The sequence below is a fragment of the Impatiens glandulifera genome, chromosome 4, assembly GCF_907164915.1.
Source record: "Impatiens glandulifera chromosome 4, dImpGla2.1, whole genome shotgun sequence".
NCBI lineage: Eukaryota > Viridiplantae > Streptophyta > Magnoliopsida > Ericales > Balsaminaceae > Impatiens > Impatiens glandulifera.
In genome coordinates this window covers 16054551-16126639 of record NC_061865.1, presented here as the reverse complement: position 1 = coordinate 16126639, position 72089 = coordinate 16054551, and the positions used below count along the sequence as shown (strand labels likewise).

At 31.7% G+C, this 72089-nt stretch overlaps 4 protein-coding genes and 1 long non-coding RNA gene across 6 annotated transcripts; 3 read left to right on the top strand and 2 right to left on the bottom strand.

Annotated features, from left to right (window-relative positions):
• Positions 1-6685: 6685 nt before the first annotated feature.
• Positions 6686-8130, top strand: LOC124936100 (scopoletin 8-hydroxylase-like). Its single transcript, XM_047476559.1, has 3 exons — positions 6686-7238; positions 7327-7663; positions 7749-8130. Exons 1-3 carry the CDS (start codon positions 6727-6729, stop codon positions 8007-8009), a joined length of 1110 nt encoding a protein of 369 aa, XP_047332515.1. The 5' UTR covers positions 6686-6726; the 3' UTR covers positions 8010-8130.
• A 5378-nt stretch (positions 8131-13508) lies between these two features.
• On the top strand, positions 13509-14874 carry LOC124934813 (scopoletin 8-hydroxylase-like). Its single transcript, XM_047475314.1, has 4 exons — positions 13509-13839; positions 13932-14146; positions 14214-14544; positions 14629-14874. The coding sequence occupies exons 1-4, from the start codon at positions 13543-13545 to the stop codon at positions 14872-14874; spliced, it is 1089 nt and encodes a 362-aa protein (XP_047331270.1). The 5' UTR covers positions 13509-13542.
• An 18982-nt stretch (positions 14875-33856) lies between these two features.
• On the top strand, positions 33857-35655 carry LOC124936023 (DNA polymerase zeta processivity subunit). Of its 2 annotated transcripts, XM_047476473.1 has the most exons (5): positions 33857-33972; positions 34051-34131; positions 34319-34431; positions 34629-34818; positions 34940-35655. In XM_047476473.1, the coding sequence occupies exons 1-5, from the start codon at positions 33942-33944 to the stop codon at positions 35260-35262; spliced, it is 738 nt and encodes a 245-aa protein (XP_047332429.1). In that variant the 5' UTR covers positions 33857-33941; the 3' UTR covers positions 35263-35655. The 2 variants fall into 2 exon arrangements, with proteins under 2 accessions (XP_047332429.1, XP_047332430.1); XM_047476474.1 differs by lacking the exon at positions 33857-33972 and having other exon boundaries at positions 34116-34131; positions 34574-34818.
• A 4806-nt stretch (positions 35656-40461) lies between these two features.
• LOC124936910 (probable BOI-related E3 ubiquitin-protein ligase 3) lies at positions 40462-41524 on the bottom strand. The gene is made up of 3 exons (XM_047477441.1): positions 41431-41524; positions 41100-41346; positions 40462-41016 (listed from the first exon to the last, which is right to left on the bottom strand). The coding sequence occupies exons 1-3, from the start codon at positions 41469-41471 to the stop codon at positions 40498-40500; spliced, it is 807 nt and encodes a 268-aa protein (XP_047333397.1). The 5' UTR covers positions 41472-41524; the 3' UTR covers positions 40462-40497.
• Positions 41525-52956: 11432 nt separating this feature from the next.
• On the bottom strand, positions 52957-53692 carry LOC124936936. The gene is made up of 2 exons (XR_007099180.1): positions 53564-53692; positions 52957-53256 (listed from the first exon to the last, which is right to left on the bottom strand). It is a non-coding gene; the product is annotated as an uncharacterized LOC124936936 (long non-coding RNA).
• Positions 53693-72089: the final 18397 nt, after the last annotated feature.

Sequence of the window (72089 nt, the reverse complement as noted above, 5' to 3'; positions counted from 1 at the left end):
TGCTGACTTTTTTGGGATCAATTTTTTTTCATTCGGCCGATAAGGCTTGCCTCAATAGAACATCCTCAAACATGAAAATACTTTAAACTAGGTTTACGACTAGTCCAAAGCTCATAAAGTGTTTTAGTACTTTACTTTAGTTGGTACTCTATTTAAAATATAGGTTGAAGTCTTTAGTGCCTCTCCCCGTAGGGATTCTGCTGAAGTCAAACAACTAATCATACTCCTTATCATGTCCTTAAGAGTGCGATTTTGCATTTCAACCACACCATTCATTCTAGGTGAACTAGACATGGTGTATTGTGGTTTGTGGAACAATCCCACAATCCTCTAGTTATCTGACAAAAGGTCATGGACGTTATTCACCTGAATCTTCATATCTAACGTAATATTCATCGCCACTGTCAAATTTGACATTCTTTATCCTTTTATTGATTTGGTTTTCAACTTCAATTTCAAATGTTTTGAACACGTCCAATACTTGTGACTTTTCATGAATTAGAAATATGTATGCATATTTTGAGTAGTCATCTATAAATGATACAAATTATTATTGATCATTCCAAGAAGATGTAGGAAATTGTCAACTCTAAGACGTCAATTTCCCTTATTGCATATATTTCTTTCTTTTAATTTGTTTCCCGGCCTTTAATGCATTCAATACATACATTAAAATTTGAAAATTCAATTTAAACTAAAATTTCTTCAGAAATAAGCCTTTCAACTTTATTTCTAGAGATGTGTCTTAATCATTTGTGCCATAAGGAACTTGAATTTTCATATTCATTTTACGCTTAGTACCATGCGATTCCACATTCAAAGTTTCATTATAAGAATAAATAGTTTCAAGCAAATAAAGATTATCATAAACTATAAGTGAACCAGTTCCGACAATTTTAGAATTAATAGGTAAAGTTAAATTTATGTTTTCAAATGAACAATGATATCCCAATTTGTCCATACAAACAACATAAATTAAATTACATATAAATGACAGTACAACAAAAGTATCTATTAAATCCAAATAGTAACAAGTACTTAATAACAATCTAAAATGTCATATTGCTTCCACTTCTACCAATTCTCATCTCTCACATAAATGTGTCTTTCAACATCAATTGGTTTTCGGTAATTTAGACAACTGTGAAATGAAACACTTATGTTAGTAGTAGCACCATAGTCTAACCACCAAGTGTTTCTCACTATTGAAGCTAAATTCTTCAGAACTGACTAACTAAGAAATATACATTTCTTAGCACGCCAAATAATGTACTTATGACATTCTTTCTTTTGATGTCCATCCTTCTTATAAAAGAAACAACATTTATCAATTTTAAATTAGGTTGAGCTTGAGTTGTTTTCTTTTGTGCTAAAAATTTGTCTTTATCAGCCTCATTTTCTATCTTTATACCCCTTTCTTTAGAGATGTTTGTCAAATGAGCAATTTTAGTCTTGTTTTGCTTCAATTTTTATTTGTCTTATACATAAAATGAAATGAGCTCAATAAGAGACTATTTCTCCCATTAATAGTTAGAACTGACCTAAAATTTACTGAGTTGAACATGAAAAGATATAAGCACCAAGTGTACAAGTAAATTTTTAGACATCACGAGTTTGAATGCTTTCAACTTATAAGCAACATGAGACATTTTTATAATGTACTCTCTTATGCTTTCTTTGCCTTTAAATCGTGATGAAATTAGTCTATTTAAAAGAGTGTTAGTTTGTGTTTTATCACTTTTTCAAAGTACTTTTTGATTTTTGCAAGGAAATCTTTGGCATTGGTGATCTCATCTGATTCTGCATCCCTTAAAGCCTCGGGTATACCACGCTTTATGATCATAAGACTCAAACAATTAGAACGTTCACACTTCTCATAGATTCTCTTATCATGAGAGTTATTATTATCCGTAATAGAAGTGGGCTCATCATTTCTAAACGAAAGTCGATATCCATGAATCCAAGAATAATAAGAATGTTCTCTTTTCAATCCTTAAAATTGCTTCCATTAAAGATCAAAACTGAATTAGCATTAACAGATACACTAGCAACAACAAAATTATAAAAAATAAAAACAAGTAATACATTACATTAATAACATGCTCATGTTTATAATCTTAAATAACAAATAAATTCAAATTACGATTTATCCATCTCAAAATACTTAACACAACATTAATATCAAGTCTTTGGATAATAATATTAACTATTAATAGTATTTTGTTGTAACGATGAAACATTAATAATAAAACATGTCAAATAATTAAATATATCTTTGGATATATATATATATAGATTATTTATTCACATAAATAAGACTTTATAATTATTACATGTTTACCATCATAAATATTTATGTAACTCAGTCAAATAATATAATCACATGAATTACACAATACTAACATTCAAAATTTGCAACCTAACAAAACAAGAATCATTTAACTAACTAGGCTAATAAGACTTTATATTTTAAGTTCAATACCAAATTTGATAAACGCGAGATATTCTTAATAATATAAGTTCAACTTTTTAATTAACTATTCTATATATAAAGATGCTTAAGTAAGGTCACGAGATTAAAGGTTCATTGGGAAAAAATATGTGATGAGATATGTGAAAAGATGTGTTGTTTTACCGAAATGAATGGATTGAGAGTTTCTATTTTTTCTTGTAATATATATTATTCGTGATTTATTAAGAATTTTAAACATTGAATACAAATTATTATAATTTTTTTATTAAATTTATTTTGTTTATATTTTTATTCGTGTAAATCGCTCAAGAATCTTGTTAGTTCTTTTAATCTTCATATAAAATATAAAAAAATAAAATAGTTTCTTAATTTATGTATATCTAAAATTAAACATATACTCATTGATTTTCTCTTAAATTTATAATATATATAAATATATATATATATATATATATATATATATATATATATATATTAATGAGAAAAATTAAATATCCATAAATCTAGAAATTTTTAATAATATCTTTAATAATGGTTGTTTAACGAGAATTCAAGACTATCCTAAAATATATGTTTTTCATTATAAATTTTTTTTAAATAAAAAAAATTAGCATGACACCCCCACAACAATCACCCCTAATATCATAAATCTTTATATTTTAAATCAAAATTATGAAATTGTCACAAATCAATATAAATATAAATATATATATATATATATATATATATATATATATATATATATATATATATATATATATATATATATATATATATATATATCCACCGAATGATATATATTCTCACATAATTAAATTATGACACTCTAATACCAATTATTATATTTATCTGAATTAAATCATAATTTATTTGTGAAAAATTAAAACTTCACACATCTTCTTTTTCCTCATAATGGAAAGATTCTTTAATCTCCTATTCTTTTATAAATGAAATTGAACGATCCAATTGATTAGTACGTCATATTAGTGTATCTTTCTAAATCTTTGGAGACCCAAGGAGGAAATTGACCGTAACTCAAATGGGGATCATACCCTGCAAAGAGGAAATTGACCATAACTCAAATGGGGACCATACCGTTAGAAAACAAAATACGTGTTAGTTATTTTGGTTTTAATATTTTTAATTTTGCCCTTTCATAAAATTATAAATTTCACGTAAATATATCATCAATTTTATATTTAGATAAATATCCTTATAATTGCGTAAACTTAATTTATATTAGATCACATTATTTTGACTTAAAAATGATATTTACACACTTATTTATTATAATTGTGATTCATAAATTCTAATATTTGAAACTTGAAGTGGCTAATTAAATCCTGCTAAAGATTTTAGTGGTCTATAGGTTTGTTTTGATATATTTTAGATGCATTTGAGAACTCATGACAACTCATTTCGTGACTTAATTTATAATTTTTTTTTTTGGTTTGTTCTTCCATGACTTGGATATAAAACATATATTTGAGGGATAAAGACGTTTGTATTTAAGAATTTAGTGGTTGGCTAAGGTTTATAAAGGAAGATGCATTTTGTTTTAAAAGAATATATGCATCCTTAATGGATGAGATCACAGTCACAATCTAATATATATATATATATATATATATATATATATATTTATTTATTTATTTATTTATTTAAATTTAAAAGATTTTGTTAGTCATTTGATCTCGAAGAAAGATCATCAAGCTTAAAAGGACATTCCATCTCAATACATTTCATCACAATAACAAGACACTAACATCCATTGTAGGATGTCACAACAAAAGAACATCTTTAGCCAATGGTTAAGAAAATCAAATGATTGAAATTAAAAAAAAAAAAATGATAAAGATACACATCGCACAATCGAAAGTCAGCACACATGTTCACTTTGAGACGCTGGGGCCTAGAGCACGACGTTTTCGCACTTATCCATCCTCTTGGATAATGCTTTGGTTCTCTCCCAAAGAAATGAATGCCCAAGTAAAAGCAGCACCAACTAGTTCGAATATTTATCCTAATGCGTCATTTGTTCTCATTTGAGAATCGTACCAAATTTAAATTGTCACAAGTAGCCCGTGGTTGGTCACACTTGTCACATTCAATTTCGAACAATGAAAAAGAGCTCAAATGATAGTCAAAGAACTATATATGGTCGATAAACAATAGTGCACACCAACATTAACAGTTTGCCACATTTCAAAAAATTAAGGAATCAACAAGAGTGATATACTTTTATTCCGGAGGCACCGATAGATAGGGATGAGATTCATTAATTTTTGGGCATGTTCAAAAGAGACTCGTTTATTTTCACCCAAATATGTAAGTGGTTCTTAAACCCGGTGTTTTGAAGATCAATTTTTGTATATAAGCTAACAAAAAAATGGTCCTTTAGTAGCATAGTTTATGCATAAACAAAAAAAAAAACAAAAACATGGCATTTACCACCATATGATCGAATGTGGCAATATATGAAACATGTGACATATAGAAAGACATTTTTCATTATTTATTTATTTTCTTTACTTATCCCTCCACTGTATTAGGGAGAATATTTCAAGTTTTAATCAAGATTTTAGAAATAATTATAATTTCAAGTATTCGATGAGAGAAGTTTATCGTCCTATTTTACTCTAAATGTGCGTTAGTCAGTTTGGTTTGCCGGTCTATTCACCAAAAGTATTATCCCAATGGTTGGTATTGTTTTTTCAAAACATTTATCCGTCGGTTGGCGGTTAAACACCGATTCGGTTTGGTTGGTTTTTAAAATATTCATATGTCGATTGACTGTTAAGCATCGATTCGGTTTGATTGATTTGGTCGATTAATTAATTTAATAGTATAAAGATTAAAATATATATATATATACTTATTTATATTTATATATATAATGATGCTTAATTTTTAAAGTGTTCGGATTGCCGGGTCGAGAGCTGTGGTTAATTTGGATAATTGGGTTGGATTTTGGGTTGACCCGCCCATAAACTTAAAACGGTTAAAAATAAAATTAAAAATGTTAGAGATATGTTTCGAACTTGCAACATAACAAAACAAATACAACTCTTTAACTAACTAGGCTACTAAGACTTTATATTTTAAATTCAACACCAAATTTGATGAACACGGGACGTTTTAACATTAATATAAATTCAACTTTTTAACTAATTAATATATATATATATATATTTAATAATGTTGAATAAATGAATATTTTGGTCGGATTGTGGGTTGACTCACCCATAAATTTAAAACGGTTAAAAATAAAATTAAAAATGTTATCCGTAATTTTTTTCACGATTTTTTTTATTATTATTCGTGCAAATACACGGGCTAAACGTTAGTTTTGATATAATAGTATAAAGATTAACAAAAATAAAAAATATATATTATTATTTAAGAAATATTTTACCACTAAGCCATAAAAACATTTAAAAATGATATCAAAATACGGGTGAGTATAATATATATATTCTAAAATAGTTAAAATAGAACAAAAGAAATGTTTTAAAATATGTTAGTTAATAATAGAGCATAAATGTGTTATGCTGTTAATTATTTATATAATATATATTTAATCATAACTAAAATGTCACCAATAATGCCAACATATTAATATTAATGAAATTATTTGTGTTAGTTAATTAATATATATTCAATATATATATATAAATAGTTTAAATGTTTAATAATTTCGCACTAAACATATATATGTAGTCAGTAGGTCATTATATAATTCGTATAAGCTCAATAGAAATCTAAGTTTGAATTCCACATGCGATTACGCATTCCATAACCCGTTAAGCAAGTTGAGTCGGTCATCTCTTAATTTGTTTAACTTGTGAAAGAATTGAAATTATTTTTTTCAAAGTCCTTAATTATGAATTACATCTTTCATTTTCATCACCCATGACTCATCAACCTTTAAATTTATTGCTTTTATTTACAAATTATTTATTACATCTTATATTCATATTCAATACAATAAAGTATAATATAAGCATATAATAGTCTAACCTAACAATGGTGAAAAGTCTTTCCTAATAGATGAAGCATGCAATAGTAAAATAATTCCACTCCACATAAATGTAAATGAAATTCAAATGCACAATTAACATTTAGAATCAACTACTTACTTCATTTCCAACCGTCTATTTAAGAGAACCACATAATGAGAGCTTAGAACATCCCAAACTAAATATCCTACTATCACTCTCCACTCTCAAAGTCTAAAAAACTATATAAATACAATGGCTCCTAGCTTTCATAACATCAACAATTCCTTGTTCGAGTTTGTAGTAAAAGACGGAAAGGGTGTTAAGGGTCTAGTTGATTCGGGCATATCGACTGTCCCCGAGCAATATGTCCAGCCCCCGAAAGAGAGGATCCCACTTGATCACAAGCTGCCAGCCTTAGGTCCAAACCTCGAGCCCATTGATTTGTCGGGGCTAGATGGGCCGAACCGTGAAAGTGTGGTGGAGGCCATAGTTCGTGCGTCGGAGACACTAGGGTTCTTTCAAGTGGTGAACCATGGTGTTCCTTTGAGGGTTCTCGATTCCCTCAAGGATACGGCTCATGGGTTCTTCAACCAAGAGGTTGAGAAGAAGGCGATTTATCTCAAAGAGGTTAGCCCAAGCCCGTTGGTGAAGTATGGGACTAGCTTTGTCCCCGAGAAAGAGAGAGCTCTTGAGTGGAAAGATTACATTAGCATGTCGTATACCAACGATCAAGAAGCACTTCAACAATGGCCCAACGAGTGCAAGTATGTTGATCTTCATATTTTTTTTTTTTTTACAAAGGTTGATTATGAAAACTACAAAAAATTAACTCATAAATTACATTTTTCGCAGGGAAATATCATTAGAGTTTTTAAAGACTTCGACGGAAATGGTGAAGAAGCTAGTTGAAGTGTTGATAGAGGGGCTTGGAGTGGAACTTGACGGCCCCAAACTAGATGGGCTAATTGGTCTTAAGATGGTAAACATGAACTACTACCCGGCTTGTCCCAACCCCGAACTAACTGTCGGGGTTGGGCGCCACTCAGACATGGGAACCATCACGGTTCTCCTACAAGATGGCATAGGAGGTTTGTACGTCAAGCTAGAAGGAAATACAAATGAAGATGAGTGGATAGCAATTCCTCCAATAGATGGTGCGTTAGTCATCAATATTGGAGATTGTTTACAGGTAAATATAAAAATTGCGTTAATAATCTTGTGTATTAAAAAAAAATATGAATTTATCAATTCATTCATAACTATTTGTTTTTCAGATACTAAGTAACGGGAGATATAAGAGCGCAGAACACAGAGTGAGAACTGCGAGTACAGAATCAAGAGTATCTGTCCCGGTTTTCACTGCTCCACTCGTGAACGAGTTGATTGGGCCATTGGCCCAACTTGTGGAGCGCGATGGAGTAGCACGTTACAAAGACGTGCTCTTCGGAGATTACATGAAAAACTTTTTCGGCAAGGCGCACAAAGGAAAGAAGTCTCTTGAATTTGCTAGGCCAAATTTGACCTCAAAGCAATGAGGTTTCACCAATAGTCCACAATAATTGTCAGTTTTTCGTATAAGGAAGAAAAATTCCAATGACCGAGTCTCTACGGAATTTTCCTTGTTTCTTTTTTTGCTATATGATATGCTTTTTTATATAAATAAAAATTAAATATGTTGTCTTTCTCATCAATTAATTAAGATGTGTCAATAGAGATCCGTTACACATAAAAACAAATAAAATTAGATACGCCCTAGATTATTTTAATTTGTTTAAAGAAAATAAGCATTTATATTATAAGGTAAGAAGATAAAAGAGGAGAGATTATATAATTAGATATCATCTACTAAATTATTTCAAATAAATAAGCACTTGATGATTAAAATTGTTAAATATATATTTAATTAAATTTTGTTTTACATTTATATTAAAGAAAAAAATTATTAACCAAATTTCATGTACAATAATTATATCTAGACCAAAAAAAATGTTTTATATAGAGGGCATTAAATAATTTTACTCAACTTTCCAACTTCATTAATTATATAGGCGAATTTGAGAAGGTAGATGAAGAAAAAATGTTGATTTTATAAGAATGTATTAAATAAATTTAAAAGGTAGATGAAATAGTAAGACTTGTTTGGTTGGGTTTTTATAATAACTAAAAAAAAATTAAACAACATTCCACTCCCATTATCTATTATAGTTCATCAAATCAATTAATATTTATCAATATTTTTAAATATTTTTATCAAAAAAATATCTTCACATCTTCAAAATTATCACCAATTATTAATTTTTTTCTCACTCTAGATTATTTTAATAACAACAATCCAACCAACCGGCCTTAAATTTTTTTTTTAAAAATTAGAATTATTTATTGAATAATTGTCTCAACTTGAGACTCTCAAGCAATAAAACTAGACCATGAGAATTGATTGAAAAAATGTTTTATATTCTTCCTAAAAACAATTTATCATAAATATTATTTGTTATTAAGGCTTTATTTTAAATACCTTTATAACCCAAAAATATCATATTCCTCTTCATCACTCTCATCACATTAATTAATTCATTACCCAAAATATTAAAATAAACTTTATTTTAAATTATTAATTTAATTTTATCATTATATATTTTTACCAAAAATACACTAACCTCAAAATCGACAACAATCATTTAAATAACCGGGTTATTTAAATAAAATAAGGTTTGAGTATCATGAATGGACATATATGAAAGAAAAAAAAAAGCAATATAAATCATTTTTAAAAAGTTGTTATTTAAAGATTTATACAAGAATATATATTATATACATATTATGTGTATTAATCTTCGGTAATATATAAATATGAATGGGATGATGGTTACCTATTCATTATTAACTTATAATTTTATCAATTTTCATATACTACAGATACCTATATAGTTGGATATTGTTGTATGAGTAAATTTTAAAATAATTTATTTTTTTATAAAGAGTTAATTCTCATTAATTCAAATAAAAATTTATATACACAGTAATAATATTACACAATAATAGTATTACAAACATATAAAATAACATTAAAAAAATCAAAACAATTCAAGAGAATCTAGATATTAAATAATATGATAAATTTGTAAAAATTAAAATTATAATAGAGAAATTCAACAATTTTAAAATTTCTTGAGAGTGATTCCAAATACAAACTTGTTTGAGTTCTATAACGACGAGTGAATAAACAGAATAAATTGAACAAACCAAATATACCGTGTCGGAAAAATCTCTACCAAAATTATGAACAGTAGTGAAATTTGTCATTGTTTGTGAGTTGGTGAGTTGGTAATCAACGCCGAAAAAGATTTTGTTATGTGATAATTGATTATCTATGTATATGGTCAAAATAATAAGAAATTCATACAAATCAATGAATAATACATTTAAAAGAGCTTCCAAATGAAAAATTAGTTTCAAACACTTTTGTTCAATAAAAGATAAACACTTAATTTTATCTCATTTACTATATATTAAAAGAGATATACACATACTCGAGACAACACCAAGACAATTGGCGAATATGAGCCGCAAACAATCCCATCAAAAACTAAGAATATTATTCGGATTATAAAATTCGGGACAAAAAATTCGATCCAACTAAATAAGGTATGGATCAAACAAATATAACACAAACTCAAATTTAAGTATTAAAAAGGAAAACTTGATATCTTCTAATTCTAAAAAAATTTCCGAAAGGACACCAACTCAAATCTGAGCGATGAAAAGACAAAATGATAAACTTAAAATTTTAAATATAAAATAAATATGACCATTAAATTTAAAACAAATATGACACGTTACCATATATAAATAGTCCAACATATTAAATATTTCATACTAAAAATGATTAGTCAGTTTTTACAGCACATGTGAACGAGCAGATCTGACCGTTTTTAAAAAGCTTTATTATCGGCTGTTGCCGACTCCACCAATCTTATCCTGCTACCATAACTACCTTTGATCATCAACGGTCAAAACTAACTGTCGTTTTTTCACATCTCAGATGAATAAATGAAAATACAATGACCAAGTCTTGCTGAATTTTCCTTGTTTGATTATGACTTTTCCTTTTTCTCTTATTTTTTCTCAACAATTAAGAATCATAATATAGACTAATTAGTACATTTAACTATTTAAGAAACAAATAAAAATTCAATGTACATTCTAGAATCCTGATGAATTTTGTTTGTCCATTCTATTATACGGTATGACTAAATAAAGTCTTTGAAACAAATATACATAAGAATTAGTTATTCAATATATATTTTTATTTTTTTGGGATTCATAAGATAAATTTTTAAATGTTTTTTTTTAATAATTTTTTTGGAATTAACATATAGATTTGATACTTGACAATAAAAAATATTTATTAACTATTTTTTAGAATAGATGTTTGATTTTTTTTATTAATTCAAATTAAAATAGTCTTGTCCGTGGGTGAATTTTCGTTAGTGCTTGACTAGAATAAGTAAAAAATACAAAATTATACGGTTGGAATATGATATGACCCATAATTTTTTTTGATTATTTTTAATTTAATTCATTATTTATTTATCTAATTCTTAAACAATAAATCAAAATTTACATTCATATATTAGTAAAATAAGGGACTACGAGGGGATACGAGAAGGAATAAAATTAAGATGGTCACTTCGGAGAATGGCTCCTTCATTCTCTTGCCATAGTTTCGCCGTAAGCGACTAATAGTTTCCTTTCCTCGGCCGAAAAATGCTTAGCCAGAAGCGATAAAGTGGGCCATAACCTGGGAAGAATGAGTGGTCGAGCGGTCAAAAGCGACGTACTATAAATTTGTTGAAGTTTTTCTACCCGACCGACCTTACCATGCGATAATTTTCTCTTTATTTTTTTTCATTCATATCGTTTTGCAAGTTCATTCAAATTCAAATCATAGATCGTCATGAATTCAATTTTTAATGAAAACATTTTAAATTCGAGGTAAATAACATTATTACAAGTTACAACTATCATCTTCTTAAATTAAAACAATATATATGTTTGATTATAATTTACGGAACTTACTTTTGTTGACAATAATAATAATAATAATAAAAACACTAACATGTATGGTGGGTCGGTGAGACTTTTGAGTGAGGAGAATGACCAAAGATTAAAAATAAAACGGCCAATTGGGTTGTGATAAGTCATAAATTCTACTAAGGTGTTCCTATGGTGATATTTGAATTTGACCCTAATCAATTTTTAAATACAGTTAATTATCCACTTTACTTTATTTATTCAGAAATTACAGTAATTAATAGACTTAAAAAAAATAAGATTAACTTTAAGAAAATGAAGAATTTTTTTTATTGATGTTTTTTTAGTATTAGATATTTATATATAGCAATATTTTTAAATAAAATATATAAATAATAATGATATAATAAAAATACATTTGGGTGGACTTAGCCCACTTAGAATAAATCACCTCATGGCCCCACTTGACTCATAAGGTCTTTAAGTCAGGACTCTACTTTTTTTTCAACTTTCTTTTACAATTAAATACCTAAAATTGTAATTAGGCCAATTTATAATTTGGGTATAAAATAATTTTAATTATTTAATGTTTTTCTATTAAATTAGTTGCTTGTAATTTTTTTTTAATTTAATAAATTAGCACGAATTTAACTTAACATTGAGGTGTTTTTATTTAAAATCGTAATTTTTAAATATCTTAAATAAGAATTATAAAACTTGAATTTAGTGAATTTCATTCCCTAACTAATAACTAAGTAGTAATTTGACCATTTCTAATAACTTATTGTCCATTTATCTCAAGAGATCAGCAAGGGTAAAATAGGAATTATTTAAATAAGTTTCTTTGAAAGTATGGTGCATTAAGTCACATTTATTTCTCTTTGGAAGAAGTTTTAAATCAATATTGTATTTATGATATTTGCTTCTTTTAATATATATATATATATATATATATATATATATATATATTGTGCTATTTTTATTTTTTAATGATTGAAATAATTAAAAGTTTGATAAGTAATATTTTTTTAACTAAATTTGAACCCAACACTTAGTTATAAATCATTTTCAATTTTCATCCCTCCTCTCTTAATCAATGATGGTATAAAATATGTAGAGTTAGTTTTCATTTTAATATAAACTTTAGCTTAAGAAGTGAAAATAAAGTATAATTAATGTGAATATGCATAACATGGTCTATTCTGAAGTTTGATTCGCGAAAAAAAAAAATGTTCTTATTTCCTATTTATTAGGTATATTTTAGAAGATGATTAAATATAATAATTTTGTATTATAATTAACCCAAATTACTTAATTTAATTGATTAAAGGTGAGGTCGGGTTTAGGTTTAAACTTTGTTTATTCAAATTTATTTATTTTTTCAATTGCGATAGCCTAAATGGTCTTAGTTGAGGCCCGTTGTGCCTGAACACAACTTTCGACTTGTTAATCTAATAAGAGATCATCCTCGAAGACAATATATTTTGTTTGAATATGAACAAGAAACAAAGAAGTGTAATTAAATCATACACGAGTGAGAGATGAATAAACTACATATATAGAGACATTAACTAGATGGTCGATAAGCTCGACTAGTGCACGCAAATGAAGTTTCACGTCGACTTCTCATTTTTCGAGTTAGGAGATCTTCTTGGTGTACAATTTTGAGTCTTTTTTTAAAAATTTGTTACTAATTCTCAATTTTGTTAACTTTTCAAAAATATAATATATATTTTTTGTAATGGAATTTAAGACATGACCGAGTAAAGGTCAATGGTGAACCGAAGTTAGGGCAAAATTTTAATAAATTGACTTTCTTCTATGGAGGGTCTAAGTCTTAACAAAGCCAACCGGAATGGGAAAACAATAATGCATCTATACCCATCCTGTTTCCCCTTTATCTAGAAGAAACCCATCATATATAGTAATTCCATACTTGTATTTAAGTAAGCCAAACCCAATTCATTATATCACATTCTAACTTCCAAGCATTACTCAATTTCAAGATTCTCCATTTCTACAAAAACCTGCAAAATGGCTCCCAGTTTCGATGCAGCCAACGGAACCTCCCTATTCGAATTCGTCGTCCAAAGTGGAAACGGTGTCAAAGGCCTAGTTGATTCCGGCATATCCTCTGTTCCTGACCGATACATACAGCCGGTTTGCGAGCGCATTTCCCTTAACAAAGTAAACGTAGCCAATTCTCTTCCAGGCCCGATTGACTTATCGGGCCTAAATGGACCAGACCACGACGCCATAGCTAGAGCCATCGTAGAAGCGGCGGAGACAGTCGGGTTCTTCCAGGTCGTGAACCATGGCATTCCCTTGAAGGTGTTGTTATTTGTAACGGCTACTATAATCTAATTTAACCGTTTTAACTGTTTTAGCCTTTAACGGTTAATTAATTTGTTATATATATATAGGTGTTGGAATTGGCAAAAGAGACTGCCCATGGGTTCTTTAATCAAAAGCCCGAAAAAAAGGCGGTTTATTTAAACGGGGCGAGTTCAAGCCCGCTTGTGAAATATGGGACTAGCTTCGCCCCGAAAAATGAGAGGGCTTTGGAGTGGAAGGATTATCTAAGCATGACTTATACAAATGATCACGAGGCTCTTCAACATTGGCCTAACGAGTGCAAGTTAGTTGAATTGTTTATTTATTTATTTATTTTAAATGGTAGTTAATCGAGGGTAATTGTTTTTTAGGGAGGTGGCTTTGGAGTATTTGAAGGGATCGACTGAAATGGTGAGGAAAATAATTGAAGTGTTAATGGGACAACTCGGGGTTGCGAAAAGAGTAGATTGGTTAATGGGAAATAGGATGGTGAACATGAATTTTTATCCGGCGTGCCCAAATCCGGAGTTGACGGTGGGAGTGGGGCGTCATTCGGATATGGGCACGTTAACCGTGCTTTTGCAAGATGGCATTGGTGGTTTGTATGTGAATTTAGGAGAAGGTAACCACAATGAGAAGCGATGGGTGGAAGTTCCACCTGTCGATGGAGCTCTAGTCATCAATGTTGGCGACGTTTTAGAGGTATGATATTGGTCATGTTTTTCATATATTTTTACAAGGGTGTAATGGAAGGTTTATCATTGATCATGGTCTTTGTATGTGTAGATATTGAGTAATGGAAGATACAAGAGTGCGGAGCATAGGGTAAGGACGACAAACAAAGAATGTAGAGTATCGGTGCCGGTTTTTGTGATGCCATTGGCAACTGAGAATATCGAACCACTAGAAGAAATTGTGGAAAAAGATGGAGTTGCACGTTATAAGAAGGTTTTATACGGAGATTATACCAAGAACTTCTTCAAAAATGCACATGCCGGAAAAAATTCACTTGATTTTGCGAGACTAATTTAGTAGTCGTGAGTTTAAAAAAAGATTTCCCGAACCCGGGATAACATTTTATATTTCCTTCAATTTTAGTGTACATGTCCAGACAGTGATGTCGCGAGACATAACTCATATATACATACTAATCTTCAATAAATACTTCAATAAATAAATAAATTATATATGATATGATTTGTGATGTTTTTTTATGTTATATTTAAGGATACAAGACAACAATAATTAACAAAAATGTAAAAAGGAAACAACAAAATCAAAAGAAGAAAACAAGTGACATCCTTGAAAAGACATGGTTAGACCGATTCCTAAATTTCTCAAAGTAACAATTTAATCCGGATCACCTATCCTCAAAAATCATCTTATTCAGATATTTAATTCCCCCCTAATAAACCATCCGATTCATCTTCAAAATTGTTTTTTTTCTTTTACAAAGGAGGGATAAAACAGTAAAAAAATATTTATTTAATTTTTTTAAAATAATTGATTTGCCCCCCCTCCATATGAGAGGAAACACACAAAAATTGGAGCAGATCACATCTTTTAGAAACTACTAAACTATATTAAATATCTCTAGATTTTGGATGATTTTTTTCATCTAATTTAAGCTCAGATAAACTCTTCCAAATATCCATGTTAACCTCACCAAATCAGTTTTCAATAACTAAAATTGAATAAAGTTATTTAAAAAATAAATTAATTATTTCTTATTTAAGGAATTGTTTCATATTGGTTACTTGATAGTTTCTTTATACCGATAAAATCCCCCGAGCTATAAGAAAACCCACATCAAACGAGTTCTAAGAACTTGTTTGGTTTTATTTTTCTAAAATTCAACTATAATCAAATATCATTCCATTATTTTTCATCAACTATATCATTTAATTTATTAATTAAAATGTTAAAATACTCTATTTATTAAGATTAACTCGAAGACCGGAACATGCACCGAATAAACATAAAATATCTCGAAGGTGTTTAAAATTCATATAAGTAGTCTGGACCATGTAGAGCGTGTCATCAGCGAAAAACAAATGTAATATAACAAAAGAATATCTTCTTGACCCACAAATCACTCCACGAATGAGTCCCGAGTTTTCTACGAAAGTCAATATTTTTTAAAGAGCTTTCATAACAATGACGAACAAAATAGAAGAGAGTGGATCACCTTGTCTGATCCCTCCAGAGCTCTTAAAAAATCCCTGAGAACTTCCAAGAATGACAGAAAACTTAACCGTCGATAAGTAAAATGTAATCCAACATTCCCATTTTGTCCATTACATTAAATAAAACTCCCAATTGACACGATCAAAAGCTTTTTCGATGTCTAACTTAACACAAGCACATTTTTTACCTCTTGAATTAGCTGAGTCAATGCACTCATTGACTATTAATACGGCATCATAGATTTGACGACCTTTGATGAACGTCATCTGATTACTAGATATGACAGTCTCTAGCACCCTCCGCAACTTGTTGGCCAAACATTTTGCGATAATCTTATAGAATGACAAAATGAGACTGATAGACCTAAAATTATTTACATCAATAGTTCCTAGAGCTTTACGAATGAGACATATCAAAGTAGAGTTCCAACTCTTATCAAATGATGAAAATCGATAAAAAAAAAATCAATTGCTTCCATAATTTCAATTCTAAGGAAAGACCACGCCTTCTTAAAAAACAAAAGCAAACCCATCGCATCATGGCGCTTTATCACTTTCACACCCTTAATGGCCTCCTCAACCTCCTCCAACATAAATCGAGCCTCCAACATATCTTTTTGCGTTGTACTAATTGATCAAAAATTATACCATTCAATTTAGGCCTAACCTTAAATAACTCCTTAAACAAAGCCTTATAGAATTTGACAATACTCGTAGAGATTTCAAGTTCACTAACATAAACTTCCCCCTCAATCGAGATATAATTTATCACATTATTTCTTGCTTACGCATTAGAGATCCCATGGAAAAACTTGGTGTTTATATCTCTGAATCTTAACCATGTAGCTTTACTTCACTGACGTGCCCCAATTTCTTATTCCTTACACATATCGAGTAACTTGCTAGCAATGTGAATCCGAGAACTAACTTATTAGATTAAGTTAAATAAAGAAAAGAGAAAATTAATTAAAAGAGAAATAATTAATTAATAAACTTAAGAGAATAAGTACGACATAGTTTTAATGATGTGGTCTGAACAAAACTAAGTTGTGAAATTGTCATCGCGCAGGTACAACTCAAAAGAAGTATGTCTTCAAACGTGGTCTGAAGCAAGCGCGAGCAGACGTCGTCTAACTTCATCAGACGTGGTCTGAAGAAGTGCGCAAGCAGACGCCTTGCTTCAACAGCCATCTGAAGAAATGTCCGCCCTTTTTCTCATCCCATAAGTAGCGAATGTTATCAGTCATATTCCCAGTCTGCTTATCAAGTTATAACCGCTCAAGTGTCACGTACTCTATATTCTTCTAGTCCGTTTTGTACTTTCTCGCACATCACGTTCCAACGGATATTCTATAATACAATCTGGTACACCACGATCCAACGACTATATTCTTGTGTACCTTCCCGTACACCTGGCGTACAACCAACGGATAGCTGACACGTGTCCAAAAGGAAGATTTGACCGTTGGTGCAAGTTCAGTATAAATAGCTATCAAAGGACAACGACGAATCTCTCTACTAACTAACTCTCGCGTATTCTCTCTTGACCTCTTGCTGATTCAATGATTAATTCATGAACACTTTGCACGAATCAAGAAGTACTAAACGTTGTGTTCACTCTTGCTCCAAGAACATTTTGTAATCAATATATTGTTCTTTCTGTGTGAAATCTCAGTATTATAAGTTGAACATAGGTTGTTCTATTCAAAAGAAAGTTAGTTAGGAGTTCAGAAATAGGCATTTGTTAAGTCATGTGTTTTTTGACCGGATTTGTATAGCGTTCTATTCAAATCAAAGCCTTTTAGTAAATATCCTTCTGGAAACAGAAGAAGAGGTGACGTAGGAGTTTTATCTCCGAACATCCATAAAACTCTGCGTGTTATTTCATTTTCGCTCTTTGCATTCGTTCTCCTGACGCTTCAAATCTAGCAAGCAGTTCCGCACTTGAATCCGTTCAAGAGCTTGCGAAAATTTGTGATGAATAGAAACAGATCTTAATCCCTCATAAGATTAACATCGAATTAAAAGTTGAAAGTTGTTAGCTATATTCAAAACCCCCTCTCTATAGTCAACACTGATCCTAAAATAACCTCCTTAGCGGAGAGTTCACGAATCTCCTCATTCTCGTCAATGACATTAACTTCATTACACAAGTCATTGATTTTAGCACACAAAATAAAACACGATCTCCTACAAACCAATTTTTGAGAAGCTTACACAAATTACTCGACGGAGAACCAGCCGATGACTGATTCACCCACCATGATTTCACATGCGGTATAAAGTCCTCTTTGATCAATAATTTATTTTCCAATCTAAATAATTGACATGTTATTTCCATCTTTCAGAGTTCTATCATGATCGGTCGATGATTTGAACAACTCCATGCAAGAACCTTATAAAATATATTAGAAAATCCTCGAAAGATTGATTCACTAATTAGAAATGTTTCAATACGAGAATGAACGTGACCCTCATTGCCATTATTTCTCCTAAAAGTGAATTGACCACCTTCCAAAGGTAAATTGATAAATTCAAGTTCTTCAATTGTCTATGAAACTCGCGCATTAGGCTACTATGCATATTGACACCTTTTCTTTTAAACAAAAATCTCACTTCATTTATGTCTCCCGCAAAATAATTGGTAAGTCCCAAAGACTAGTCACGTTCTTCGTCTCATTAAAGAACTCTGTTTTAAATTGTGTAAGAACCGGTCCATATACGGCAAAAATTACACATCGGAAATTATCCTCCCAATTTTAATTGAACGTTAACCAAGTATCTACCAAAATTAACATTCATTTTCTCATACATATCTTCATTCCATGCAACAAAAATTCCACCTGACTCCCCTATAGAATCAAGAGCCTCCAAACTACACATCTTCCAATTACATAAATCTCTAACAATTCACTAATCCATCTTCCGATTTTTTGTCTCATGAAAACAATATATGCCATAACGAAGGGTTCCCATTAGTGACTTAATGATACATCTCTTCACACCATCATTTAATCCACAAATGTTGCATGAAATAATTTTTCCAATCATCGATAAAATTTAGTTAGAATAACCCTTTCTCAACTTTGAGACACGCTTTCCTACTTGCATATAACCCTGTGGTAGATTATTTAGCTTCTTCAGCTAATAATATTGGTAGTTTTCGATGAAGAAGGACTTGAATGGAAAGTATACGGGAGGAGTGGAATCTCGTACACATTGGGCCACACTTTAGTCTCTAATTCAAGGACCTCCTTCATGGGAGATTTGTTTTTATCCATCGTCATATTATGTGTCAAAAATTCTACTTGTATATTCATGTTGACATCATAATCTGACTCTTAATCCTTATCAGACACATCATGAATGAAAACTAGTGATTCAAGAACATTAATCTCAGGATAAAGTGTTCTAATACGATTGACTTGGATTATATCCTCTACATGAGACCAAAAATTATTTTATAAATCTTCAATCGTTTCTTTCTCGGACAATAAATCCAAAATATGACGAGGAGTTGATGAACTCACCTCTTGATATGTCACCACATGTTTATTCTCCATTCTTTTGACATTCAGGTAATCATCGCAACCTAAGGTGTGTGAAGAAGAATGCTCCATCTAATCCTCACAAGAAACTATTGAATCATTTAATATATCCTCATCCTGCTCAACCACCCTCCTGGCTGATGAAATAAAGAGAGAAGCTAGAGTTTTTTATTAGTAAGCATAAAATAAACTGAATGTAATGAAAGAGTTTATATAGTTAGTGATTACAATAGACAAAAATACCCTTAAGTGCTAATAAACTAAAATAGCCTTAATTGCTAATAAAGATAATAAAAATAATATAACTAACATCCCCTCTCAAACTCGCGATGCAACAACAACAAGCATTAAGAGTTTGTCAGTTAGAAAACGAAAGCGCGAAGTCGAGTGCGCTTTTGTAAATATATCAGCAATCTGCAAGGAGGAAGGAACAAATGGCAAAGTGATGGTGTGATTCTGTAGATGATGACGAGTGACATGACAATCAATTTCGATATGTTTAGTTCGCTCATGAAAGACATAATTCTTTGCAATTTGAATAACACTTGGATTATCGCAATGTAGCGGAGTAGGGTGAGAAAGAGAAATACCCATATCAGTAAGTAACCGGCGCAACCAAACAATTTCACAAGTAGTCGAGGCCATGGCACAATACCCAACTTCTGTAGAAGACCGAGAGATGACATATTGTTTCTCTCTCTTTCATAAAATAAGCGAATCACCGAGGAAAAATACAATATTCAGTGGTCGAATTGCAGTTTGTAGAATCACTAGCCCAATCCGCATCAGAGTAGGCGTGCAACTCTAATGAATACGTGGAAGGAGACATGAGACTATGAAATTGAGTTTCCCGAAGATACCGAAGAATACGAAGAACAACAGCCCAATGAACTATAGTAAGAGGAGTGACAAACTGACTAATCACATGAACTACATGCGCAATTTCTAGGAGATTTATAGTAAAATAAACCAAGCTTCCAACAATGGTACGATAAAGACCAGAATCCTCCAAAGGAGTGCCATCGGACAGAGAGTATTTAACATTGGTCTCAAGGAGTGTGTCAATAATTTGGTTGTTAGTTAGTCGAACATGCTCAAACAAATCACCAATATACTTAGATTGAGATAAGAGATAATCTTTTAGAGAATAAGCTACCTCAATTCCCAAAAAATAACGTAGCATGCCCAAATCTTTCATAGAGAATGAATGTGTCAACTCAGACTTCAATGATTCAATACCATCATGATCATCACTTGTAATAATCATATCATCAACATACAAGGATAGAAGAATATGTCCTACCGTTGTACGCTTGACAAATAAAGTCGAATCATGGTGACTATGAAGAAAGCCAAGCGAAGTGATCACCATAGAGAATTTTTCAAACCAGGCATGTGGTGCTTGTTTGAGACCATAAAGAGCTTTGTGAAGCTTGGAAAATTCACCAAGCTGATGAGGAACACACGGGGGAGGCATCATATAAACCTCTTCATGAAGGTCACCATTCAAGAAAGAATTCTTCACATTCATTTGGGAGATTTTCCATTGACAATCCGAAGCAACATCAATCAAAGTGCGAACAATAGTCATTTTCGCAACAGGAGCAAATGTTTCCTCATAATCCATGCCATATTTTTGAGAATACCTTTTAGCAACAAGTTGATCCTTATATCGCTCAATGAAACCATCTAATTGTTTTAATCTTGTAGATCCAACGAGAGACAATGGCATGTTTTCCAGACGGTAGTGAAACCAAATCCCATGTATGAGTCTGATGTAAAATAGTAAGTTCCTCAACTATAATAGCCTACCAAAAGGGATCACGAACTTCCTCTCTATAGGATGAAGGCTCAGAAAAGGGATGAACAGAAGTGACAAAAGAAGCATATGAAGTAGAATAAGAGGAGTACTTAAAATCGGGAAGTTTAGTAGACTTACGAATACGAGTGGAGTGACGAGGAGGAGGATCAACAATCTCATCCGGCAATTGGGTGGTCGTAGGAGTAGGGACATGGGAGGTGGATGTATCGTGAACCAAAGTATCATAAACCAAAGTATCAAATAGTTCTTCATTGGGCTCAATGTCAAAGAGATCAATACGAACAAGATCTGTTTGGGTCATGTGATGTGAATTAGCAGGAACAGAGAAGAATGAAATGTGCTTTAAAAATACAACATGACATGTGACATACAATTTTTGACTAACTGGACCAAAACAACGATATCCCTTTTGACCAAGACCATAACCCAGAAACACACATAAGGTAGACCGATGAGATAACTTATTATGCTCAACATATGGTCGAATGACAAAACAAATACAACCGAAAACACGCAACGAGGAATAATCAAATGATTGACTATATAATTTTTCAAAAGGGGACAAACCTGAATTATGAGATATTGGGATTCTATTGATCACATGAGTAGCGATAAGAACTGCTTCTCCCCAAAACACACTAGGAACCTTGGTTGATAGCATGAAAGAACGAGTTGTTTCAACAATATGGCGATGTTTTCTTTCAGCCATACCATTTTGTTGAGGAGTGTCGGTACATGAGGTTTGGTGAATGGTACCATTAGAGGCAAGTAACTGAGAAAAATCATTAGAAGTGTATTCGCCTCCCAATCACACCTAAAACATTTAATGATTGAAGAATGTTGGGTTCTCCCAAGAGCTCGAAAATTTGTGACTATAGTAAGAAATGCAGACCTGCGTTACATAAGATAAACTCAAGTATAATGAGTGAAGTCATCAATAAACAAAACATAATATCGAGAACCTCCATTAAAAGAAACAAGAGATCAAATGGAGAAGTGGAAGAAGAAATCCTTTTATAAAAAGGCAATGCTGAAAACTTAGCCAATTTGCAACCACTACAATCAGAAATGTTATGACTTTCTAAATAACCCCAAAGCTCCAGTTGACACTAAAATTTTAAACGAGACTCGGAAACATGACCCAAACAAGAATGCCAACGGTAAAATTCTGAAGATGAACGATTCAAGCGAAATAATGACAAGTCAATGCTAGAGGCAACAACATCCAAAACATAAAGTCCTCATTTCCTATGGCATGTCCCAATCACTTTCTACGATTGGGGATCTTTAACACAACAATTGGAAGAAATAAACAAAACTGTGAGACCATAATCACACAATTGACTAACGAATACAATATTTAATGAAAGACGGGGAATATGGTAGACATGTGGGAGAGAAAAACAATATGTATGTACAGAACCGATTCCTGCCAATGGCATTGGAGTACCATCGGCAGTCATGACGGAAGATGGTGGAACATAATTGACTGATAAAAATGAGTTAATATTAGGAGATATATAATGAGATGCGCCTGAATCTAATATCCATAAGGGAGACGATGTACCTGAATTATCAGACGATAATAAACCTTTATGAAAGGAGTTAGACATGACGTGAGGTTGTGAGGCGATGAATTGCTTAAACTGCTTAAACATATATGGATCCAAGGTTAGAGCAGCAATTGTATTACTAATTTGCGGTGGAAGATAAATACATTGTGCATGTTAGGATTTGTATCTCCCAAATCCGACCTGTTTGAAAACAATCTGTAAAAACACAAGAAAGAAGAACACAAGAACACACAGATTTATAGTGGTTCACTCAAATTGAGCTACATCCACTTCAGCCACCACCAGGTTTACTATGAAGAAGAAGAAGGAATACCGAGTTTTTGCCTCACATTTTATCTCTCTAGAATTCTATCTCATCCTGTAAACCCTTAATAATCACATATTTATAGGGTAAACATTCAGGTGATAAACCTAAATAACTTTGATCAGGCCCAAGCCCAAAACCAAAAAAGAAAACCCAATAAACTCTAATTAACAATGTAGAATTTATTATAAGTGTAGACTCCATAACTCAACAATCTCCCACTTGGAGACTAACTTCATCATCTCTCGATCGGTAGTGGTTTTCCATTCGGTGTCTTAACGAAGAAGACCAACTGAAGTTGCACACAACTTCAGTTTCTCATTTGTCACAGTTTTCGTCAACATATCAGCTGGATTCTCACTCCCAGGAATCTTCTCAAGAGCTAATACTCCATCTTTTAAAGCTAACCGGATGAAATGATAACGAACCTGTATATGCTTCGTCCTGCCATGATAAACAGGATTCTTTGCCAAATGAATGGCACTTTAATTGTCGCATCGGAACACACTTCCCTCGTAGTCTTGACCCAATTCTCGCAAAAAGGGTTGTAACCACATCATCTCCTTAGCAGCTTCTGTCACAGCAACATACTCTGCTTCACAACTAGAAAGAGCAACAATTTTTTGCAATTTTGATACCCAACTGATTGCAGTACCTCCCAGAGTATAAATGTACCCTGTTGTGCTCTTCCTACTATCAACATCACCACCCAACATCAACATATCCTTCTAAACCCATATTAGACTTTCGAAAACACAAAGCGAAACCCGTACTTCCTCTTAAGTATCGTAGTATCTACTTTACTGCTTCCCAATGTTGTCTACCTGGGTTGCTCATGAATCTGCTAACAACTCCCACTGCATGTGCTATGTCTGGTCTTGTGCAAACTATCGCATACATAATACAACCAATGGCAGAGGCATACGGAACAGTGGCCATGTAATTTTTCTCCTCCTCTGTTGAAGGCGACTAATCTTTAGATAGTCTGAAGTGACTAGCTAAGGGGGTAGTAATTGGTTTTGCATCATACAAGTTGAACCTGCTAAGAACTTTCTTCACATATTCTCTTGTGAAAGCTTGAGAACTTCTTCATCCCTGAAAATTCTCATCCCAAGGATTTGTTTAGCATCACCCAAATCCTTCATTGTAAACTTTTCAGACAACTCTTTCTTGAGCTTGTTAATCTCATACAAGCTTGCTCCAACAATCAACATGTCATCAACGTAGAGAAGAAGAATAATGTACGATTTATCAAACCTCTTGATATAGCAGCAATGATCAGCTTCACACCTCAAAAAATTGTTACTTTTCATGAAGCTATCGAACTTCTTATACCATTGCCTTGGAGCCTGTTTCAAACCATACAGACTCTTCTGAAGCTTACACACAAGCTCATCTTTTCCTTTGATTTCAAATCCTTCTGGTTGTCGCATATAAATCTCTTCATCTAAATCACCATGAAGAAAAGCAGTTTTGACATCCATTTGTTGAAGATGAAGGTCTTCTTTCACAACCAAACTCAAAATAGTTCTGATTGTCATCAATTTAACTACTGGAGAGAAGATTTCATTATAGTCAATACCTTCTTTCTGTTGAAATCCTTTCACAACCAACCTTGCCTTGTACCTCATGGTTTTATCATGTTCTTCTTTAATCCTGAAGATCCATTTGTTGTGAAGTACTTTCTTTCCCTTTGGTAGCTCAGTGAGCTCCCAAGTCTGATTCAACATCAAAGAGTCCATCTCATCTTTCATAGCAGACTCCCACTTAATCGATTCATCAGATTGTATTGCTTCCTCATAACATTCAGGTTCACCTGTATCTGTCAACAAGATATAGTTCAGAGATGGAGACCACCTTTCAACTGGTTTTCGATTCCTTGATGATCTTCTCAACTGTATAACCGGTGTTTGCTGATTTATCTCTGGGGCCACGTTCTCAACGATTTCATCTTCAACAACACATTGTTCTTCTTCGACAACCGGTATATATTCAGCTGAAAATTGTCTCAAATAGACTGTACCAGTCTCTTCCAACTTGGAATCACCATCTGATGTCTTCCCAACACAATCTTTGTAGAGAACCTGTTCATTGAAGATAACATTTCTGCTACGAATGATCTTCCGATTTTGATTATCCCAGAAACGATAACCAAACTCGATATCACCATAACCAATGAAAAAACATTTATTAGACTTTGGATCAAGCTTGCTCCTATCACATTCATTAATATGAACATATGATAAACAACCAAACACTTTCAAATAAGAAAGATTTACTTTTTTATTGCTCCAAGCTTCTTCAGGAATTCTGAATTCAAGAGGAACAGAGGGTCCCCTATTTATCAAATAGGCAGCAGTATTAATAGCTTCTTCCCAGAAGGTTTTAGGCAGCCCTGCATGCAATCTCATGCTTCTAGCACGCTCGTTCAATGTTCGATTCATTCGTTCAGCTACTCCATTCTCTTGAGGCATTCAAGGAACAGTCTTCACCATACTGATCCCATTCACAACACAATATTCTTTGAAATCTAGATTGATATATTCACCTCCATTGTCAGATCTCAAGCACTTAACTTTCTGATTTGTTTCATTTTCAACCAAAGCCTTCCACTTCTTGAAAATAGCAAATACTTCAGACTTGTGCTTCATAAAATAAACCCATACTTTTCTTATTGAATCATCTATAAAAGTCACATAGTAGTATGATCCGCCAATAGAAGAAACAAGTGCAGGTCCCCACACATCAGTGTGTACCAACTCTAGTCTTTCTTTCTTGAGCTCCTTCCCAATCTTTAAGAAACTCACCCGTTTCTGTTTTCCAAGAATGCAGTTTTCACATAACTGATGTTCAACAGACTTCAGTTCTAGAATCTGTCCATTCTTCAAAAGAATTTTCATCCCTTTTTCACTCATATGGCCCAACCTGCAATGCCACAACTCACTATTCTTCGAGTCATCAACTACAGCAGCAATTGTTTCTCTGCAAATTGAAGTCGTGTATAACGTTCCAGTTTTATGACCTCGAGCAACAACAATTGCTCCTTTAGTCACCTTCCACGCACTATTTTCACAACTGAAATTGTGACCTTCTTCATCAAGTTGTTTAACAGAAATCAGATTGCGCATTAAACTTGGAATGTGTCTCACCTTATTAATCTTCCAAACAGAACCATTTGCCATCTTCAATTTGATGTCACCAATGCCAACAATATCCAGTGGCTCACCATCTGCGAGATAAACTTTCCCACAGTTTCCAGCCACATAATTCTCCATTAATTTTTTGTGAGCAGTGGTGTGGAAAGACGCTCCTGAGTCCAAAACCCATGAATCTATCGGGCTATCAACAGACAGAAATAACGCATCAGTGACAGATTTTGTAACAACGTTGACTGCATCATTTTTATCATCACCGTTTTTCTTCGGTGCTTTGCAGTTCCTCTTTAGATGACCCTATTTACCACAATTCCAGCACTCAAATGTCTTCCCAGACTTGGACTGACTCCTCCTGCTCCTTGACATAGATCTGCTCTTACCTCGGTTGAAATTTCTATCATTACCTCTTCCCCTGTTTTCCACATTCAGAGCAGAACCTTTGAATGTTTCACCAGAATCAATTTTACGAACCTCTTCAGCAAGAATACGATCTATAACTTCAACAAATTTCAGTTTAGCATTTCCAACTGAATTACTAATTGCTGCCCTAATAGGTTCCCAACTATTTGGTAGAGATGCTAACAAAATCAGGGCACTAACTTCATCCCCAAAATCAATCTCAACAGATAGTAATTGATTCACAATTGTATTGAATTCATTCAAATGAGTAGTGACAAAAGTACCATCAACCATTCTTAAGTAAAAGAGTCTTTTCATTAAGTGTACCTTGTTGTTAGCAGATGGTTTCTCATACATATCAGAAAGAGCTTTCATCAGACCCATGGTGGTCTTCTCCTTTGCTACATTATGAGCAACCGTCTTGGCTAGCGTCAATTGGACAACTCCCAAAACCTGTCTATCAAGGAGTTTCTATTCAGCTTCATCCATCTTCTCTGGTTTCTCATTCAAAAGAACATGAAGCTTCTTTCCATAGAGATAATCTTCAATCTACATTCTCTAGAAGGCATAATCTGTCCCATCAAATCTTCCAATCCCATGTCCTATACTGTTCTCACTTGCCATTGTTTCCAATGTTCAGATCTAGCCTAGCTGCTCTGATACCAGTTGTTAGGATTTGTATCTCCCAAATCCGACCTGTTTGAAAACAATCTGTAAAAACACAAGAAAGAAGAACACAAGAACACACAGATTTATAGTGGTTCACTAAAATTGAGCTACATCCACTTCAGCCACCACCAGATTTACTATGAAGAAGAAGAAGGAATACAGAGTTTTTGTCTCACACTTTATCTCTCTAGAATTCTATCTCATCCTGTAAACCCTTAATAATCACATATTTATAGGGTAAAAATTCAGATAATAAACCTAAATAACTTTAATCAGGCCCAAGCTCAAAACCAAAAAAAGAAAACCTAATAAACTCTAATTAACAATGTAGAATTTATTATAAGTGTAGGCTCTATAACTCAACAGTGCACTCAATGACGAATCATCTTTACGATCAGACATGGTGAAAACAACAATACGTATGGCACGACGTGGCACAAATACAAATCTCCAACAGCAACACAAATACATAAATATGGCACGATGAGACACGAATACAAAAATCTTCAATGGCAACACAAATATAACAGCGCAAATATGACACAATACGGCACGATCCGACACGACGCGACACGAATACAAATACCAACAACGGCAACACAAATATGGCACAACGCGACACTATGCAACACAACGCGACACAAATACAAATTTCTAAACAAAATCAACTAGAGAAAAAGGAAGTAAAAACAAACCATTGACGATTGCAGACTCAAACACCAAATCCAAATCAAAAAATGTAGATTGAAAGTTTAGGTTGAACAAAGAGAATCCATAAATGGAGGCTCTGATACCATGATGAAATAAAGAGAGAAGTTAGGGTATCTTATTAGCAAACATAAAATAAACTGAATGTAATGAAAGAGTTTATATAGTTAGTGATTACAATAGACAAAAATACCCTTAAGTGATAATAGACTAAAATACCCTTAATTGTTAATGAAGATAATAAAAGTAATATATATCTAACACCGGCAATATTGAATCTCCCCGAATTTGTTATCTCAACAACTAATCTTTCAACATCAGCAAGGCTAGCCATACGGATCCGATCGACATAAAATGGTGTAATAACTGAATCTCTTGTTATTCCACACGAAGTCGACGCTTCCGACACAAGCGAATTTGATGATAAATAAGACCCAGAAGAAGGAGACACGACAATAAGATGTTCAGGTCACACTGTCACTTTATATGCATATGTCTCGTTATCAACCCAAATAGATTCAGGGTAACAACTATGTAGATCAGAATGACGCACCTTAATTATAACACAACTGTTCTTTTGTACTAATTGAGTTTTCTCATCGATATCAATAAATTCCCAAAGATCATTATATTCCTGACTAAGAAGATCATGATTCCACATATCTGTTTCCATCCCAAACAATCGAATCCATGTACCTTTCTTATTTACGGGCGTTCTTATGTTGTGTTTGGTCGCTACAACATGTGTATTTTCAATAATAACTGATTAACCATCAATGAGTCGTCGAATTCCTTCCTCGACTAAAGGTCTAATATGTTTATCAATTGGCATAATAAACGTTGTTTTAAATTCTTTTCATAGAGCAACATATCTTCCACGAGAATTGAATCTATACCAAAAGATGCTCTTATTAGGTATGATCCCAAATCGCCCTCGATCCCACGTATGAATGGCCTGATGTAACAACTTTAATTGAACCAAATCAACATCAATTCTCTTCTTTTCCCGTTCATAATTTCTGATATAGCCACAACTCTAGGGCGCACCTTCAATGTTTGAAATTTAAAAAATTTAAATCCGACATGAATCGCCTTCGTCTAGTCGACCCAAACCGGTTGCTTCTTAGCGCCTACCACTACTGCATAGGTCAGAACTTCATCATTACGAGGACTTGGTTGCACCGCTCTAAGCCTAGATAGCTGCATAGGTTGTGTGTTAACTAGAGACATCTCATTCCTTTTGGTTGTTAACAGGAGTCTAGTCGATGGCCGACCCTTTTCTAGAATCCTCCATCTACCACCTGAAACATTTATGTTATTACCTATAGTCTTCCTAGACCCAAATGCGAGTTTCGCTTTAAGGGTTGTTGAGAAAACCGATTAAAAACCGATATTCGACTTGACCCTTTGACTTCTCTTGACCCTCTTACGGTATTACGTTTTGATTTGCCCTGAACACTTACCTGAGGTTGTCCGTCCACCAAGCGGGTCGCACGACCACGCCTACTAACCAAGGGACATCATGTGCTCGGAGATAGACTTTCAATAATTATGATTTCCATAAAAAAAAATATTTTTTTCGAGAAAGGAAAAATTAGAAATATTTTAACCAACTCTAACTTTATTACAATATTTTCTTGTAAAATAATCCAAAAATATAAGAAATATCAAATAAAAGTGAAGTTTTCATAATTTTTTTATGGAGAGATTTGTTTTAGAGAGAGAAAATTAGAAAGAATTTTAAAATCCTATAACTTTTTTTTTTTTTTTTAACTCACATTCTCAAAATAACTGTTGATCAACTTTTTTTTTTTAAATAAAACATAATTTATTTACATAAATCCCAAAGCCTTCTTGAAATAATGAATTATTTAAATAATTTTATTTAATTACAAATTTAAATTAGGTGAAAATATTTAAGAAAAATATAATTTTATTTTAAAAAAATAATAATATTTTAATATTTTAATTGATAAATTAATTAACTCAAAAATTAAAAGTTCATGTATCACATACATAACTTTTTAAAGAAATTATATGTCGATCAATCCAATTGGGCTTCATATTATGGTCAATTAATATTTTAGAATTTTTATTTTTAATTCACCATTCTTGATCCTTATTTTTAAAGTTCTCGTAACTAATTTGACTACTGAGTCAAGAGTTTTAAGCTTTTTTGTTTAAGAATTTTAGTAGTTAAATTAGTAAAATTATTTTTTTATTTAATTTATTCATGAGTGTCATATAAATAATAAGTTTAACAATATTACTTAAAAAAAATCGAGGTTTTTTTTATATATATAATTTTAACAATAAAATGCCCCCCAATTATTAAATTTAAAAAAATAAGTCCTAAATTTTAATTGTCCCGTCATACCAAAAAAAAAAATTAGTTATAATATATTTTGTTTTATCAAAATAAAATGATATTCAATAAAATTCAGAAAGAGGAAGCTTAAAGAGGGAAATTTGAGGAAATAACCCTAAAGAGAGGTCAAATTATGTTTGGTGCGGGCCCATGTTTTTTATAGAGCTGGTGACCCCCAAATTTTTTCTGCCGAAAATACCCCTATTGCGTCACGCACCCTCCAGTTGCGTCACGCACCCTCCAGTTGCGTGACGCACCCGAGGGCATTGTGAAAAGTCCACAATGCCCTTACTATATAATTAAAAAAATTCCAGTTTTTCATTTCTTTCTTTCTTCTTCTCTTTCTTCACTTCCCTTTCTCCTCCTTCTCTCTAAAAAGGACAACCACCGACCGACGAAGACGGCGGAATCCCTTTCTCCTCCTTCACAATGTCTCTTTCTGCTACTGGTATTCTTCCTCCTTTCTTTATTTCTCTCTTTCCACGCTTTTTTTGTTAGGGTTTAGTGATTAGGGAATGAGTAGGTAAATACCACCGTTGCGGCGAAATCCGGGTGCGTCACGTAGGTGCGTCACGCAGGTGCGTCACGCATGTGCCTCTTAAATCGTTCAGTAGAAGGAGAATGATTGAATTACTACTAGTAGTACTGTTTCATTGGTCTATTTCATCATAATACTCCCATTTAGAAAAGAAAAAAGGAATATACTTTTGTTTGTTTGTTTTAGCTTTGCAAGAGGATATTACTTTTTGGACCTCCTGAAACTGGAAAACCCTTATTGCTAAGGCACTTATAACTGAAGCACGCACAAGTTTTATCAACATAACTGCCTCAACTTTATTATCAAATGTAACTAACTGTTAAATTTAATTTTTATTTTGTTTCTATGGATTTCCCTTGATAGGAAGAAAACAACTATTGAACACTTGTGTTTACAAATGATGTTTGCAGTGGTTTGGTGAAAGTGTCAAGATATGCAAAATTCTCTTAGCTAAAACAGTCCATGGCGGAAGCAGGAAGACAACATGACTAAAATTCCCTTGGCTTGTGTTTACGAATGATGAGACATCCAACATGAACGAGCTTCAAAAATGGAATGAAAAGTACGGTCAAGGCGGAAGCAGGAGGACATCATCTTTTGGCTTTGCTAATCAATATGAATTGCTAGCTTCTTCTTGGTAGATAACAAAATATAACACTCTTTTTTATTTATTAGTCTTTCTTTTAGTTGAATTAATTTTCTTTTGCAAGTAAAGATTGTTTAATTTTTTAACTATATGTTGATATATAACTCAAAAACTTTTTATTAATAATAATCAGCATTTGAAGAAACAAGAACATTGCTTGAATTAATTTGGCATACTAATCTCCAATAAAACTCCAATCACTCTTTCCATAATTCATCTACAAGCCAAAGCCAAAGTCAAAATTACATGGATAAAATGGAAAGCCTTTTAGGGCTCATACATACATTCTTACATACATAATACATAACAACAGTGTCTAGGGAAGTTTTTCAGGAACTTCTCAGTTATCATCATCTCTTGTGTCTTTCTGGGTGGTACCGTTGCTGCCTTCTTGTCTTTCCTGTGCTGCTGGACCCCTAAATATTATTCGTCTGCACAATTATTAAGTAAGAAACATCATTCATTTAAATGACCATTTGCATTTTAATCATTAAAATATCCTCCAATAGATAGATGTGTGCACCAACATCAAGATTTATATGTATGAATGTATAAAGAAAATGATATCATACTCATTTGGAAACAATTTCAGCATTTGGGTCCAATCCATGATTCTCCAACCTAACAACAATGTTGTAGGTAATGTGAGACATCAACCAAGTAAACCAATCGGTATTGATTTAATAAAATTGTAAGCCTCCATGAAAGCATCAAGTTTGATAACAATAAGCATATTGTTATTATTCTTTTATTACACTGTACATCTACATATGGGAGGTAAGTGTATATTCCAATACACCTGTCATTTTACACCACCAGAAGATCTCAAAATAAAACAGCATGAAGTCGACTAGCAATGGCTTTCGAAGTTAAGACTAATAACAAATTTCCGCATATTTCTCTTAACATCAGACTCATCTACAGTTTGCCTATAAGTCCAATAAAACTGATTCACAATCTATATAGTCCTAAATGTAAGCTAACTTACTTGAAGAACTACTGCTTAATATATGAAGATCCAAAACAGTTTGTGCACCTCCCTTCTTAAAACTCTAAAGTCTTAACACTTTCATGTAAACAATCAACTACAAAAAAAAAATCAAAAGTCCTGCATAATGCTCAAAAAGGTAACAAAAGGAAGATCCAGAACATAACTGAAAAGATGCAACAAATCATAAAACACAAGATGAGTTATTTAGGGTACAATAACATGCCAAAATAACTTTCGAAATGATACAGCAATAGTTACAAAAAAAGGGGGCGCAATAGGTTCCAAACCATATATAGAGATTCCACAGCTATATGATACTACACGTCTACGGGAGTGTGCTTGCTGGAAAATCGGCACTATGTTCAAACCCTAGATATAAATCAATAACTATCTATAATAACTGATTCTAGTGATCCTTCCTCCGGAAACCTAAATAAGTTGGTATATATTTCTCATGTCTACGATAAAACAAGGAACCAGAAAAAGCGTTAGGCAGAGAATGTGCTAACCAGATGAGACGCGTCCTACTTGACGCATCCTACGTGATGCACCTGCGTGACGCATCCTACTTGTCGCATCTTACGTGACGCATTGAACCAATCAACCTGCATTCAACGAATCAGGACGAATCAATGACGTTCTGTAAAGGAAATCAACACAAACAATAATATGTATAGGAAATCAACACAAACAATCATATGTAAACAAAATATAAACGAATATAGTGAAATTTTTTTGCTTCGACCGTCGTCGTTCGTCGTTGGAGCCGCAGTTCGCCGTTGGAAGTTATTCGCAGCTCTAGGCCATTGAATATAGTGGAATGGTCGACGGTGCCTCTTCGATTGGTTCTTCGGCGATGAAAAAGAAGAGAAATTCTTCTCCGCCACCAGTAGGGTTCACGGCGGAGAAGACATTGATGAGAGAGAAAATGAATCAAAAATGAAAAAAAAATGACTTTATAGGGTTTAGGGTGCGTCGCAGCTGGAGGGTGCGTGACGCAGGGGTATAATGGTCATTAAAAAAATTGGGGTCACCATCCGCTGTTTTAGGCCGCTCTTTAGGGTCATTTCCTCAAATTTCCCCTTAAAGATGCTTAGAGCAAGAAACTCAGAAATCATAACACCAAAATTCTGAAAATTTTCAGAGAATCTGCGCCTTCTTAAGAGACAAGTGCGATCGATTATCGCGCCAATGGATCGTAGAGAAAGACAGTCTCCACAAGGTTTAGATTCATATATGATACATATATGTACTTCCATTTTCTGTTGTTCGTAATCTTATTCTTCTCTAAATTTTTCAGCTGAGACTGCTCGTGTTCTTGTGGAATTCTTAGAGGTTGCCATCACTTCCATCGTCCATCTTAAAGGAATTTATCCTCCGGGTATTCTAATAATCCCCTTATTAAAAACTAGTTTGAGTCATACTTACTTAGATTGAGGCAGCATGACTATCTATGATCTTTCCTAAAACTGCCAGTTTTGAAATCCAAATAAGAAATTAGTACTCTCCATAGCCTTTAATTTAGCATTAGTTTGCAGTTTCATTTGATTTTATAATTTTACTTGAAGGTGCATATGAGAGGCGGCGATATATGAATGTTGTGGTTCATAGGGCTCGTCATCCAGAACTTAAAGACTACATTCATTCTGCTGTGAATGGTCTCCGTTCTCACATCCTCAAGGTAATACGGTTAATAAGTTCATTGTAACCATTTTGTTTCGTCTTGTTCGTGTTTAAGGTGAATGATGTGAACAATTGACAATGGTAATGAATTCGCGATGTTTATGAATCACTTCACATGTTACACTGTATCCATAATGCAGTAAGTTGGTGTTTACCCTTTACACGGAGCTGGAAAATGGTTTTCTGATTTGGCAGGGATTGGTGGAAAGAGTGGCAGTAGTATTCTTCAATGCTGAGAATATCCCATTGGAGAGATTCATTTTCAGGGTATCTGTTAACCAGTCTTATGGCGAAAAGGTGGAGGAAGCTGATCTACAGTTCTCTCTCCGTTCATTCTTGATTAAGCTTCCACTATCGGAACCTCTAACGAAACCTCTTCCCATGGGTAGGTCTGAAGCAGCTTGGTTTCTTCTGTTTTTCAGGAAGAAAATGATGTTGTAAATGTTCCATTATATCTCTATTTTCAACTGCTTTATCTTATTATCTCTGAAATCTTGAATTGGCAGGTTGTAGATGGGAGATAACAACTTATTTCCGTTCACTGCCTGAGGCAAGTACAAGCGAGGAAGCTGATTTATGGATTCCAACAGATATGAAACAATGGATGCAACCTCCATTAATTACTCCTGTGAAGTCAATGAGCAGTGAGCCCATGTCCTTACAACTCTATATGGAACATCCAAGTCTTTCTGAACCAAACCCTCAAGGGCTTTCTATAGGAAATCCATTTGTGGAGAAATATGAATGGTTTTCTGAAAGCTTTAGGGTAAAGAGAAATGAAAAGTTTCAGATAGGAATGGCTAGTTTACCTAGTGTGTTGGAGAAGTAATAAGTGACATAGAATTAGAGCATGATGGAAATTGAAGAAACATAGACATTGTGTCCTCATCTTCTTGAAGTGGAATCATTTGCAGAGTGGATTTTTTTTTCTTCGATTTTTTCTACTTCATAGCAGCAAAAGTAGCAGATGCTTCTGGCAAAGATGTGTACCAGATAATTTATTGTATACCCTCCTTTTGAATTCTTGATTGTGCTGAAAAATATAGAATATGGGTTAGTAGGGTCTCATTGAGTTCCAAGCAGATTTACCAAGGGTATCTGGGAAGCTACCACGGTTATTATATATCAGGGTAAAAAATCTTATGTTATATTCTCATAACCAATGTTTTACTGTGTTTGTGGATCTCATTATGAAATAAGAATATTATTAATACTGTTTCTTGCTTGGAGTATTCATTACATTTGGAAATAGATACATGCTACTAAATAGCACATGTTAGAAATGATGTGACATGCCTTTTTATTTCCAGTAATATTCAAATTCATTGACTCTAGAGAAACATCAGGAACTTTTAATTATTCAAATTCATTGAATCATGGTCCTTGAAATTGATTTTTGTTTGTTTTTCGTTTTGCTACCAGGGTGAGGTAACACATGTTTTGAATTGCCATTAATTTCAGATAGTAGTCTTAAACTGTATTATTCTTTTTTTGAAGTGTAAAATAAAACTCCTTGATGTATGTTCGCTTTATTCTGGCTGCGATGTAAGTAACTAGTCTTAGTGTGTGATCATTTACTTGGTTTGCATGGAAGGGGGTTTCATTATTTCTATTCATCATTGTCTTCTTATATGTCGTGAAATGTCATATTACGATTGATTCATCAGATTCAGCATATTTCTGTTAATGAGGATTTCAGATCTTAGGTTCTTTGAAAGTCTTTTTTGCTTTCTTTCAGTCATCAGTTTCTCCATTCAGGTCCTTGATCCTCAGAGAAGCGAATTTAGTGTATTTAAATTATGTGGAGGTACACTGCCTCCATTGATTTCAAGATTCGTTTCTCTATACTGAAGATCAATGTTTAATAACCTTTAGGTGAGGATCTTTTGTCTTCTATATGGGCTCTCACTGTAGGCTGATCTTGAAGTCAATGCATAAACTGTCTTCACATATTAAATGGTTGTCCAATCCCATATTAGTGGTTGGCCTAAACCTATATTTTCCTTGTGAACATATTTGTAGTAGCATATTTAGTTCCATCAGGCAGTTAATCGTAGTTGTGGTAAACAAGATAGAGTATTATTCTTAATTTTTTGTTCTTGACTAATGTGGTTGAATCAGGTTCTACCATAAGAAAGACATCTGCTGAAATAAGCTTTTCACTATTTGTCAAGTTGGCAAACCTGCTTTGTGCTGACATCTTACAACAGGTGTCATTCGACTCTCCATCTATGTTTAGATGAAACTTCCTCTATTTCCAAGTATTATGAAGGGAGTATTTTCTAGTTAATCATATATTATCCACTTGTGATTTTAGTCAATGGTGAAGCTAGTGTTAAATGTGTTGATTGTAAGGAGGAATCTAGTTGACTAACATTTTCATATGATATGTGATGCACCTAGATAAGATTTGAGGGCTTGTTTGGTATACAAGTGTATTTGAGGTTGAAATAAAGTATAAGAAAATTGAAAAAGAAGTTTCAGGAGCATGATCCTTGTTCCAAAAACCATAGAGAGAATCATTTTTTATTATCACCATGCAATTTTTTTTGGAATTTCACCATTGCTGTTAAATCACTCTCCAGTGGATCTTTCAAGAATCTTGATGTGGAGAATTGAGAACTCAGACTTGTATTGAACTGGTTTTGTTTATTGTAGTTTAATAAAAATACAATTTGTTTTTTTAAATAAAGAAGAAATTGAAATCCTAATAAAAACAGTCCATCTTCTTACCATATTAATTGGTGGACCATATTATCTCTGTGCATTTACTTACCAATATGATTTAGTTGTCCACATACACACACATCATATGCACTTGTTCACTTCTAATCACAGTTCATAGTGATAGCTGATTCTTTGTCATGTCAAAATCTACTTTCTAGTCCGCGTCTTAACCTTACTGTTGTAAAATGTGCAAACTTTCAAAAAGGAAGATTGTAAACATAGTACAAGCCATCAGACATTCTAGATAGGATATCATTAGATGAGAATCCACTTTGCAATTTTGTAAACCATAAGAAAACCAATTGGAGGACATCTGATATATCCACATAAAGAAAGAATTGAAGTTTTAGTGCTTCACCCATAACCAATGGTGGTCATATCTAGGGACTAGGGCCTTGTTTGATCTGGGGTTATTTGAATAACCGGGTGGCTGTTTCAAATAACCTTGGTATTACATTATATGCCTAAATATGTCTTTTCTTTTAAAAAGGCCTAAATCCTTACATTATATGCTTTTGTTGATTCTCTGAATAGGGTCTGGTTGGGTCATAGACAAAAACAACTTAATTAGATCTTTTTTTCAATGGTGTTTGTTTGTTTTTTTTTTTTGAAAAGAAAATTGTGGGTGTGGGTTGATTCTTATGCTGACAAATCAATCATACCTTTGTGAATCACACATAGTGGAATGCAACTGCAGCAAGCAACATAAACAAAGCACTAGATAAAATGGCAATTACTACTGCATGGTGCCATGGGTGTTGAAATCTCCGTGCAGCAGGGTATGCTTACATTTGCATTTCAATATCTCCCCACTTGGCAAGATTCTGAAGTATTTTCACTTTTCAGCATCAACTTTTCTTTTTTTGAAATTTGTTTTTAGAGATGGGTTTGGTTTGGTTTGTGTGGGGGTGGGGTCCAATTAGCTGAAAAGTTTGGATTTTGTGAACAAATTAAGGTGGTAGGCACAAAATGAATGAAATGTGGGTTGTTGTTGTTGTTGATGGGAAGAAAAAGTGGGTATCTCTCTCTTTCTTTCTTTCATTCTTTTTTTTTTATCTCTTTCACATTTGAATTTTGATTAAATGAAGAACCCATATTTCATGCTTGTTTGTATACATGACTACTTGTCCCATTCCTTTTACAGAAGCAGCAGCCCCACCTCCAACTGATAACTGGATTACGTATTTATATCACACTAAAGTAAGTTGACAGCTTTCTTTGACACATTCACACACAATTGCTTTCTACTGTTGTCACTTTGCACACACACTTTCTCTCTTTCACTAAAATGTGATCAAGATCATATCAGTAGTAGCAATTTGGTGGTGGTTGTGATCATCTCCTTTGGTTGGTAGTTGTGTTTTGTTATAATTCACTTACTAATAGTAATGGGTTCACTTCATTGGACAATGGTTTATATATATATATATATGTGTATGTTTGAGTGAATAAATTGGTCAATTTATATTCACTCACTTCAATGTTTTTATTTTCTTTATTTTCTTTCCCTAGTAGGGGTTTAGATGTGAAATGTTGTTGACTATGGAGACTAGCTAGGCATCATCGTTATTTGTCGCGATTTTGACTCAAATTCATGTTGGGTCGGGATAGAAGAAGTTATAGAAAGGTCTTCGTCAAATTGTTTTCACGATCCCCACAGTCATGACCCCTTTAATCAGGGCATTCTTGCTGAGACTTTTCGGTTTTTTAAGGGAATCTTAAATTTTGAGACAACCAATGCAAAATGACAATGATTGAGAAATGTATATTTCAGTTCAATCCAATGCTCTTATTGTGATGGACCTACCCTTGCTAGGGGCACTATAGGCATTTGGTTAACTGAATTAAGACACTTTAAATTGATTGTGTGATTAGTTTAGATGCAAACCCATATTTTTTGGACATGAGTTTGAGGTGATGATTTTTCATTTTTTTTGTTTTGTTTTCAGTTTCTATTCAATTGATTTTCATGAAAACTTAGGATAAGCTTGATTGAGTATGAAAATAAATTAAATAAAAATACTTATTTTTTTAGTAATTGTTAAATAAATTGATTGGATAATATGTAGGATATTTAAAAATTTGTATATTATTTTGAGTTTAAATAAAATATTAATAATTTATTTTAAATTGACATATTTAAATAAGATACATAATAAAAAATATATTTTAAATAAAAGTTATGGATAATTCCAAATTTAAATCTTGTCAACATTTAATTATAAAAAGTAGTATTAATCACATTCATCACAAGTCACAATCTAAGTTGGATGACATTAATTATAAATAAAATAGTATTGATTGATAGAAATCGTGAAAATATTTTATTATTTATTTTTTTTTGCTAAAAATAATTAAATTATTGTTGTTATTGACTACACGCTCCCTAGGACACCCTAGTCATAGGACCACACAATTGCCGTCCCACGCCATGCTATGTCACATCTAGTCAGCCACATCAGCCAAGCCACGTCACATCTAATTATTCTTGTCAGCCACTTCTTCCCCGCCACGTGTCATATCTTAATCTTATTTGCCTTCGTCACACGCCCCCATATAAGAACAAATTATTAAGAGTGAGGATTCTAATTCATATTTTAATTAGAGTTTAATCACAATAAATAAACTTTAATTATATGTAATTAAATTATAAACCCATAAGAATAAATAAATATATATTTATTTATTTCTTTTAGTAGTGTTTAGAATAGAGAATATAAATATCATCTCCTTTCCATCTTTTATTAACCATTATTTGTTCTTAATTTCTTAAAATTTTAAAATAAAAATTATTAAACATAATTTATGGTAAAATATGAAGTTTTCATAAAAAAAAATTTTACTATTTGCTACTCTATTAAAAAAATAAAATTTACTTTTATACCCTCATTTTATCCAAAATTTATCTTGTATTTCTAATTCTCTCTTATGTTCTCGAGAAAAACGATTAACTTTCCCGACCGACTCTACCGAATTTTCATAAACGAATTTCAGAAAACGTCACTAATACCATTATAAGTTACGCATCAGACAATCAAGGAATTAAGAAAAATATTTTAAAATTAAAATATTGTAAATGCCTAAATGAGTATTTTACAACCATATATGTCATAATTATGATTTATTAAAAAATTAAATAATAAGTTCAAAATTTCATAGATTATTATCCAAATTTAACAATTTACTTTATTTGATATACTATATATATTTTGGGTATAAAAATTCCAAAAGAAGAAGATTATATAGATATTTGAGAAATTATTATTATTATTATTATTATTATTATTATTGTAAATTTGTTTGTTTGTTATAATCCTGTTTTATAATTCCCCAAAATTCAAAACAACAAATTAATATTAACAGTGCCGTTTTTAGTACATTGACAAATAGGGCAACTGTTAACACAAGATTCACAACCACTACAAACACAAAGATGCCGGCAAGGTAACAACAACACCGACGACTCCTCCTTTCCACATCTCCGGCACATCCTATCTCCGGCGCCGGCGACTTCTTCACAAAAACCTCCATTAATACTATTACTACTACAGAACGATACCTGTTGTTGTTCTTGAATCTGATCATGATGATGATGATGGATCATCATCATCTGTTCCAAATTACTTTTCAAAACATTTACAGTCATCTCATTCCTCTCTGCAAGATCTTTCCATAACTGATTTTCATTACACAGATTTCTCACCTTCTCTTGTAGATTCCAATTGATTTGTCCGATTTTTGCTATTTCTTCGTCTCTTTCTTTTAGTTTCTTCGTAATCCTTTGTTCTACAGTTTCGATGATTCTCATTGTTTCTATCATCCTTCTTTCCTGTATATACAATTTCATTTGCTCCGCCTGCACAATAATAATAAATTATGAAAACAAACAGGAAGAAGGAAGAACTTAAATGAAATCAAGTTTCGTTTATGAAAACGTACGTGCATTGCGATTAATTGATCGATCTCTAACTGATGATTTTGAATCTCTAACGAAATATCTTCTCCTAGAAATGAGATTGAATCTCTTGAACGCTTCCTGGAAATCAGTAGATTATTACTACAGGCATTGTTGTCAACATAGATCGGTTGAGAATTCCAATTCGCGATCGTCATTCCGGAAATCGGATGATTTCCTCCGTATGATCCAATAACTGTTCGATTTCCTTCATTCTGACCTATGAATTCCCTATGAAATCACAATCAGTTTCGTAAATCGATCGCAACAGAGAAACAAAACAAAGAAGATGAGAAATCAGAATCAGATCCGAACCTGTTATTGATGAGATTGAGATGGAGAGGCTCAACCGCCATGGAAGAAGAGAAGATTTCCTTGTTCTTCAAAAATGGCGTCGTTTCTAGAGAGAGAAGATCGAAAATGCATGCAGTTGAGAAGGTTCGTTTCAAAAGACTGACATAAATAGAGAGAAGGAGAAGAGAGAGAAAGATTTCATTTTTTTTTTTTTTTTTTTGGTTTTTTCAGTTTTTTGGGGATTCCTTTCAGTTTTAATATTTTTTTTCTTCTATAATAAATGATCTTTTCTTGCTTTTATGGTTACTATCTTCATCACCATTCTTTTAATTTTATTTTTAAATTATATAAAATATTAGTATTTCAAGATTTCTATTTATTAAAACATCATCTTTATGGAAAAAGAAGTCATTTGTTATGTCATTTTTAAAACTTTAAACTTATAAAATATATATATAATCTTAAAAAAATAATAAAAACGTATATTTATACAAGTCAACACAAGAGTCTAAACCGAAAAACGGGACGATCGCATATTTTATTGATAGTGATGATGATAGTAAATCGGGTTCATACTATATTCAATCGGTCATATTTTTGGTGGAGTAATGTTTTAATACTATACTTTATAAATAAGTTTACATTTCATGTCTCTTATATAATTTTAAAATAATTATATTAAATCAAAGATTACAAAAATATAAAATAAAAATAATAGTGTCAAATACATTTATTCATTAAACAAATACCTAAACAAAATAAAGTCTATAAATACTTGTTTACATGTATAACTAATATTCATTTACATTTAACTATTTAAATATTAATTTTGTTTAGTAATAAAATTTATTCAAGCAATCAGTGCTAAGAATATAAATAACAAAACTTTACCCTTTTTTATAGAACGATAGATTCTGCTGCTTTTTTGGAGTGCGATTAATTCCCGCGCGTTAACGAGTTAAGCATATACTGCAAACACGCTTAACCATTTAATCAGATGGCGCAGAACTTATCGCATGACGGGTTCGAACCTTGAGGCCTGAGGTATATCAAAATCTTGATACCGCTATGTTAGAAGAGGAAATTCCTTTATTAGTTTTAAGTTGATCTATATAGATTAATTTTATTAATCCATTAATATATAATTTTAAGTTGATCTAAACTTAATTAATATATTTTGAACAGGTGTAATGAGATATTGACATGCATGATTTTGGTTAGACTTTAAGAGATTGTTTATATTATATCAGATAACTCACTCAAATAGTTAAAGTGATATATAAACATAGTTCCTATGAAGTTTATGAGTTCAATTTTCACTTCAAATATTTTAAGTTAAAGTAAAAATTATAATTTTCTGTGTTGATATTATAATAAAAATATAATAAATGTCATCTTGCAATTTTACAATAATAAAATCACATCTCAAAATATCACATTAGTAAAAAGCAAGTAAAAATCCAAAAACAAAGAAAGAAAAAGAGTGCATATGAAAATCAATAGAAGAGTCCAACCATAAAACATGGGTTAGTGATGTAATGACTTATTTTCTTTCTTCAAAAGTCAAAAAATAAATAAATAATTCAACAATAAACTAGGAGAAAAACATCATAAAAGAAAAAAATAAGTCATTACTACATCATTCCAAAACTTTATTCAAGTAAAAAAAATAAAAATAAACACATATAAAAGTCAAGAACTAAATTAGGTTTAACATTCATTTATTTTGGACAACAAGATCAGTAAAATTAGAATTGTAATTGAATTTCAATTTCGTTAAATTACAATTCAATTCTTATGTTTAAAAAAAAATTATATTGAAATTCAATTTTAATTTTTATGTTTGAAAAAACTTCCCATAAAAGTAATTTATATATATTATTTATATTAAGATATTTGTTTGACAAAATATATTAGGATAACTTAAGATCAAGAACTTTTGTGTAAATGTCGATTCTTATAAAGAAAAAAAATATCGTTTAACATTTTAATTTACTAACTAAATAAAAAAAAAAATCGGTTTGACATGTTAACTTTCTAAATTCATAAAAAATCAAATATATGTTCGATATTTAACTCCCTAAATTAAAAAAACAAAATATATGTTGGGCAGTTGGGTCCCTTCCTATGTGCTAAACCCAAATATTTTGGCCTATAATTTAAATAGCCACTAAAGTTATTTTTACACATTTTTTCACATGTCAAGTAGTGGGCAGTACATATGATTCACATGTCAGTAATGGGAAGTTTTTAGAAATTAATTATTTTTAGATATATATCAGAAATTTGGGTGTTTCAAAGGGAAGAACAATTTTTAGAGATCGGCAGAGACTGTATTTTAGGTCAGAAATTGGTCGTTTGGCGATAAGACCAAATCCTAGTTTGTTCTTCTCTAACTCTTATTATTCCTAATGTTTGTTGATTTGAGTTGGATCATATTTATGTTGTCCAGTGCCATTGGTGGCAATTTGTGATTGTGTAAACACTGTTTATTTAGTGGAGATTTTATCTAGACCGGAGAAAGATCTCATGATTTTTATCCTTCACATTGAAGAAGTTTTCCACGTTAAAAATATGTTGTCTTGCATTATTTCTTTATTATGTGATCGTTCTTATTTTCTTCTCTAGTTCAGTCAAACGAGTATATTATTTAGGAATTAATTTCAACTAGTTATCCCATTTACTTTTCTCATTAATTGGTATCAGAGCAAGGTTTGCCAGGTGTTTGATTAATTGAACAATGGAGGCAAATCGGAGTAGAATGATACTCTTGAATGGTACAAATTATCACAGGTAGAAAGGGAAGATGAAATATCTTCTATTCATAAAGAAATTGCACTTGCCAATTTTTGGCACACAGAGGCGTGAGACTAAAACTGATGAAGATTGGAAATTTAAGCAAAAAAAGGTTATAGTATCATCCGACAACGGGTAGAAGACAATGTATTGAATCACATTGTCGATGATATTAATGCATGTACTTTGTGAGAAAAACTTGAGACTCTGTATGCATCAAAGACCGGTAACAACAAGATGTTCTTGCTCAAACAAGCTATGAATTTGAGGTCCAGAGAAGGGAGCTCTATATCAGATCACTTGAATGACTTTAAAGGGTGTTTTGATCAGTTGTGTAGCATGGATGTAAAGTTTGATGACGATGTTATTGCTTTGTGGTTACTTAATACCCTTCTAGATTCATGGGAGACTTTTCATGTGACTTTGACAATCTCAGCTCCTAAGGGTGTGGTGTCAATGCAGATGGTGAAGAGTGGTGTTCTTAATTAAGAAGTGAGACAAAAAACTCAAGGAACATTGACCAGGCCAGAGGTTTTTGTTTCTAAAAATAGGGGGAGAAGTAACAGCAAGTACCAAAGTCACAATAGAGGCAAGAGTAGAAACAAGTCAAAGGGCAGATATAACAATTTTGAGTGCAACTATTGTGCCAAAAAGGGACATATAAATAAATATTGCTTCAAGTGAAAGAGAGAAGACTGGTGACAACAAGTAAGATAAAAAGGGAAATGATGCGCAAGATGTTCATGTTGAAGTTGCAATATCAAATGATTTAGTTACTGTATATCATGAAAAAGACATCAATCTTGTTTGTGATGACCAGTTGGATTGTTGATAGTGGTACTGCTTTCCATGTTACACTAAGGAAGGAGTTCTTCATCTCTTACACTCTAGGTGATTTTGGAGTTTTAAAGATGGGTAATGATGATTTGTCAAATGTAATCGGTATCGGAATTGTTTGCTTAGAAACTAACAATGGTATGAAGTTAGTGCTCAAGGATGTGAGACATGTACTAAATATTTTATTTCACTTGATCTTTGTAGGCAGACTTGATGATGATGAGTTTCTAACAAAATTTCTAACGGTCTATTGAAGTTGATCAATGGTTCCTTAGTTGTGGCGCAAGGAAGAAGTTTCCTAACTTATACTGGTTGCAGGCTTCTATACATACTAACCTCATTAATGCAGTTGAGAGTAGCACATCTTCAGAGTTATGACATAGGAGGTTGAGTCACATTAGTGAGAAGAGACTGGATTGTTTGGTAAAGAAAAATTTACTCTCAGTTTAAAAGGTGAAAAATTATGATAGTGTGCTCACTGTTTGGCTGGGAAACATAGAAGAATATCCTTTAAGCATCATTCGCCCTCGAAGAAGGAGGAAGTTCTTGACTTGGTACAATTTGATGCTTGTGGTTCATTAAGGGTAAAGTCTTTTAGTGGTGAGTTTACTTTGTGACATTCATTGTTGACCACTTGAGGAAACTTTGAGTTCGAGCTCTTAAGTCCAAAGATCAAGTTCTTGATGTGTTTAAAGAATTTCAAGTTGTTGTTGAAAGAGAAACTGAAATGCATCTGAAGTGATAATGGCGAAGAATATCGTGGACTATTTTATTCTTATTTCAAAGAGTGGGGTATCAAGCATCAGATGACACCTCTCAAAACTCCTCAGTTGAATGGCTTGACAGAAAATATGAACAGAACTTTAATGGAGAGAGTCAGATGTCTACTCTATGATGCTAAATTACCTAGTCATTACTAAGATGAGGCTTTATATTGTGTTTCACATGTTATTAATCTAACCCCTGATGTTTCTTTGCATTCTGATGTTCCTAATAGGGTATGGTATGGTAAATATATCCTCTATGAACACCTACGAGTATTTGGCTGAAAATGTTTTGTTCATTTGCCTAATGATGAAAGATCTAAACTTCAGACCAAGACAAGACAATGTATTTTTATTGGCTATGGTCAAGATGAGTTTGGGTATCGGTGTAATGATCCAGTTGAGAAGAATCTTGTTAAAAGTCGTGATGTGGTGTTTGTTAAAGATCAAACCATTGAAGACTTTAACAAGACAGAGAATTTAGATGCGTGAGCTAGTGGTGACTTGATTGATTTGGATCATACTCCGGTAAATGAGTATACTATAGTTGATCCTGAACATCCAGATATGGTACTAGTTGAAGCTCAGAATGATGATGATCATGAAGGTGAAAAAACAGATGACCCAGTTTAGGCACCAAAAGATGTAGTTAGACGATCAACCAAAGACCGGAGGTCTTCTAACTGAGAATTATAGATAACTCAGAGTATGTACTTTTGACAAATGATGATGAACCTGAATGTTATAGAGAAGCTATTGAGAGCAAGCAAAATGGATTAAAGCTATGAATGATGAAATGCAATCTCTACTTGTCAATCATACTTATGAGTTGGTTAAGCTTCCTAAAGGAAGAAAGGCTTTGAAAAATCACTGGTTTTTAAAATAAAATCCGAGGGAATATTTAAAATCAGATTAGTCGTTAAATGTTTTGGTCAGAAGAAAGGTGTTGGCTTTGAAGAGACATTTTCACCAGTAGTCAAGATGTCTTCTATCCTGGTTGTTATGGGCTTGGTAACTAGTCTTGACCTAGAGATTGAACAGATGATGTGAAGACAACTCTATTTCATGGTGATTTGGAGAAGAAATATACATGGAGCAACCTGAAGGGTTTGTTGTACAAGACAAAGAAAATTAGGTGTGCAAGTTGAAAAAGAGCTTGTATGGTTTGAATAGGCACCAAGATAGTGGTACAAGAAGTTTGAGTCGTTCATGGTTCATCAAGGCTACAAGAAGACTACTTTTGATCATTGTATTTTTGTGCATAAGTTTTCAGCTAATGACTTTGTCATTCTATTGCTTCATGTTGATGACATGCTTATTGCTGGTTTCAAATGCATCACATATTGGCAGCTTAAAGGAAGAGTTGAGTAATTGTTTCTCAATGAAATATTTAGGGCCGACAAAGCATATTCTTGGGATGAGTATTGATCGAGACAGAAGGTGCAAAAAGCTATAGATTTCTCAAAAATATATATTGAGAAGGTATTTTATCGGTTTAATTTTGATAAGTCAAAAGTTATAAGTACGCCTTTACTACATCATTTAGATTGAGAGTTGATCAATCTTCTTCTAGTGAGCAAAAGAAAGAATACATGCAAAAATTCTCGTATGCATATACTGTTGGGAGTTTAATGTATGCAATGGTTTACACCAGGCTAATATAGCGCATGCAGTTGGCACGGTTATGAGATTTTTGTCTAATTCAGGAAAGAAACATTGGGAGGCAGTTAAATGGATTTTGAGATATCTACCAGGCACTTTTAATTTGAAGCTTTGCTTTGGAAGTGCAGAGCCTACTATTGTTGGTTATACTGACTCTAATTAGGATGGAGATGTGGATTCGAGGAAGTCTACTTCTGGATATTTGTTCACTTTTTTAGGGGAAGCTTTGGCATGACAATCAAGGTTGCAGAAGTGTGTTGCATTGTCCACTACTGAGGTTGAGTTCATTGCTATCACATAAGCGGGCAAAGTGTTACTTTGGATGAAAAAGTTTCGTACTGAGTTTGATCTTAATCAAAAGAAGTATGTATTATTTTGTGACAACCAAAGTGTTATTCATCTCAGCAAGAACCCTACGTTTCATGGTCGATCAAAACATATTGACATTAGATATCATTGGATTCATGAAATCTTGGACTCCAAAAGATTTGTACTTGACAAAACTCATACTGATGATAATGGTGTTTATATGTGTACTAAGGTACTACCTAAATGGAAGCTTGAAGCTTGCCGCTTGGTTGTCGGAGTGGCAACATCTTCCACATAGCCGGGAGGGGGAGAATTGTTGGGCAGTGAGGTCCTTCCTATATATGTGGTAAAACTCATATATTTTGGCTCATAATTTAAATAGCCACTAATGTTATTTTTACACATTTCTTCACATGTCAAGTAGTGGGCAGTTTTGATCATTTTTAAATATATTTCAGCAATTTTGGTGTTTCAAAGGAAAAGCAGTTTTGGGAAATCAGCAGGGGCTGTGTTTTAGGTTAGAAATTGGTCGTTTGTCGACAGGACTAAATCCTAATTTGTTCTTCTCTAACTTTTATTATTCCCAATGTTTGTTGATTTGAGTTAGATCATATTTACGTTGTTTAGTACCATTGGTGGCAATTTGTGATTATGTAAACACTGTTTATTTAGTGGAGAATTTATTTGGACCGGAGAAAGATCCCGTGGTTTATATCCTTCACAGTGAAGGAGTTTTTCATGTTAAAAATCTGTTGTCTTACATTATTTATTTATTATGTGATCGTTCTTATTTGCTCTTCTAGTTCAGTCAAACGAGAATATTATTTAAGGATTAATTTCAACTAGTTATCCCGTTTATTTTTCTCATAAATATGTAACTTTTTAAATTTATATATATATATATATATATATATATATATATATATATATATATATATATATATATATATATATATATATATCGGTTCGATATTTTAACTTTCTAAATTTTAAAAAATAATTTTCGATTGAACACGTTAAAACTAAGATTAGTGATAATGAAAATTATAAAATCACATTATATTTAAATTTTATTAAAATTTTAATTATTAATCTTAAATATTCTATCAAACATAAAAATTAGAATTGGACTCAATTCCAAACCCACCAAAAAAAATAAATAAATAAAAATTATATGTTAATAAAAATTAGAATTGGACTCAATTCCAAACCCACCAAAAAAAAAAATTAAATAAAAATTATATGTTTAACATTTGTATGTCAAAACTCTCCTAATTTTAAACTAGTAAAACAATATAAAAACTTATAAAAAGAAAAAAGCAAATAAAATTCAATAAAAGAATCCAAAAGTCAAATATGAGTGTCTGATTTAATAATGTATTCACATCAATCAATCAAATGTTTTTAACAAAGAAATGGGTTTTTTTTCATTTCTATGGTTTGGACAAAAAAAAGTATTTATAAAAAATAGCATTTATAAAAGTCTATAAAAAAATCCAACCATTAAACAAAGTTAGTATTAAGTCATTTCACAACTTTAAACCTAAATTAATTATATCAAAACCTAATTCAAAAATATACATATAAAATCAAATAAAAAGTCTAATAGAAAAACACTAGTGATGTAATTACGTATTTATCCTAATTAATCACATGTTTTAAATAGAGAGACATAATAAGAGAAAATAAAATGAGTTCGATTGTAAAATTCGGGATAATGACGTAACGTCGTTTCCACAGCGATTTTGGACTGAAGCTTTTTTTTCTTTTGTTATTGTGAATATAGACCTTATAAAAAAATCAAAGTTTATAAAATTGAAAAAAGAAATCCAATAATAAAATGTTGTTATTGATAGTGATACACAAATATAACTTTTTTCTTTTTGTTTTATTTTGAATAGACCTAATGAAAGAAAAACAAGAGTTCAACCATAAAATACTAATTGTGATGTGATGACTAATGATAACCATTAATCAAAGCGAACACATGTTTTGAATATAGAGGGCTAAGGTTACTCGTACTAAAAGAAAATTAAATGATGTACTAGTCTATTCTAATGGATAAGGTGTTTTGGATAGTGACACCTAGGGTATAAAAAAATTGGTCTAATCGTCGAAACGAGAACCAACTAAACCGAGTAACCTACAACTTTGAATCCATTTGAACATAACTCAATTGTTTGGTTGGTCGATTCAATGTCACCGTCGATTGGATTAATTAACATGTTTATTGTTTGATTTGAGTCTTAACAATTCATGTTACTTTTGACTTTAATATGAAGTTAAAATATACTAACAATATAATACTTGATATTTTTACAGGATTGTTTCAAGCTTTGAGTTCATACTTCAACATGTCAAATGGTTAGTATTTATATTTATCATACTAAGTAACAATAATATTGTAAATCAAGTGAAAATAATTTAAATTTGATTTGTCTTTAAAACGTTTTAAAGAATCATCCTAACTTTTTCTAAATAAAAATAGGTTAGATATTCATATGCTCTTTTATAACTTGAAATATGAATATTATTGTCTTTTTATTTTAGAAATGTTGATTTTTTATTGTTGAAAACTAGAATGTTGAAAACTTGGTTGTTGATTTAGACTTGTATGTATGTTTGTTGCTATTTTTTTTTTTGTTAAAGCAATTTTTTTAGCAAGGAATAAAATCGACTGAACATATATTCTTTTCAATCAATAAATTGAAATTGGTTGTTTAAGCTTTTTCTAGATAAAAATATGTTAGGAATTCATATGTTATTCTATAACTTGAAAATTTGAATATTAAAGTGTTTTTATTTTTAAAATGTAAGTTTTTGATCGATTAAAATAATAGTTTGATTGATGATCCAGACTTTTAAGTATACTTGTTACTATTTTTATTGTTAAAAAACAGTATTTTTAAGCCAACTACATATCTAGGCATGGTAAAACGTCGGGTTTCGAAAATTCGAACTAGACCCGATTTTGCCCTGAAAGAGCAGGTCCATGATTGCCTCGAATCTGACCGGTTCCAACTCGACAGGTACCCGACCCGACCTGGACCCAACTTTAGATTTAAAAGTTCAATTTTCTTAATTGGTTTAATTTTTTTTATCTAACTAATAATTTAATATTTTTTTCAACTTCTAAAATATTACTTTTTAACCTTTTTAAGATAAGAAAAAAAAAATTAAAAATCCTATACACAAATTAAAGAAAGTTAATAAATATATATAAACATGTCAAAATGTAGGGGTACCCACCCAAACCGGACCAATACTACTCCGACGAAACAGATATACGAGAGACCAAAATTTCATAGGTTCCGACCCGATACGTACCGACTCGATCCGGACCCACCCAAACCGGACCCAATACTACTTCGACGAAACAGATATACGAGAGACCCAAATTTCATATGTTCCAACCCGATAGGTACCCGACTCGATCCGGACCCATTTTATCATAAGTTCAAAATTATTTTTATTTTTTGTCTAATTAATAATTTAATATTTAAGTTCACCTTTTAAAATATACATTTTATTCTTTTTAAAATTCATTTAAATGTATCTTTTTTATATTTAAAATAAGTACAATTTTAAAATTATATAACTTAGAATAAATTCTTGATAAAATAGATATAATAATTATTTAAAAAATATTTAAAATATAGAGAGTTATAAGTAAAATATTAAAATTTTATTACTTTTAAAAAGTAAAAAAAAATAATTAATAGAATTATAAATAATATTAAAAAAATAATATATGATTTCAATTTATTATAAAATATAAAAATTAGAGTATATCTTAATTATTATATTTAGATTATTATATTCATAATATAATGCAATAAACTTATAAAAATAAATAAAATCACATCTGCCATAGAAAGAAATCGAACATTGATAGAGCACATCATCCGATCTCGAAACTTTGAAATCTCAAATATCCGATCTCTCCCTCTCTTAGCTTTGAAATCTCGGGTAACCAAAACCGATCAATTCAGACAGAAAATAACCCAAAACCGATTTACAAAATAAATACTTTGAAGGTTCCATTCTGCCAATGTCTATACATATCTTCTATTCAATCAATAAATTGAAATTAAACGTTTTAATTTTTTTCAAATTGAAATATATACAGAGTTCAACCATAAAATCCAATATAATATAAACCACTAATTTATACATGTTTTGGATAGCAACCTAATAAAAGAAAACAAAACAATATTTACATAAAAGTCAACCAATAATCCAAAATATAAAACAATATGTGAAAAAGTGTTAAATTCATATATCACATGTTTTAAATACAATGACCTAATAAAATTGAACATATATTTTCATTAACAAAATAGTCCAACAAAATAATATTATTTTAATGTGACAAATACTACACTAATGGATCACATAATAAAAGAAGATTAGACCGATTAATAAAAATTACTAATTCAATATTTATATGGTTAAAAAAATAATCTAATGAAATGACCATGTAAGTCATGTATAATTTTTAAAAATTACTAGAATATCACAATATGTATAATTTAATTAAATTGTAAGAGAAAAATTTCCATATAGAAAACAAAATTGAAAAGAAAGAACACATTTAGAAACAAATTTTGAAATTATATTATGGTAAAAATCACTAAAAAAAATATCAATGTTGCAACAAAAATCATTTTAAAATAAATAAATATTTCAATCTCATAAATCTTAAAATTGACTTTAAAATAAATAAATAAAAAACCTTCAAAAACACTCAATTAAAAATATATTTTAATATTAAAATATTAATTTTTTTCAATAAATATAGAAAACAATATATTTTCTTTTGTCTAACCCATATGCAGATTACAAAATTAAGAAAACCAATTATATTAAAAAATGTAAAAAAAGAAGACTAATAAAAACATAAAAAATACAAATGAATTTATAATTGGAGTAAAACTAAAAATTCATTCATAGCATCTATGATTACATAATTAAATCCCTTAAATTTAAAACCGTAAATCAAATAAAATTTAGAATTAAAGAAAAATAATATTACAAATTAAAGGCATTATAACAATATCATGATATATATATATATATATATATATAATAAGAAATCTATAAAAATATATTTGAAAAGTCATTTTGGAATTGAAATTTCAATATTTAGAATATAGATAGCATATAGAAAGGTTAGAGATTCATATAACTAAAGATCACCATAGATTCCAAAATCATATAGCAGAAATGAGATTACAGGAAATAAATATATAGTCTAGTTGATGATAATGATGATGAAAAAGATGAACTGAATCCAAAACCTAGATTAGAAGAGACAACAAGAATCCCTCACTCACAGATCAAACAGCTTCAAGAAGATGCAGACACTGAATTATAAGGAATCTCAATCACATTCTAATGAAGAAGATGATGATCACTTCGATCTCTGTCTCATCTTTCGGCGCTTCCTCTTCAATCTCCTCATCCTCTTCTTCTTCCACTGCAATTATAAAAACAAGAGATCTAAACATTCGATAGAATAACATCGAGAAATCGAATCTGTTCAATCATAGCACCGGCGATTCATCTTAGATCTAATTAATTTAACACGAATTTGTAAACATCATAATAGATCTGTGTTCGGAAAAGCATGATTCATAGGAGATTTAACAGATTTGGATCTGAAGATAGGAATGAAGTTATTTCGAATCGAACGAGTATGATGATAAGATCAAATTTAACGGTGAATAAACGGAAAGATGTGCAGATTTGAGTGATGATCAACGATTACAGAATGGAGATCTTACCTTAGCTCTCATCGCGGCGGTTAGATTCTTCAAGCTTTTTCTCTCGGCTAGGGTTCTCCTTCGGGGCTACGAAGAACAGCGACTTGGCTTCTTTTAGGTCTGTGCTAGGTATTTAAAGGATAGGGTTTTTGATAAGAGATTAGAGTTGGGCTTCAAATTATCTATAACTCAAAGCCCAAATTAATCAAAAAGAAAGTTTACAGTCCAGAGAGAGTTTTGTATTCCCAAATATGATTGATTGTTACTTTAAAATAATAATAATTAATTTTCATGTAATTATAATAAAATAATAAGTAATATTTAAATAACTAACTTGGGATATGTGATGTAACTTATCTTGAAATAAACAATTTTATTAATTTTAAAAAAATCTTGAACATAAAAAAAAGTTTGTACAACACCTAAACTTGTAATATGAATTTCGAGTTCACATTACCCAACACCCAAACTTGTAATGTGAATTTCGAGTTCAATTTACTTGTTTGCATTGAGATCCTACCTTATAGACGTCTCTTTTGATTTTCAAGATAACATGGACTATGTGTTGTGCTCGCCACCTACACATTTATATTTTACATGATCATGTAAAGACAAAACAAGACTCGGTGATCTATTGATAAATTTTAAATATATTGAATAAAATAATAAAAAAAATGCAATTTTAATAAATTTAATAAAAAAAATATTTAATGAGAATTACGTTTTAAAGCAAATAAATATTTAATTAAATTAACGGTTAATATAAGTTAGAGAAATGATTAAGTGAGGGAATTTGAGGAGGGAATTTGGTGAGGGATTGACTTGCCATAACTGAAAAATTCAAATAATTTCTCTCTTTTCTCTCTTTCCTCCCACTTTTACATTTTCCAACCAAAGGTGATGCCAACTCATTCCCTCACCAAATTCCCTCTCTCTATCACTTCTCTATAAGTTAAATGATAAATTTTAGGAAAAAATGTCGTTTAGCCGTATGTACTTGTACAACTAGCTCAATTAGACGTATGAACTAATAAGAGTTCATTTAGGCGTACGTATTTTTAAAAATTGGCTCATCTAGCCTCTGTTAGTAAACTCTTTTAATTTTTTTTAAATTTTTTAATATTTATTATTTAAATATTCATTTTTCTCTCTTTTCTTCTTTATTAATTAATTAATCTATTTATCTCCTTTTATTATTTATTTTTTTTATTCTTTTTTTATTAATTAATTTATTTATTTATTTATCTCTTTTTACTATTTTTTTTTCTTTTTACTATTTTTTTTTTGTTATTTGAGTATTTTTTTATTTTTTTTTACTATTTTACTTTTTTTTATATAACATAATATTATGTATAAAATAGTTTATTATTTACTATAATATTTAATTCTATTAAAAAATCTAAATCATAAATCAAATATTAAACATAAAGACTATTAATTTTATTTTTGATTATATTAAAAAATAAATCATAAACAAGTTGTTAAATCTTTTTCACAAAATTAGAAGACATGTTACAATTAAACAAACCCTTCTCAAAACATTATAGTAGAACAAAATTAATAAAAAAAATTATTAAATCCTTTTCTCAAAAGTAGTAGCCTATTACAATAGAACAAATCCTTCACAAAACCTCCAAAAATAATTTCTCAAATACATCTAAAAGATCTCAAATACAAACAAGTTGCCAAATCAAAATTCTCGTGCATTATCAAATAAAGTGCTGTCAAATCTCAATTATCTCACAATGTTGAATTTAACCTACAATATTATTTGTCGATGATGTTTGGCCTTGTTGTTTGCACCCCCTTTTATTGTGAGTACTTGAACCACAAACACTAGTGAAAAAATGGTCAAAACTGAGAGTTAAAACTCTCGGATTTGACCCTATAACTCTCGGTAAAGACACCTTACCGAAGGTTTTAGTAACTCTCGCCATCCATCGGTATTGACTCTCTCGGGATTTCCACAAAGAGAAAAACCGAGAGTTATATGAAAACTTTCGGATTTTTCTCTTTTGGGAAAAACCGACGGTTTTGCAAAGACCTTTCGGTTTTTCTCTTTTTGAAAAAACCGAGGGTTGTACAAATAACTTTCGGTTTTTCTCTGTGTGGAAAAACCGAGAGTTTTGCAAACAACTTTCGGTTTTCTTATTGTAGAAAAACCGAGGGTTGTACAAATAAATTTCGGTTTTTCTCTGTGTGGAAAAACCGAGGGTTTTGCAAACAACTTTCTGTTTTTCTCATTGTAGAAAAACCGAGGGTTTTACAAAAATCTTTCGGTTTTTCTCTGTGTGGAAAAACCGAGGGTTTTGCAAACAACTTTCGGTTTTTCTCTTTGTGGAAAAACCGAGAGTGATTACAAAACTTTCGGTTTTCCCACAAAGAGGAAAAACCGAAAGTTATATGAAAACTCTCGGTTTTTCTTCTTTTGGGTAAAAACCGAGGGTTTGTCATATAACTCTCGGTTTTCTCTTTGGCTAAAAACCGAGAGTTTTCTAATATCTCTCGGTTTTTCCACAAAGAGAAAACCCGAGAGATTTCAATTTTACTTTCGGTTTTTTCTTGTAAATTTTTAAAAATCTGCGGATTATTTTGTTCGCAACCAAAACCTGTTCAGCCAAACCAATATATCAATGATAAAAGAAATGCAACATACATTAAACGATCACATTAATTGATCATGAACATTACAAAATTCGACACCAAACTAATATTCCGAACAATTTGTTCTAAATTCAACCACTAATGAAAAAATGTTTTGAATCGAAACAACCTTAGCTTGTGGGGGGAGGAGGTGGTCCTTGCCTCATATACAATTCGATTCTCTCCATTCTTGCGTTCATCTCTAACTTCTCCCTCTCCATTCTTTCCACAATTTCTTCCTTTTCCGCTTGCATTTCATCCATTCTGCGCTTTCTTTCTTCATCCCTCTTCTCCAGTTCCTCCAGCTTGAGCTTCATCATTTGATTCTCTTCTAACAATCGCTCATTGTTTCGCTGTGAACTGTTTCCACTACGACGATCCTCACGAAAGTGTGTGGGCCAGACGCCTGATCCCATTCCGAACACTACCCCGTGTTTTTGTTGTCCGAACACCCTCTCCGTCAATTCAAAATCCGATATTCCCGGTTCGTTACTAACAACCTCCTCCATCTCAGCCTGCACAATTCAAATAAAATATCATTTCTATAATAAAAAACTAGGCATATTCAATTCACTTACAAATTTCTCTTGCACGTGTTCGTCCGGGACGGGTGTTGGGTTTTCTTGTGTCGGTTTTGGTGTACGGGTCCTCTTGAATACTTCAATTACAGACGGTGGCCATCCCATTTCAATCGCCTGTTGAAATAAATGATTTATATAATTAATAACAATCTTTATATTAAGTTATTACAAATAATGTACTTACCAACTCGTCTTCAATTTGTGCAAACGGTCTACTTCCCGTTCGATGCGGGAATTTCAGATTCTTCCGATTCTTCATATTTGTAGAACTGTGTCTCTGTATTTGAAATAACAAATGAAGTTATATTAATTAATATCAACTTTTATTTGAATTATGAAACCGTACTTTAAACGTTTCTGTGAAGAAATGGTTGCGACACACAAACTCCCAATCATCTCGATCGTAGTCCGGTGGAGGATTAGCCAGTACCGCCGCCTCGTCTCCTTTGTGGACGCGGATATAATTCTTGTTCAAATCCGACCGCCATCTATCCCATATCTGATTGGCGTGTCCCAACCCGGTCTTTCGAAAATACTCAATGTCGCCAATAGTCGCTTCGAACGGATCCTGAAAAAAATAACATCCAAATGTTACAAATAATTATTTAATGACGTAATGTATAATCAAGTTATAAGTATTACCTTGATAGCAGTCCACAGTGAATCCAATTGGTCTGCACTTAAAGCCTTCCACTTGAGAAGACGGTGTGAGACGGCTGCGGGGTCCCGGATAATCGACCCCACATGTCTAGACCACCGTGTCCTTCCCACGTCTGTACCGCCTGGCCTCCCATCCTTCTCTCTAAACGTTAGAGGGATCCTCGTCTCCGCTAGCCTCTTAGACAGCGCAATATTCTTGTTCTTCCCCCGTCTTTTGCGGGCAGAAGATTCTTCAAAATTATCAAAATCTTAATTAAATATGTCAATCAATTGAAACACTAACTAATTTGTAAACGAAATACCTGTCGATGATGGGTCGGGAGTGGTCCCGTCCTCCTCCTCGTCTTCCTACTCCTCGATAGGCTCCTCAAGACCCTCGTCTTCAGCCTCATCGCTAGGTAGGTGATCAGCGTATGTGCTCTCTATAAACTCGTGGAGCTCATCATCGTCTTCAGTCTCGTATGTTCGGGGAGGCGCAGTAGCTATCGGTACCACAGGAATCGGTGGTTGGTCTCTAGAAGACGATCCTCAAAGCTTTAACGACTCGGATTGGGCAAGTAGGTTTTGGTAACTTTTATCCAATTTCTTGGGTGTCTTCCTCATACTCTTCCAAGTTGTTTTAGGACCTTCAGACATTCTTAATTCACACCATTAATAAAAATGAGTGAATAATTGAAATAAAGTAGTAATAAAAATGAATATAAAGTTAAAAACATTATTAAATCTACCTAATTAATTAATCTGAACTATATGTATGTAAACCGCAGTTTTATTTTTGTCACAATCTTCCAACTGGGTCGGGCTGACATATCAGGGGCGTAGAATACTTGTTTTGCTTGACTCGCCAATATATACGGGTCTTGACTTTGGGTTTTCAAAATTCGGTTTACATTTACACTTACGAAGCCATATTTGTCCACTTTCACTCCTAGTTCCCCCGAGTGTGTATCAAACCACTTACACTTGAATAAAACAACTCGTTTGTGAGAATAATATTGTACTTCGATTATATCCGTCAAAACTCCATAGTATGACATAGTTTCAGATCCGTTGTACCCCTCAACAACCACCCCACTATTTTGAGTTGTCAACCCTTCGTCGTGTTTTTCTGTACAGAATTTGAATCCGTTTACTTTACACCAAACATACATAGACGAGTACATACTTGGACCTTCTCCTAAGATCTTGAGGTCTCTTGATATATCGTTAATTTCTGCTAAATGGGCGACCTATATATGTATCCGAAATGAAGTTGTTAATATGAATAAGAAGAGTTAGGATATATGGTTTGTAATTTACTCACTCGATGCTTGAAATATGCGGCAAACGTTTCTCCACTGGACTCGTTGTTATAATCTCTGCAAATAGATCGAATGCTAATTAGTAACACTCTTTAATGCTAATTAGTAACAGCAACATTGAATTTACATGTAAAAAGGTTCTGCTTCGGGACAATTTTTCAAAATGTAAGAATGAGCTGTCACTCGATCGATATAATCCAAGTTGTATACTTTTCCGTTAGATAGGTCTTCCAATGATGCAAATATTGAAATGCCCGAGATTTCAGGATGTGCATTTTCTTGATCTTGTTCCTCCATATACCTGGCACATAAACTAATACTTTCGTTAACAAGATAGCTCTCGCTTATAGAGGCTTCTGGGTGGTTATTATTCCGCAAATATCTTTTCATTGTACCCATGTAATGTTCAAACGGATACATCCATCGATACTGAACAGGTCCTCCAAGCAAAGCCTCAAATGACAAGTGAACCGGGAGATGCATCATGATGTCGAAGATTGACGGCGGAAAAATCATTTCAAATTTGCAAAGTGTCAATGTAATATCCATGTACAATTGTTCCAGGTCCTCTTGAATCAACTCTTTGAAGCACAACAACCGAAAGAAACGAGACAAATTTACTAACGCATCATACACATACTCTGGAAGCAATCCACGAGTTGCTAAAGGATTTAAATATTCCAACAAAATGTGACAATCATGACTCTTTAATCCCGAAAGTTTTTTCTCTTCCAAATTTACACAACCCCCGATATTTGAGCAAAACCCATCAGGCAACTTGAGATCTTTCAAGAAGTTACAAAGACGTATTTTATTTTCGGATGTCAAAGTGAAAGACGCTTCTGGATAATGAACAACTCCTTCATCATTTATAGGATGTAACCATGATTTTATGCCTAAGAGTTCTAAGTCTTTACGAGCTTTAGGACCATCCTTAGTCTTCTCTTTCACATTCATTATTGTTCCCAACACGCTATCACAGATATTTTTCTCAATATGCATCACATCCAAATTATGTCTCAATAATAGCGATTTCCAATAAGGTAAACGGAAGAAAATGCTAAGTTTGTTCCAATTGTCTCCCCGCGTTTCATGATATATCTTGGTTCTCTTGCTCATATCCGCACTAAGAATAATGTCTTATAGGTCTCGTGTTTGCTCATAACTTTCTTGCCTCGTTAACAATCTAGGGGGATCTCTATAATCAGTTCGACCATCAAACGACTCTTTATCCCTTCTGTATTTGTGCTTCGGTGGAAGGAAACGTCTGTGACCCAAGTAACATTGTTTGGAACCATGAACTAATCGAAGGGATACAGTGTCGTTGTTACAACAAGGACAAGCAAATTTACCTTTCGTACTCCACCCTGATAAATTCACGTATGCGGGAAAGTCGTTAATGGTCCACAACAACGCCGCTCGCATGTTAAAGTATTGCGAGGTGTGTGCATCAAACGTTTTCACACCTGTTTGCCACAGTTCATGCAACTCTTCGATCAATGGTTAGAGAAATATGTCAATTGCATCTCCCGGACTCTTTGGACCCGGAATTAACATAGATAAGATGAAATTGCTAGAATCCATACAAGTCGTGGGTGACACATTATAAGGAACGAGAATAACCGGCCAAACACTGTATGATTTTTTCCCATTTGCAAATGACTGAAACCCATCGCTTGATAAACCCAGTCTTACGTTTCGAGATTCTGAAGAAAAATCTGTATAATTTTCATCAAACGTCTTCCAAGTTAAGGAATCAGCGGGGTGTCTCAACGTATCACTATCAACTTTTCCTTCTTTATGCCATCTCATCATTGGAGCCGTTTTTGAGGACATGTATAGTCTTTGCAGTCTTGGTATTAAAGGGAAATATTTCAACACCTTTTTTGGAATGAATTTCCCGTTTTGCTTCTCCCGAACTGTCCCACTTGTTTGGTCGACTTTCCATCTTGAAAGACCACAAACTCTGCACGAATCTTCATTTATGTCGTCCTTCCAAAATAGCATACAGTTGTTCTTACATGCGTCTATCTTGTCATATTTAAGCCCGATATCAGTAATGAATTTTTTACTTTCGTAGTATGAGTTTGGCAATTGAGCGTCAATCGGTAATATGTAGTCTTTAAGCAGACACAGCAACATATCGAACGAAGAATTCGTCCATTGACATACATTTTTTATGTGAAGTAGTTTCAGTAGTGCCGATGATTTCGTTATTCGAGCACCTTCATACAATGGCCGTTTGGAATCATCAAGCAATTTATAAAATCTTTGCGCATCTTCGACTAGTTCATCGTTGCTCGGGACGTCATTAACGTTGGGAACATATCGTTTATAAATTCGTGCATATAACGTTCTTCGTTGACCTGTTCATTAACTGTATTATTCATCTCCTGTATCGGATCGTTGAATTCCGGCACGGCATCCTCCGACTGATCATCGTCGTCATCATCATCGTAGTCATCGGCATCTTCATCGACATCGTCATTCACCACTTGAGTAGTACGTCTTTTTTCTCCATGAAAATACCAATACTCATAATGCACATTTATTCCGTAAACGATCAGGTGAGTCTCCACTTCGTCTATTTCCATAAACGGCGTGTTCAAGCATTTCACGCTGGGACATTTCACGGTTTGGCGGGATGTATTCCTAACAGCATACTCGAGGAATTTGTCAACACCTTCCTCGTAATCTGGATGATCTCGACGTAAGGTCATCCAGCTTTTATCGGGTACTTCCATATTTCTAATAAAATGGAAAACAACCCGGATTATTATTTACTTAAATTTGTCTAAATTAATTAGGCTTACCTAATGTTAACATAATTTCTAACTAATCTATCATTATCCAACCAAAATTCAATTTAATCTAATATTATAACCAAAATTCCACATAAACAAACAATAATAAAACCTAACATAAATCTAACTTAAATCTAACATTATTTCATTCATACACATTTCAAAACATATTTCAATTATAATTCAACATTATTACATTCATACACATTTCAAACCTAATCTAACATAATCTAACATAAATCAAACATAATACCTAATCTAACATACTTCAAATCTAACATAAATCTAACATGAAACTAACCTAACCATATAATAAACCAACAAGAACTAACCTTGCACAAACAGAGCGACGAAGAAGAGCAGCGGATGTAGATCGACGGGCGGACAACGGGCGGCTGAAATTCCTAATCCAAACCTAATAACAATAACCAACATTAATATAACCAAATATTCAAACCAATAAATCTAACCAAATCAAACTCCAATCAAACTTCAATCTAACCAAAATCAAAATTTTAACCTAAAATTCTAACCTAAACTTCAATCATATCTAATCTAAATCAAACCTCAATTAAAAAACAATCAAACCAACAAACATTCAACCAAACATATATCAAATCAATCCAAGAAAATAATCAATCCAAAACCTAAACTAACCAAAATCAAACCAAACATATATCAAATCAATCCAAGAAAATAATCAATCCAAAACCTAAACTAACCAAAATCAAACCAAACATATATCAAATCAATCCAAGAAAATAATCAATCCAAAACCTAAACTAACCAAAATCAAACATATTTTCAACCTAATCTAACATTATCTTACAAAATCATACAACCAAACTCAATATAACCTAAAACCAAATCCAACAACCAATTACAAAAATCAAATCCAATAACATAATCCAATACATAATCTAAACTAATCAATCTAACAATAATATAAACCTAATGTAATAATTCAATATAATTAATCCAAAATCAAACTAATATCACCTAAACTAACCAAAATCAACCAAATTTTCAACCCAATCAAACAAATATAACCTAAAATCAAACAAATTAATATCAAACAAAATACCTAAAACAAAAATCTAACAATAATCTAACCTAATTGCAAAACTCTAACAAAAATCTAACCTAATTTCAAAAATCTAACACTAATCTAACCTAATCTGAAAAATCTAACAAGAATCTAAAATTAATCTAACCTAATTGCAACAATCTAACACTAATCTAACCTACTTTCAAAATAAATAATAAACTAACCTTGCAGGGCGGCGGCGGCGGCAAATATTCTTCACGTTTCGGCGGCGGCGGCAGAGGGCGATTCTTCAAAAGGTTCGGTGGTCTTCGGCAGGGCGGCGGCGCAAGGTCTTCGGCAGGGCGGCGGCGCAAGGTGTTCGGCACGGAGTAGGCGCGGCGTCTTGTTCGTCGGGGAGAGAGAAGAGCGCGGCGGAGATGAGAGGAGAAGAGAGAAATGAATCGGGAAAAAGAAGAGGAAGAGGCGCGATTTTTTAATTTGATGATGTAATTTCTGAGAGTTGTATATAAAACTCTCGGTTTTACCCTTATTAAAACCCGAGAGTTGTATATAAAACTCTCGGTTTTACCCTTATAGAACCCGAGAGTTTTATATACAACTCTCGGTTTTACCCTTATTAAAACCCGAGAGTTTTATATACAACTCTCGGTTTTTAATGTTTAAATTCCGAGAGTTTTAATATAACTCTCGGTTTTTGATTTTTGAAGACATTTTTGCAATTAAATTTAAATTCACAAAAACGAGAGGCTTTTGTAAACCTGTCATTTTTTATGCATATTTCCGAAAGTTGTATATTTAACTTTCGGTTTTACAACATGACAAATGGTAAAATTATTTGGATCCTCACTTTCTAATAACGTTGAACAACATTAATTTAACACATTTGATATCCTTAAAACATTTCCCAATCCATATGATCAAACATTACACAAATACATAGGATAATCAAACATAAACATTCATATACACTTCTATATATAATCAAACACATTCATAAACATTTTAACATTAAAGACAATCTAAATTTTTAAAATAAACTATATTACTTAGAGTCTAGATTGGAAGTTGGAAAACCAATTAATTTAACAATTTTGTGAAATGATAATTCCGAAAGTTATATAATTAACTTTCGGAAATATCGATCAAAACCGAAGGGTTTATATAAAACCCTCGTTCTTGAGAAATGTAAAACCCGAAAGTTTATATAAAACTTTCGGTTTTGAGGGTTATTTCCGAAAGTTAATTATATAACTTTCGGAATTAACACTTGACAAATTGTTAAATTCTTTGGTTTTTCACCTTCTAATGAGCTTTAACAACATTAATTTAACACATTTGATGTCTTTAAAATATTGCACAATCCATATGATCAAACATTACATACATTCATAAGATAATCAAACATGAACATTCATATAGACTTCTCTATAATAATCAAACACAATCATAAATATTTGAACATGAAACACAATATTAATTTTTAAAATACAACACAAAATTGATTATATTAGTTAGAAGTTAAGATTGGCGGGTCAAAAACAAAATTATTTAACAAACTATTTAGTGTTAAAACCGAAAGTTATAAAATTAACTTTCGGTTTTGATGTGTATTTGCGAAGGTTCAAAATATACCTCTCGGTCTTGACCTTGAATCAGAAGTTTTGGGGGAATTGTTAAAACCGAAGGTTTATTTGAAAACCTTCGGTTTTTACCCTTCCCCATACTTAGAAAAAAAATCAGATTTTTTTAAAGAGGGGTCAAAACCGAAAGTTTTCAAATAAACCTTCGGTTTTACCCTCCCCCATACTTAGAAAAAAATCAGATTTTTTTAAAGAGGGGTCAAAACCGAAGGTTTATTTGAAAACCTTCGGTTTTTACCCTCCCCAAACTTAGAAAAAAATCAGATTTTTTTGAAGAGGGGTCAAAACCGAAGGTTTTCAAATAAACCTTCAATTTTTACACTTCCCCATACTTAGAAAAAAATCAGATTTTTTAAAGAGGGGTCAAAACCGAAGGTTTATTTGAAAACCTTCGGTTTTTACCCTCCCCATAATTAGAAAAAAATCAGCTTTTTTTGAAGAGGGGTCAAAACCGAAGGTTTTCAAATAAACCTTCGGTTTTTACACTTCCCCATACTTAGAAAAAAATCAGATTTTTTAAGAGGGGTCAAAATCGAAGGTTTATTTGAAAACCTTCGGTTTTTACCCTTCCCCATACTTAGAAAAAAATTAGATTTTTTTAAAGAGGGGTCAAAACCGAAGGTTTTCAAATAAACCTTCGGTTTTTACACTTCCCCATACTTAGAAAAAAAATCAGATTTTTTTAAAGAGGGGTCAAAACCGAAGGTTTATTTGAAAACCTTCGGTTTTTACCCTTCCCCATACTTAGAAAAAAATCAGATTTTTTTAAAGAGGGGTCAAAATCGAAGGTTTTCAAATAAACCTTCGGTTTTTACCCTTAACCGAAGGTTTTCAAATAAACCATCGGTTTTTACCTCAAGATCTTAAAAAAAATGGGTCAAAACCGAAGGTTTTCAAATAAACCTTCGGTTTTGGAGATGCGGTTTTTTTTTTAAAAAAAAGGTGAAAAGTCAACAAAAACATAATTATTTAAAACATATTAAACCAAACAAACATAATAACAATAATTCATAAATATTAAAACATAACTGTCATAAACCCATAATAAATCCATAATAAATCTGGAAATTAATTATTAGAGGGGGTGGAAGGAGGGAGTGGTTGATTCAGTCGACTCCTTAACAAGACAAGTTCCTGTTCAAGATTCTCTAATCTCTGAGACATTTCGGCCCGGTCCGCTTTGATTTCACTGAGCAAACGACCTCTTTCGGCATCCCTTAATCGGATTTGTTCCATTTCCAGCGTCATCTTTCTGACCTCTTCCTCACGTGCCGCAATTTCTGATTGTGTTATCAGATTCTGGTAACACGGATGCAGTTTCTCCGGTGTACGCCGAAGTCTCTTCCATGTCGAATCACCCATATCCTAAATGCATTTCAGATATATGTATATATATATATTAATCAAACAAAATAACGTAAACGAACATAAATCTAGATCTATATATAATATATATATATATAAAAACTTAAGAAATCTAAATCTTACAATAAACAAAACAAAAAAAAACCAAATCAAACAAATTACCTGAAGAGAGGAGAAGAACCCGCGGCTTGGAGGAGGCAGGCGGCGGCGGAAGAGAGAGAAAGGAGAGATGAGCGGAATGAAAAAGAGAAGGGTTAGGGTTTGTATTTATAGATGTTGAGGCCGAAGGTTTTCATAAAACTTTCGGTTTTGATATTATTCAAAACCGAGGGTTTATTAAAAAACCTTCGGAAAAACCAATTTCAAAAATTTGGATTTTTTTTAATGAGCAAAACCGAAGGTTCTTTGTAAAATTTTCGGAAATGAAATTTTCAAAAAAGGCAAAACCGAAGGTTCTTTGAAAAACCTTCGCAATTCAAAAACCAAGGGATTTCAAAACCGAAGGTTTTTCCTAAAACCTTCGCAAATAACCCACACCCAACACTTAGAATTTTTTTGGGTTTTTTGGGAAGGTAAAAACCGAAAGTTCTTTGTAGAACTTTCGGTAATAATTAATAAACCCGAAGGGTTTACACCCCACTCGGAATCTATTTTTAATCCCGAAAAATTTGTTCCTCTCGGGAGTATTTAGGAGAGGTTTACAAAACCTTCGGGAAAAACCGTCGGTAAAGGTCCTTTTTTTACCAGTGAAACACTACAATGCATGATTCTCCCCTTTCTTGACATCTTTCCAAAGTTCTTTGGAGGTTCATCCCTATCTTTCCTTCTATTTTTTTTGGCCGACCTGCCATTCTCTTAAAGATAGGTGGATGAATAATTGGAAGATTCGATGGAGGCCACATTCTCTCCCAATGAATTGGTTCCATAGTGTTGGCATATGATTTCAAATACATGTTTTTCTACTTGTAAAGAAGATGAAAAGAGGGAAAAGAAAGAAGATGAAGAAAAGGAAGATGAAAAGGGGGAAAAGAACGAAAATGAGAGAAAGAAGATGAAAAGATGAAAAATAAAGAAGATGAAAAGACATAACAAAAATATAATTAATAAAGAAGAAAGAGAGAGAAAAATGAATATTTAAATAATAAATATTAAAAATTTTAAAAAAAATTAACAGAGTTTACTAACAGAGGCTAGATGAGCCAATTTTTAAAAGTACGTACGCCTAAATGAACTTTTATTAGTTCATACGTCTAATTGAGCTAGTTGTACAAGTACATACGGCTAAACGAGTTTTTTTCCTAAATTTTAATTATATTTGATTTAATAAAAAAATAAATAATATTCTTAATATAAAAAATATAAAAATAAATAATTAAATAATATTTTATGCTTTTAAAATTTAAACATAAAATATATTTGTTATATAAAAATTATATTCATATAAAAATAATTACAATTATGTTAAAAAACAAAAATTAAATTAATAATTTTGATTAAAATTTTTATATATTTATAATTTACATTATATTTGTTAGATAGAAAAAATGTAAAAGTTAATGCAAAATAAATTTTTAATAAGTTTAACACAAATTTTAAAAATATTTAAATTAATAATAAAAAATTAAAAAAGTTTAATGAATATAAATTGTAACAATATTTTTGCTAATTTATTGTAATTGAATTTGATTATTACAAATTTGCAAGAGAGGTTTAGAAGGTTCTACAAAGGAGATAGATGGTTTTATAAATTATGTATTCAATATTTTAAACAATTAATAAATCATTAATAATATTATAATAATAATAATAAAAAAAAGTAAATCTATCTTTCCACATTTTATCCACGGATCACATTTAACCTCCAATATTAATATTCACTTCTAGGGGTGGGTCGTTAGGGTATACCTTAATATTTTATTCATACCTTATACCTTATGCAAAAAATGCATATTTTTACTTTACCTTGATATTATACCTTTGATACCTAAAAAATATATTAATTTTAAAAAAAGTCAATCTCATCGATGAGGTAAAGATTGCATATATGAAATAATATTTCAGTATAATTATATTTTTATATTATTCAAAAATTATATTTTTATAATTAAATTAATTTCAAATCTATTTAATTATTTCCTTATAAGTATTATATATATTTATACATATATTAACTTATAAATAATATTTCGGTATTTTGGTATATCTCGATATACCAAAATTTTAAAAATCTCATATATTTATCGTACCAATAATTACGGTATCGGTATCATACCTTATCTTTTTTCGGTATACCTTAAAAGTCGATATTTTCGATATATTACGGTATTGTATTTTCGATATACCTTAAATATCTTTAATATCGGTAATTTTCCCCACCCCTATTCACTTCGGTCAAAAAAATAATAAATAAATAAAACACAAAAAAAAACTCATTTTAATACATATTTTTTTTTCTCAATGGACCAATCATATCTAAATTTTACTCACACAATTTTTTGTTCTTTTTTTAAATATGATAATTTTTGTTCTTATTTGAGAAAATAAGTAAATTTATAAATTTTCTTGTTTGATATTATAATGGTAGTTGATGATGAGATATTTCTTTTTAAAAAACAACCCAAACTTTGACATGTAAATTTAAGATTAGGAAATGATTGAGAAATCTTGTTTAAAATTTTTAAATTAAAAATAATATTGTATTAAAATTCTAATGAAAAATTACACATATTATTTCAGACATGATTGACATATAAATTTACAACAAATATTTAACTAATTTTATTTCGTAAATGATAATGGAATAAAATTAACAAATAAAAAAAGAAAAAAAATAGGATTATACCTAAATAAAATTAACAAGACCTAAATCGGTATGAGACTGCTACATGGTTTCCATTGGAATTACCACCTATCGGAAGACATCAGATGCCCTGCAACGAACATTTTTACAGAATAGAATCATTTAAAAATTTATATTGTTATAATGATTAACAAATTACTAAACCTAATTTCAAACTGAAACAAAAATGAACTTAAAAAATCTCGAATTATATAACAAATTAACAAACATAAATACTTATTTCAAAAATCGGAATAAAGGAATAAAGAATAAAGAATCTTTTAATCAAAATCAACAATAATAAAAAGAAATGAGTAAATATAATTATTTAAATAAAGGTCTAATAAATGATAATGGAATAAAATTAATAGATGGAGAGAGAGGAAAGAATTAGAATTATAGAGGTGGATTAAACCAAATTGCTAACAAATATCGACTCAGATCAATGTCGATCCAATGATTTCAAATTCCTAACAAATATCGACTCCTTCAGATTTATCTTATTTTTAGATGAAATCGACTCATGACGACGGACGGGCATTGGGAAGATGAAATCAACCGCGCTTTGCTTCTCTTCGCTTCTTTTATCAAAGTAAATGCGCTGAAAACGCCGTCACCAATTCAAACATTTGATAAACTAATATATTTAATACATACGTGAATAAGGTGATATAAGCTAGATGAAACATGGGATATGCATATATATATATATATATATAAGAAAATTGTATACGTTGAATACGATTCAGATGAATTTAAGGAAAACGATGAGGATTTATGTACAGATAAGACGCTTACCATTGGCAAGATCAAGCGACATGATTCATGGGAAATGATGGAGAGAATGCCACAAAATTGAAATACGGCACCATCGTTTCGCTTCCTTTCCCAAAGTAAATGCATCTTCTTTTCGAAAGCACCAGCATCGATTCAAACATCTCATAAACCCTACTTGACGACTCATGCACCGATATTACAATCGAGTTTCCTTTCTAACGAATCAACCAGCCTATGTGTCGTTGTCGTGTCAAGCCCATAGTATTAACAAACTCGGATTCACCATCATTTCCTCTCTTACACAATACTCACTTGCTTACTCTAACCTCCAGAGATTCCCTTCACGAACAAATGAACGTGTTCCCTATTCTCACATTTCAAAAGCCCTAACTCTATTATAAAGGGGATTCCGCCACTTCAATTTTTTTCCTCTCGTCTAAATGCTTCAAGGGATTATGAGGATTGATCCGGTGAAGACGTTGTTCTTGAAGAATGGTCTAAAACTGAATATAAATTCGAGAGATCTGAATTTGATTAATTCTAATTTGTGAAAAGGGTTTAAGAAATTCTCCAAGGCGGTGATTTAAAAATATGTATTCAAAATTTTAAATACTTAATAAATGATGAATAATATATTAAAATAAGAGATGTTACCCTATAATATAAAATAATATATATATATATATAACTTTACAAAGGAGGATTTATTAAAAAAGAAAATCAAGAACATAGATAATTGAATAAGTGATCCCACAACATCTCAGGTACTTAGTTCCAAATAATTGTTTAAAATGAGTAAATCTCATATCATTAATGCTTGAGTTTTTTTGGATGGCAAGGATTATGAAGTAATCCAATTTAACTTTGAATGAAAAGTTTTCTTCTAAACTTTGGAATATAAGTAATATTTGGTGTGTACATACTACTACAAGGAAAAACTCTTTAAATTAATAATCGGTAAACTCTCTAAAATAATAAATTTGTTCGGTCTCGACTAGGCTAATGTAAAAATTTGAAAAACTCGATAAAATAATAAGATAATTTTTTTTGAAGATTCCTTTATAATTTTCGGTCACAAAAAAATCATAAATTAATAATTATAGAAACTGAAAACATATATTATTTACAAATTATTAATAGTACTAAGCTTGAAATCTCAGTATACGAAACATAGGTTAATTTGTCTTTTTGTTTGGTATGTATAATTAATTATTTTATACGTATATACGTTGAATCGGTTAAAAACTCTTTAAATTAATAATTATTAATTTATTGATTTTTTTAATTAATTGATAAATTAATAACTCTCTAAATTAATAAAAAAAAATCGATACCGTCATTATTAATTTAAAGAGTTTCTACTGTATTTAGAAAATCAATCGGGCTAATAATTTTATTTTAGAATTATTTTAGAAGATTATATTTCTCATTAAAAATATATATATATATCTTTGAAATACATGTGAGGGCCCTAGATTTGGCACAATTACTATGACTTAAAAATAGTAAATCCAAATATAGGAATATCAGTTGGTAAGCCTAAGAAAAATAGAATACATAATCATGAAGAATCTAAATCTCATTAAAAGATATATTAAAAAAGGATAGATACATTACACTAAATGTGGACAAGAAAGCCACAAAAAGAATGATGTAAAAATATAAATGTTAATATTTGATATTTAATGAGTAAATATTAAACTTTTTTTCTCATATTTCCATATTAATTTTCATTTCTTGTCTTGTTGCCTTAATTTGCATTTTTTTCTGTATTAATATGCATTTGTTTCTACATATTGTTTGCATAGCTATTAAAGGTTGATATTGTGGTGAAAGAATGGATATTTCCATTGTCACAAATAGTAAATGGAAGTAGTTGTAATTGGGCAAACTTGTTCCAATTCTATGGATTCTTCTTCAACTCTTATCAATTAATTTAAAAACATTTGTTAGTCTTTGTTACTTGTTATTCTTATACGAAACAATTTACTATATTGAATGCATAATTAATGAAACAGTTGCAAATAATGCATATACACTTTCAGTTATAAGAGATTAGATATGACATTTATTTTGATTGACATTATCCCTAACTCCGTTCTTATAGAAGCTAATATGATTGAAAAATGTCTTGATGTTAATATATCAAAGTATCAAATGATAATCATAGAAGGCATCACTACCACACATAACCCTTCTATTGTTAAAGAATTTTTTTACAATGTTGTTAAAACTCATCTAACTATGCATATCGTATGTTACATAATGTTACTTCACAAAATAGTAGGTTAAATTTTGTTTCTTTATTTTTAATAATAATGTTTTTTATTCGGAGAAAGTTAGGTTATTATCAATATTGTTACATATTTTTTTAATCAACGCGCCTCCCAAACCACACCATTCAACGCTCACTATTTGTCACTCGACGACAATTATTACGGGCATTCCAGACGGGAGGTTGCTAGACAAATGAGAGTTTTTCGTCGCAAGTTACGATTATGTTTTCATGAATGAATGATTCACATTTCCTTGCAAGTACTATAGAAAAGGGCAAAGATAATCCAACTCCTTTCAAAAATAATTCAATTGCATGTAAAAAATATATATATCATTAGTTGTATGTATTCTCTATAATGATGTCCTATTCGGTCGAAAAGAGACCGTTCTTCTCATTTTGGCATACCTTGCGAGTTGCGAACAACCATGTGCAGGAATGGGTGGGACTACACACAACTAACGTGACCCATCAACGACGACTCTTTAAGTGTGAATTATTTGTAATTTCGGTACTTCATTAAATGAACAACAATCGAGAAAATAATGTCACGAACTCTTGGGCTTCCATTTGAAATGAGTTTCTTAAACTCTATTATATATGTATATATTTAA

Bases quoted from the DNA above. Each gene is read 5' to 3' on its own strand.
- LOC124936910 (XM_047477441.1), bottom strand. From the start codon at position 41,471: ATGGCGGTTGAGCCTCTCCATCTCAATCTCATCAATAACAG. The intron at 41,347-41,430 runs GTTCGGATCTGA...GTGATTTCATAG, and splicing joins CTCAATCTCATCAATAACAG to GGAATTCATAGGTCAGAATG. The intron at 41,017-41,099 runs GTACGTTTTCAT...ATTATTGTGCAG, and splicing joins ATCAATTAATCGCAATGCAC to GCGGAGCAAATGAAATTGTA.
- LOC124934813 (XM_047475314.1), top strand. From the start codon at position 13,543: ATGGCTCCCAGTTTCGATGCAGCCAACGGAACCTCCCTATTCGAATTC. The intron at 13,840-13,931 runs GTGTTGTTATTT...ATATATATATAG, and splicing joins ACCATGGCATTCCCTTGAAG to GTGTTGGAATTGGCAAAAGA. The intron at 14,545-14,628 runs GTATGATATTGG...TTGTATGTGTAG, and splicing joins ATGTTGGCGACGTTTTAGAG to ATATTGAGTAATGGAAGATA.
- LOC124936100 (XM_047476559.1), top strand. From the start codon at position 6,727: ATGGCTCCTAGCTTTCATAACATCAACAATTCCTTGTTCGAGTTTGTA. The intron at 7,239-7,326 runs GTATGTTGATCT...CATTTTTCGCAG, and splicing joins CAATGGCCCAACGAGTGCAA to GGAAATATCATTAGAGTTTT. The intron at 7,664-7,748 runs GTAAATATAAAA...TTTGTTTTTCAG, and splicing joins ATATTGGAGATTGTTTACAG to ATACTAAGTAACGGGAGATA.
- LOC124936023 (XM_047476473.1), top strand. From the start codon at position 33,942: ATGGATCGTAGAGAAAGACAGTCTCCACAAG. The intron at 34,132-34,318 runs GTATTCTAATAA...TTTTACTTGAAG, and splicing joins TAAAGGAATTTATCCTCCGG to GTGCATATGAGAGGCGGCGA. The intron at 34,819-34,939 runs GTAGGTCTGAAG...TTGAATTGGCAG, and splicing joins AACGAAACCTCTTCCCATGG to GTTGTAGATGGGAGATAACA.